Here is a 72,089-nt window from a genome sequence, read left to right as displayed (position 1 = left end):
AATGCCTGAAAGGGATAAAAAGTAAGCCCCTTCTCCCCACCAAATACATGGAGAATCTGTTTAGTGGAATTAAGCAGAAGTAGAGTTTGACACCAGCCAGCCTCCAGTCAGGCAAATACATGCAGAAAAAATCTCCTACTTGGGAGCTACCATGTTACAATTAAATCTATTAATCCATATCTAAGGAAGCCTACTTCCTCAATCATCCCACTGTACTAAGGTAAGAATGAAGTGCATATTACAGCTAAAAGATGAAATACATCTAAAAAAGTTAATTTCTCACTTTGTTTAAAAATTTATTTCCATTGAAGAAGGTCAGATGTTTAATAAAAGTGGAACGAAGACACTACTTAGTCACTAATCATTTTTATTTACACAGACAATGAACCTCTACTGTTCCCTTTCAACTTGTCTCTAAACAGCTACTTCTTGTTTTTTACTGTAAGACTGGTTGTCACAACACAAGCCAGAAATCTCCCAAGATACGTAAAAATTATAAAAGTTACACAAAAGATTTATAATAAAAAAGAGAAGGCAATGAAAAAAGCAACATCCACATTTCATAAATAGAGATTTAGGACCAACTTGGACCTGGCACCAAAACTAGGAAGTGAAAGTAACTGTCCAGTGTCCCATTCACAGAGTTTACATTTCTCACAAAAAACACCACCAAAAATGTATAAAAAATATACCAAGTACAAATCCAACATGCAATAAGTGACTCTTTCCAAAGAGACCCTGGGAGTGTTAGATCTATATTGTTTATAGCATCTGTACCTTCAATACCAGGTTGTTTAAGGGCTGAGATAGGCAACAATGCAGAAAGCGAAGGGGAGCTGGCACTACCAGGCATCTGGGCTTCCTCTACTGGTGGAACAGCAGAATGTTCAGAGGAGACACTGGAACTGGGAACAAGACCAGTTGGACTCATCATCCTTTCAAATGCCTGTGCTAAAAAAATGTGGTTAGTTTTTCAGATCTCTCAATTGATTAGATTTCATTTGCAGTGTGGTACTTTAGGTGGGGGTTTTTGGCAAAAGCAGTGCACAATTTGTGATCTGCACACTCAGACTATTGCAGGGAAGAAAATTTACATTCGTTTTCTGCCTGCATATTTGCCAGATTGTTCTCATGACAGAAACCCCCTGTACCTCCTGGTACTGCTGCAGTGACCATATCTTGGTGCAAACACACTGATCACATTTATCAGGTCAAATTCCATTCAGATGGCATATTAAAAATCTGACATGTTGTTATTTAAATATGAAACAACAGAACATCAGTGTTTTCTCCTGATGTTTCCATAAGAACCCATGCTTAGCTTCCAGCTAAGGAAAGGTTATCTGATGGTTCAATTACTGCAGTGCTGTTATGTGACTTGTAAAAACATTAGGACAGGAAGCTACATAAAAGGGGCAAATAACATGTGAGAACAAGCAGGGACATGGCCTTTAAACACACAGAAGGCTACTGTGGGGGGAGGATCACTTTTGCTAGAACCCCTGTCACAGATGACCCAACAGTATAGCTTCATATTTAGTCCTACAGAGTTAAAAACTACTTTTTTTCTTTAATAAAAATCACCAATTTGCTACTTGAAGTTTAAAATAAGAACTGAAATCCAACGAGGAGGTACAATTATTCTCTTCATCCCTCCATCTCAGCAACAGGAAAGCATACACCAATTAAAGTAATCAAGCTCCCCCAAAAGGGCAAAGGTTAAAGGGATACTTTACTAGTTACTGTAATTACAAAGAAAACTTTTTACCTTTATTAATGTCATTGTAACAGCCAGTACAGACTCTTGCCTCCTTCTCCATGTACTGTAGTTTGCATTTTCGTTTGCAACAGCTACCACAAAAAACCTGAATCAGAAAAGGACTGGATTAAATATTATAGACATATTGTGTGGTCTACAATTGCACAGGAATTAGAAAACTCTTCTGAGAAATACACTTGTTTCATTCTAAACCATCTGCAACCTTATATTCAAGCCAAGAAAAAAAAAACCCACAACAAGAACAAAACCCACAATATGTTCACAACAAAAAGCAACAACATGGAGGACCCAAGTGGCATTATATTAAAATTCTTATCTGGGTTGATGAAAAGAATTTCAGGTTGCAACACCTATTCCTAAATTCACTCCTAGTTCCGTAACTATTTTACATTAAACAACAGCAACAAGGCCTGAGCCCCAGAACTGGGGTCTGATTTGCTTTACTGCTTTAGAATCATCTCTGCAGCTGCACCAAATCTCTCCATAACACGTGTCACCAGTTTGCTATGAAACTGCAAGCTGCGTCTTCCACCTCACGGATAACAACGTAAGCCAGAGCTTTCCGAGCTACTCACCCAGTCTGGCTCAGGTGCCATGTCAGCTAAGTAAGCTCTCTCAGGAAGAATAAGCATCCTTCCCTTCATGTCACAAGCTCCCTTCAGCAGGGTATTTGAAAAGAAAGCTGCTTTGAAAGAACAGAATGTGCTCTTCTACTCCAAAAGCATATACGTCTTGTCTTGTCTATTTTTAAGCAGAGATGGGGAAAAAAGTGTGTCTCATTAGCTTGGACAACACCTGCACAATCCCCTTCAAAAAATTATGTCTTTACTAAAGCTGGGTCTTTGCAAGAGTTGACATAAATAACTAGAGCTTATGTTCTTTCAAGGGTGATCTGCAAGTTTTCAGAAGGTCACACCACTTTTAGCCATAAGCAGGCTCTAGAATATCAGCCTTACAAAAAGTCTCCTGAAACCTTGATCTGACAGAACCCTTCTACCACTGACCAGAGTTCAGTAAGTGGAAAGAACATTCAAAGTCTTCTCTACTCCTGATTACTTCCGGGAAAACAAAGTGGATCAATTGGAAAACAAACAAACAAACAAACCAACCAAAAACAGTGGTGACAGAGAATTAAGTTATTACAAGTGAACTCATTTAAGTAGGAAAGGTCACTATAAAATCAGTAATAATTGACAGATGCAATCTGAGCTGAAAAAAGAAACTATTTCAAGTGCTTCTGCATTAGTGCCCCAGGTAATTTACCTCAACTGAAAACACACATGCTCAGTACAGATATTAACAGGGTAACTGATGAGGATTAATCACTAATCAGTCACAATCCATTTTAGGGCTTCAGATGCTAAGGCAGCACAATCCTCTGCAATGGGGATTCTCCTCATACCCTTGGTGACACTGGGACCCACAGAGGATTGCAGGAAGATTAATCTTAATGCATCTAAAAGGTGAAGACAAACTAGGGACAGGGGAAAGGAGGTAAAGATGGGGCTGCTGAGTGAAGGAATTGATCCTGGTTGAGCTAGGAAGGATACCACAACAAGAGACAAACACCTCAGTAAAGGAACTGCAAAGCTGTTTGGCCTCACAAGTGCTGCTGCTGGGAGAGAAAGTGTGGCCCACTAACCTCTCACTTCCCTCCAGCACAGAGGCCAGAATCCGTGAGTGTTGCCACGTTCATTGGTGGCATAATAGGAATTGTAGGATAATAGGAATGTATAAAACTGTCTTCTAGAATAGGCCACACAGGACAACTGTGAATTCCTACCAATTTTTCCTTATGTCCCAAGTGGCTGGTAACACAATACCACACAACAGCTTCACAAGGAATGTTTGTTTTTTTCTAAGACAGTTACTATTAAAAAGGCAAAAAGTCTGTCTAAAAGTTAAACTGTTGCACATTCAGAAAAGCTATGCCAGAGTTACAACTGCATAGCACTGCAGTATCTGCAAGGTATAGATAACCTATACTGCCTTCACTTGCTCTCCTAATGAACACAGATTGTGATGCTCCCTCTAACTACATTGTTGTTCTGCCAAAAGCCCCTCAGCTAACACACCTACAGCTGTAAACAGGGTGTGCAGTGAAGGGTCTTCCATCCCCATCTCCAAACATGGTGCAAGGAACTTCACAGTAAAATGTAAAACACGAACCTAAAATCGGTCAGTCTCATGACAAAACAAAACCCACTCCAAAGAACTGCATTTTAAACCATCACAGAACATCAACAGCATATTCTGGCAGTAAGTTCAACGAGTTCTAGGTTGGCATAATGAATTCTTCCTTATCTTGGCACTCAAGATTCAGACCTACATTTTACTTCACACCTACTGCAATTGAAATAAATGAGTACCAAGCTTTGAACACACAGTGCTAGAAGAGAGGTGGGAAAAAAACCTACCAAGCCTCTCCAGATGCTTCTTAGCACCAGGGATGCAAAAAGTTAGTACTGACACTAGTCTTTGCTCTATCTCCTCATCCCTAAATCTTACAGAGCAACACTGAACGATAAGTTCATTAGTATTGGCAGTATTTCCATTTATGCATCACTACAAGTGTAAGCCACAATAGCTCACAACAGAATTCTGAATTAAGGATAAGATGTGGCATCATTTACTCATTGCAGAAGACCACAGGCTGAAAAAAGTTCTACAACTACTTGCTTTCTTGGTGAGTCACATATCTTCCCCTGAGACGGCTTTCCTGGAAAATTATACATCTAAACATGCAGGAGGACAGATTTAGGCTATAAATCCTTTACACTTGTACTACCGTTACAGCTCCTGAAAGACTCCAATCCTTTCAGGTTCATGGACAGTGCTTTACAGATAGTATAACCACTTACCTGAATTCTCAGCATCACCTCAATTTTTTAAAACTTAGATACTTTACTTAAAAGCTGAGCAAAAAGCTGATTCACTATGACTACTATGAAGTAGTCCATCATCTCATCTCCCTTGTTCTATGCAAAACACTAGACAAGCCAGCATTGAAAGATAAAGAATATTCTTTGTACTTCCCTTTAATTACAATTTTCACAAAAAATATTACAAGATACCAGTCTTGTTCAACAGTCTTTAAGTTTCTATGATGGGAAAATGATAATTATCTTTTGTTAAATAAATACTTTGAGCATAGAAAAACTGTGTCAGTCTTCTTTCCCTTCTGTGCTTTGGTTATCCCTAAATCAGAATCTATTTCCTTTCAGCAGCACAGGACCCCTCTCCCATAACTCACCTTCCCACAAGCTCGGCAGTGGTGTCGTCTCTTTGTGAACGTGAACTTCACTTGGCAGTTCATGCAGTTGGGGGCCTCTGAATCAGGGACCCACAGTGGCTGTTTCCACAGCAGAGCTGCAGGTGTTTTAAGTGACTCTGTGTTTTCAGATGTTTGGTTTCCTCCAGCTTCAGAGATGCCTTCCCCAGGGTCAGAGTTCTTACTAACACTTACACTGCTGCCTGAGAGTTGAACTTCTGGGGTAACAGAACCATGTTCCTGGTTTTCTCTCTCAAGTACATTTGTTCTGTTCAGTTGTTTCTGACCAGCAGCAGCTTGAGAAAGGCCAAGCAACTGCTTTGGTCTTGCACCTTCAGTAGGAACATCAGAAGCCAGAGCTTCATTACCACTCTCAGTTACGTCCTGACCATGAGATACATTATCTTCTGCTGCAGCTTCCAAATAGCTGGCAGAAAGAGATACTTTAACATTACTATTAATGCTCATTGTCTCCTCCAGTTTTGCTTGCATAAGTTCTTCAGTGACCTCTGTGAAATCCAGGTTGTTCACATCTGTTACATTCCCTTCATCTGCATTATTTTCTATTAAGTTACTATCATTGTCTGAAGACTTCAACACCTTGGACTGCAGACTTTGTCCATACAAGAAATCATCAAGCTCACCGTCGCTGACTAGAATATCACTTTTAATAACACTCTCCTCCTCAGTAAGGTCAGCCACAACTGGACTCATACTTTCATCATAGAAGCTGTCCACACCTACATCATATGGCTCAACCTCAAGGTCTAGAAAAGCAGAAGCAAAAGCTTCAATTTCCTGAGAGTCACCACCATCAATTACACTCTGAGCATTGCACTGCACTCCATCCTCACTGTTTTCCACAATACTTTTGCTGATTTCAGCTAAATATTCTTCCTGCTCATGCCAGTCACTATTTTCACAGGATTCCCTGCCAGAGGGATCAGTTTTAGATGCTCCAGAATGAACAGCTACAGTACCACTAATAACCTCTGCCACTGCATTCTGAGGTAGAGGATTAACCTTTTCTTCTCTTACAACTAATGAGCCGCACATGGACACAGGGAGACATGACAGAGAGGTCTGGACATCCTCAGCTGAAATACGCAAACTGGAAACACTCCTTAGGGTCTCACTGCTGTTAAGTTCTTCACTACATACATTCTCTTCTGTGATTTTCTTTTCCAATTGTACTTCAGCTCCTGTTTGACATGAGGAGCCTGGTGCAACACAAATTCCAGGTAATGTTGCATGGGTTTTGTGCACCTGATGCCTCTTGAGCAGATCTGAAAGCATGGATACAGCATTACTGCCATCTTTTGGGTCTCCCTTTCCTACGGCATTTCCTCCATGCATCTCTTTGCTTACTGCAGAACATGCACTATCATCTTGTGATTCACAAAGCAGTTTTTCACAAGCTTTCTCATCTTTGGGACCATTTGCATTTGAATTCTGTGTTGTTACAGGGACACATTCAATATCAAGGTGAGCAGCTTGTTCAGGCTGATCAAGTACTTCACTGCACTTTACAGGTTCTGTCCTGTGTTGACCATCACATGAATCCGAGATCTCTCCTGTAGTGTAACTGTCTGATTTTAAAGCTAAATGATTCATTTCCTCTGTTGTAAGACACCCTGAATCTTGAAGCATTGAGTCCCCATCACTCTGCTCTGTGCTGGAAGCATCCCTGCAACCAGATGATGACACACAAATAGGAACAGGTATGCAAGACAGGCCAAAGCCAATTGACCCTTGGCTGCACTGGAAGTCAGCTGGCTGTGACTTCTGAGAACCTTGGTGAGCATGGATTAAATCAGCCGTGTCATTAACAAGATCACACACAGGTATGCCACACCTTCCCAGGCTGGAAGCCTTCATTTCATTTAAGGAACCACTGTCCACAGTGGACAGAAGATCAGGTCCAGCAACACTCTGCTCCTGCGGTGGTGACTGACTGAGCAGCACGCCCCTCGTCCCAGCGTGGCTAACGAGAGGGGTCTTCTCTGGGGAAGGGCAGCTGTCAGCATCCTCTGGCAGCTCTGGTGCTGGGAATGCATGTTGTAAGCACCCCAGGACTGAGAAGAGGGAACGGTGCTTTGAGTCACATGGGTTTTGAGGTGTTCTGAGGCAGTCATATTCATCTGTGTTAAGGAAGAAGAGATCAAAGCAAAGTTTATAAGACTCCTCTCCTTCCACATTGTATTCCCTCTAGATCCCACCTATTCATCCATCCATACTTAGTATATGCTATTTTCAAATTCCATGGTAACAGCCATTTGACCACTTGGAGAACAAGCTAGTGCAGGAACCAACCTGTGTTCTGCTCGAATTCATCGAGCAACTTGTCCAAGTCACACACTGCAGCTCTGAAGTAACTGTCCATTCTAGTCTCAGTTCGAGTGAAGCTTTACCCTTCTTAAACCTACAAAGAACAACAACAGCATCTCATTCACAGTAATTTGATGTCTACAAAGCCCAAGTGTTAGTATCAGAAGACAACTTCTGGAAGATATTCTTTTTTTATTAACATCATCTTCTCTCCTCCATGTAGACAAAACCTAAGTACAAACAGGGCTGCAGCCCCTATGTACTTTGAATATGCTCTACACATAGTGTACCCAGCACACTATGAACAATACAACCAAAAATCCACTTTAAATCACAAAATTGAGGCTCCCTTATAAAAAACAAGTGCATCTGAAAGCACGTACTATGGCATTACAATGTCAGCAAGTTTAAAACCAGAAGGCGTATTAGGATCTTCTAGTTTGTCTCCATATAAATTTTATACCACAGTTCACAGGCAAAAAACAAAATAGGCCATTATTACCCTTCAACATGACTGAACTGCATAAATAATAATAAAAATTAAAAATCCAGCATGGTAATTCAGCTTATCATTTCTATTCTACTCAAAAAACAAAACCAAATGAAATTCTGAGACCCCAAGAACATAAAACACTTTTTTTAGACTTACCAGTTCATCAGAAAGCTACTTGTTAATCAATCACATTCCACACTGCAAAACACCCTGGTTCATTTGCTTAATGAACCTTTCCAGCCACTCAATTTTATGCCTTTTTGGTCACTCTGAATTGCTTCCTAAGTCCACATCTATTTTCATGGCTAACCGCTCACATGGTTCAACTCTGTATAAATAAAATCAATATTTACACTTCTTTTGAGCAAACTGAAGGGACTCAGATCCATTCAGTCTAATGTCTGTAAACTACACCTGTGGAGGTCTCTCTAGTTTTCCTTCTACTTTTATCAGTGCCTTCAATTTCTGCACTGGCTGACTTCACTTCCCATCCCAATTCAATGTATTTTGACCATCTAGTACTGCTGCTTCTAAAAGCTTAGAGACCAAACAAATACTCAAATTCACTCACATCACTTATGCCACACTGCAGCTACAGATTCACACTCTATACCTTAACTTCCTTTGTTGAGGTGTAAGGTTTCCCTTCAGTGAATCCTTCAGATCAAGTGTGTTCACTTACATCAATATGGAATTATTCACCACATTAATGTGCATGTGACAAGAATACTTTAAGGCAATCTGTAGTTCAAACAGATTTGCAAGGCATAAGGAAGGTGAAATAAATAGTATGCAGCAGGGCAGCATTTTGTGCCTGTGCATAAACCAGAAGTGAACAATATGAATATGCTATTTTTTTGATATCCACTTGCATTCATTTGTCACAGCAAAGGTCTTCACACTACACCATAACCCAGGTCTCTCACAGCTGTCTAGAGGGCATCAAGCAGCAGAGATATATACTTAATGCCACTTCTCCTCACTCATTTGAATGCAGCCCTTGCCTGAACAATCACCCCATTTCGCAACCTCCTGGTAACTGGATGCGTTACAACTTGAACTGGAAGTAATTTCAATTAAGAGACTTACAAGATTAACAGCTTTTGATGGTCCACTGAGAGACATCGAAGTACAGATAACAGATACCTTAATGACACCAGAATTTATAAAAAAACCCTTTCATAATTCAAAAAAATACAGAGGAGAGGTAAGTAATTATTGCATCTATCTTTATCTTACACTTTAAAAGACTTAAATTCATTGTTTTGCACTCTTGAGTGGCACAAATTCTGAATTAAGCACAAGTGCATTATCTGATTACAATGCTAAATAGGTAGATTAGGATGCATTTGTGTTGTCCAGCATTGGCCCACTGACCTCTGAAAAAGGAAAGAACTCAAAGAACTGTAGAACTGAAATCATATGCAAATATTTTCATCTACTTAATACAGAGTAAATCACTTCTACACCCAGCTCAGGAAATTATCACATCTCAGTCTACTGACCCAATAATGTAGTTACATTTTATTAAATCTGGTTTTGAAATAGAATAGTTCCATTTGACTTAATAAAGCATTTTGAGTAATTAACCTGACTTTGAATAACTAGCATATTATTCCTGTAATTTCACTACTCTTTCTTGAAGTTTTTGATAGTTTTCAACTTTTCTACAACAGACCTACAATAAAAAAACCCCAAATTGCACAGTAAAATCATAACCTTTCAAAAAAGGGCAGACTAGATCACCATAAAGTATTCTTTTAAGAATCATACTCCTAACAACAGAATTATACTTCTAATTTTCAGAAATCAGGAGCACCACCACTATATATGGTTTTAAGTAGACAGAACTATTGTCTTCCAAACATGTTTTCTACAGCTCTGAATCCACTCACTAGACAAACTCCAAACTGGTTCACAGATTAGCATTTTTTAGAAATAAGCTATTAAAACTTAATGCTTATAACTTTATCTGAGGCATTAAGCCTCAGATAAGCTTATAACATTATCTAAGGCAAGAGTGTAGGGAAACATACAAGTTCAGGCTCTCACCAGCTCCGTTTTATGGACTTTTTTTTTCAAAGTAAAAGTAACTTTTAAACAATATTTAAATAACTTTCTGTTAAAGACTACATGCTTTGAGATTAAGATAAATTAAATATTTATGTGCAAGGAGACTTGAAGCTAAAACATCAGTCCATCACAAAAAGGGAAAATAATAATAAAAGCATAAAATGTACTAAAAAAAAAGCACCCTGGACGTGTCACTTGTGCACGTAAATGTTTCGTGTGTGTCTGAACAGATTCCTCTCAGGTCTCTGACACATGGTCTGAAACACTCCTAACACAGCACTTCAAACTGCACACAGAACTACCCCACCGAACAGAGGCAATAATTGTGCCACATTAAAACTATAACAATCTCCAGAGTTCAGAACCAACATTCCACTGGGGATTTCTCAACACACTCTCATTTAAAGGAGAAGATAGCACAAAGCTGCTGGGATACCGAGTGGCCAGGTAACAGGATGGATGTCAGGGGTTAGTTTTTACAGATAAACTCTCTAAATGGAGGTAGTTAGCTGTTTTCAGTGCTGATAACTTGTAAACCAGAACAAGTAAGTTAATTATTACCAACTAACCAGTTCAAGGTCTGAAGATAAGCTGCCTTTTGGAAATTAGGAATTCCTAAGAACCACTCTCTGTAGTGTCAGCACACATGGGCATTACCAGATCTCCAGTTTGCCACAGCTGATCTCCCCTGCAGAGGCCAGGCCTGCTTATGCATGGAACTTCTAAAACAACACAGATTTAGTGACAGAGAAACTCACACACAGGGGCACACAGGTCTGCAGAGAGCTCACCACAGGAGCCACCTCAATTCTGGTCACCAGGGAAGTCTTTCCACTCACTGCTAAGTCACATTACTTCAGCTCCATCACTGTGTTTAATCATTACACTTAGCCTGAGCAGAAAGCTGTATTAATACTGTTATCCTCAGGACTGAAGTGGATTTTTCCAGCAACTACCACAACTAGAACAAAGCCTCTGATATAAATGCAACCACCAAGTTTACAGTGCTCCAGGAGGGAGGAGCTCATGGAGCACAGGGTGCCTCTTCTCCCACCTTCAGGGTATTTAAAGACTTAATCACCAGCTTTATTCTTCTCAGCCCCTTCCCACACCCCAACACCTCAACCCACCCACAGGCTTGAGGCCCTACAGACAAAACATCTAAGCTTACAACTGCCCATGGAGCTCACCAACAACCAACCTGATGGAGAAGTTCAGCACAACTGAACAAACGTTGTGTAGAAAACACAAATAAAAACTAAAATTATTGTTGCTGAGCAAGACAATTTACTATCCATTCCAAAAGCTCCAGCTGCTGTTGCCTCAGCAAGACTATGAGCTGAATCAGGGGGTGAAGACAAAAGTTGCAGAAGTTTTCAGACGTATAAGGAAAAAAATACGTGGCACGCTACACAAAACTGTTGTGCTCGAAGAGCAACATTCTGTTAGTTCAGCACAGACTTCTTAGAAGGACAGAACTCCTTCAGCACCACTGTGACAGCTCTATCCCAACAACACCTTCAGCTCCTGGGGATTCTCTTTCATTCATACACCCAAAGAAATTTGCCCCCAAAACTCAAAACAGCATCACTCACACCACACAGAGAATCACAGATTCCAGAACAGCCAGGTTTGGAAGGGACCTTTGGAGATCACCCAGTCCAACCCCCGCCCAGGCAGGGTCATCCAGAGCAGGTGACACAGGAAGATGTCCAGGTGGGTCTGGGATGTCTCCAGACAGGGAGACTCCACACTTCCCTGGGCAGCTGTTCCAGGCTCTGTCACCTCCACGGAAAGAAGTTCTGCCTCATGTTGAGGGAGAACTTGTTGTGTTTCATTTTATGGCCATTGCTCCTTGTCCTGTCGCTGGGCACCACTAAACAGAGTCTGGGACCATCCTGACATCCCTTGGAGATATTTGTGTGGATTGATAGGATCCCCTCTCAGTTGTCTCCTCTCCAGACTAACCAGGCCCGGCTCACACAGTCTCTGCTCACCAGGGAGATGCTCCAGATCCCTCATCACCTCTGTGGCCTCTGTTGGACCCTCTCTGGCAGGTCCTTGTCTTTCTTATCCTGAGGAGCCCAGATCTGGACACAATGCAGCAGGTTCAGAAGGCAGTTATGGACTGTCAGCAGTCCTTCAGTGCCACCAGCAGTAGCCAGTCTACCAGTGAGGAACCCACGGGCTCAGCTGCGCAGACACAGCCCCCACACGCTGCCCAGGGCACCACCCCCACCACCTGCCAGTTATTATCTCATAGTTATTGTGAACACTTATTACTCAGCCTTAGAAAATGAGCCATGAGAATGGGATTGCACCAGGCCTGGCACATTCCTTCAGCATTCCCATCTCCTGTGATTTACACTGTTAATGAGCAGATGCTCATGAGACAGCCCTGGCACTGAGTGGGGTGCTCTGCTGGACCCAGACCCTGCTCCATGGAAATACAGAATGTCTGGCAACCTTTTAATGCCTGGAAGTGTAGGGGTAAGATTGTCCAATACGCTTTATATACCCTATATAATCATCTCTTTCTATTATACTCTATATACTGTATAAATCTACCCTATATATACTCTATATAACCTATATGATACTCTCTCTCTATATATATATTATATTCTATCTACCCTATATATATCCTACATAATACTGTCTGTATATATATCATACTCTATACACCGTATATAACAGCCTCCATGTTATTCACTACATACCCTACATAACACTCTCTCTATATATTATACTCTACATATCCTATATATACTCTATATACCTTATATATAAATAAGCGGAAGAGCAGTAAGCAAAAACACCACCGATACGCTCAAACCTCCGGGGGCAGTTAACCCACTGAAGCAGCTTCAGATCGCACCGCGCCGTGTCCCTCCTCACCGGCGGCTCAGGGCCGTGGCGGCTCAGGGCCGTGTCTCCTCAGGGCCGCCCCGGCCCGGCCGGCGGCTCCGGCCCTGCTCCGTGAGGGCTGCGCATGCGCGGGTACGAAAGGCGTGATGTCACCGTGACCACCTGTGCCCACCCTGCGCGTGCGCAGCGGCGCCACTTCCCGCCACAGCCACTGGGGCGGAGCCGACGCGAGGGGGCGTGACCGGCGGAGTGACTGACAGCGCGGGGGATGGAGGCTGGGGGAGGGGGCGGGGCCGGCAGTGTGATTGACGGGGCAGCTCACCCCTGCGCGCGCTCCCGCCCCCGCCGCCGAGGACCGGCATCCCGCGCCGTCGCTGGGCGTCACACACCAGCTCCATGCGGTGACACCTCTGCTGTCCGTGAGCACCCCGCCGGTTATCGTGGCGTTCACACCCCCTCACCTCGCGGTGACGTCACTCCCGCTCTGTCAGCTCCCTGCCGGGTCTTGTGATGTCACACCCCCCCCCCCAACCCGTGGTGACGTGGATGTGTCAGATAGAGTCAGAAACGATTAACAGTTTGTCCAGAGACTTAGGGGGAATGAAAGGGGGTTGCTGGGTCAGGATCCTGCCTGATTGCTGCAAAACGTGGAATGTGTCAAAGTTTTGCTAAGAAAGGATGTTCTGTGGTTGATCTATGTAACTTTCAAGCCCAAGAAGCGAGAGAGGCCCTTCTTGCCCTTGTTAAGGTTTAGGACTGGATGTGTCTCAGTGATCTGAGCCCTGGGCTTGGGGGAAGGATTTCCACTAAGAGTGGGCACAGAGAATGCAGTATTTATGGGCCACAAGGACAGAACTCCCAAGATGAAGGAAGTAACAAAGGCAGCTCAGGACCTGGACTGAATCAGCTGCCACTGGATACAGGGTGATTCCAGTAGGGGCAGGGTGTGACTGCTGAATCCAGAAACTCCCCAACCCAAAGGAAGAGAATGACTGAGCATGGGATCAATTAGCATGAGAAGTGATAGAGTCACTAACCAACAGAATATAAAATATAACTATAAGGAAAGAGTGATTGGGCATTGGAATGGGCTGCCCAGAGAGGTGGTGGGGTCACCATCCCTGGAGGTGCTTAAGAAGAGACTGGATGTGGCACTCAGTGCCATGGTCTGTTGACAATGTGGTGTTGGGTCATAGGTTGGACTCGGTGATCTCAGAGGTCTTTTCCAAACTGAGTCTGTAATTAATTCTGTAATTAGTAAGAGAACTATGTAACTTGTAGCCCATGGACATTAACACCTTTGTTTGCTGAAGTGTATAAACAGCAAAAGATTTTGACAGTCGGTATACTGGATTTGTGGAAACATCCACCTTCCACTCTGTGCAGAATAAACAATATCTCCTTTCTAAACCTGACTCTGTGTGTTTAGACACAATTGGCCCTCTCACTCCATCAGCCCCCCTCATCCTCATGACAGCACATGCCCACCCCACAGTGACACCACTCTTGCTCTGTCACCATGTAGGGCAGGGGAAGGGCAGGGGAGAGCTCAGGCAGCCCACAGATGCTCCATCCAGTTTTAAATCACCATTAAATTGACCAACCCTGTCCCTCTCAGCACAGCGATGGTCAATGGGCCCATCACAGCAGTGATGCAATCACAGGGCGGCTTCTGGTGCTTCCACAAAGTGTTTCTTTTTTTACAAAATCCACTGTCAGTCCCACTGTCCCCCTGGCACCACCCAAGGGCCAGGACAGTGACTTTTGCAGGGAGTTTTCTGGATTTCTGTGTGTTTCTGCACTGGGAACTGAGGGGACACTGTTCTTGGGAGGGGGGCTGTGGCAGCAAGTGTGAGTGAGGCCTGACAGCCCCTTCCCTTCATCCTGTCCCAAAACATCCTCCTTCAACTCTATGGCATGGGCTGACATGTAGCTGACCTTCCTCTGGTGGGCCAGGGACAACTCCTTGTCATTCACCTCGGGGTTGTTGAACACAGAAAGGAGAGAAAGACATTCATCATCTCACAACAAGGCACTGTTTGTAAACCGACAGCCTGCATGTGCTCCCCCAAGGGAGCTCCCCAAGGGTTTGTGATGAACAAAATACTGACCAAATCTATAAACATCTTCAGGATCTTGAGGGGATTGTCCAGCGCCTCAACCATCCTGCAGGCCCCACCCAATGAGAGCAAGCTGGACAGCTTCTGCCCCAGATTGTTCTCATTCCCTTTTAACTTGACACGCTCTAAGGAAAACAAAAGTACATGAACTGTGGAATTCATGGTAATTAGTTTTTAAACAGTAAGTAGCCTGAAAAAAACCAAAGATTCTCTGACACAGGCCATTTGTAAGATTTCTAAAAATATTAAAATTTGTTAAAATTTTGGGGCATATGCACCAGGTTACAGTGCTTGAAACCAATGATGTTGCTATAGCAGAAGTCAGGGTGTTTGCTCTTGTAGTACCACATCCCTAGAGTGCTCAAGGAATCTGGGAGACCCCCAAACTTCTAATCCTGGCAGCTCCAGCTCAATTACCAATACAAATATATCCTGATGTCCCATTCCTAAATTCTATGATGGTTTTGACCAGGACATGAGAACTTAACCCTTTTTTTAAAGAATAAAAGGATTATTACAATTTGTCCTGTTTTACAGATTCGAGTTCTTCCTCTTTTACAGAGGGATTTGTAACTCTGTTACGTATGAAGTGTAAGAATAATAATAAAAAGCAAAATGAAAAGCTAGAAATGTTTTTTAAAAAAACCAAAACAACAACAAAACCCCCTATCAACAACAAAAAAAACCTACTAAAAAAATCCCCCAGAAACCTTAAAGTTCATCCAGTCCCACCCCCTTCCACTAGACCAGGCTGCTCAATGCCCCATCCAGGCTAAAAAATCCCAGTATCTATATATTTATATATATATTTCATTTTTCCTCCTTCTCTAATTCTTTCATAGAGCTCATTTGCAAAGAATAACACCCAGAACGTAAGCTGCTGGTGACATTTAAAATGGTCAGTTCTTGTCTTTTCTCTGCTGTTGTTATAACAAATATCTTTAATATCCAGAATATTATTGTCATCCCATGTAACAGCTTATTTCTTCCAGCATGTTTTCAGTCAGGTAGTAGAGTTTATGCATGTGTAATTTAAAACAGGGTGCTGTAAAGGCCTGGACTGGGTGCTCCAGTGTCCTACAGGACCTGTATATTCCATTTACACACACGCACACTCTGCATTTCACATGTGAAATTCCTCAATTACAAAACACACTATTTAATATTACACTGTGTATTCACAGCTTTGACATAGGTTTTTTGTTTCTTGACTCTTCATAAACCCCAGTCAGCAGCTGAGCCACAGCCACATATTTCACACAGTAAGAAGGTGCTCAAGCCACATACTCGCTCCTTTTCCAGCCAGCCCCCCCAGACCCTTGACTTGCCCAGGTACCAGTGCCCCTCAGACACTTCCAGTTCTCAAATTTAGTTTCCTTCTTCATCTTTATCCCCTCTGCAAGCCTGAGGGCCTAGTCCTTCCTCTGCATCAGCTGCTGCTCAAAGGCAATTCTGAAGGCACCTACCATGAGAAATGCTTCATCCTTACTTGTCTTCAGGAGCCCGGCTGCAGGCGCTGGGGCCCGGCCTCAGGCGGCCCCGGGCGCGGAACGGAGTGAGAAAATGGGAGCTTCGCCTGTGCAGACAGTGCCATCGTGGGAGATGAGAGGGGAGCCCTGGAACACACAGAAGAGAAGGACAACTCTAAACGCAGGCAGATGGAGCTCGTCAGCCCTGTAAGGCAATCCATCTAAGAGAAGGTCACTCTAAACAAACCTACGTCCTGAGGACCTCGCTGCCACCGTCCAAGCTTGCCTGGCCCCGGCAGATGAACCTTAGGATTAAAGGGTGGGCTCAGTTCAGTGCATGCTGTGTCTCACCTAAAAAATCCACTGTGCAGGCTCGAAGGTCTTACCCGCATTTGCAAAGCCCTGTATCACCAGCGCGCTTGTAACAAATGTGGGTGGAGACCTTTCCCGGATCTTCGTTCGCGAAGACTGGCCATGACTTGACTTGTCTTCAGATTTTCAATCTGGTTTTTATTCAGGGAAAATTTAAAGTACTTTGAGCAACTTGGAAGCAAAAGCAGATTTAAAATGCATATCAAGACACAGACAGCTTGTAAAATAAATATGATCAAGGAAGTAGTAGGAACCAGATGAAAAGTTTTCCTGACATGTTTAGAAAATATATTTTGACATGTATTAAATCCTTACTGTACATATGCACAAACCACCAGCCATCTACACAGACAGTCATCTCTGTCTATTTGTCTCTGTTCATCTCGGCACATGCAGAAGAGATTGAGGGGGAAAAAGGAGCAAAGAAAAAGGAACCTATGTTGATGAAAAAGGAACCTATGTTGATACAAAAGAAACAGGACAGTCCTTATTTTCAAAACCAGTAAGTCAACAGGAACTTCTGCAGCAGGACCACAAGAATGGTTTCCACATTTCCAAAGTCAAATACAAATTAAAAGAAAAATTCTAAATTCACAGAATTTAACTAATTTGGTTTTTTTTTAAATTAAGAGCCTGAAAGTCATGTTATTGATTTAAATCTGAGGTAAATACCTATTTTCCAGCATATTTCCTGATGTAGCTGTGGGTGCTGATGCCAACCCAAGGGAGGAGGGGGATGCCAAGGAAGGAAGAAAGGAAAAGAGTCAGGGGCAGTCCACACACTTAGTATATACATTTATGGAGTGCATACACTTAGGGTGTGTTTTCCTTTTATAAAAAATACAAAAATAAGGAAAAAGAATGTGAAAGATAATTTTTTGTGTGTTTTTTTCTTACTAGTAAAGCCGAATAGACATAATTACAATTTTTCTACCAGCAAAAATTAGGGCATTACAAGCTGTGGTGGGCTGACCTTGGCTGGACACCAGGTGCTCACCCAGCCACTCTATCACTCCCCTTCCCAGACGAACAGGGGACAGAGTAAGGTGGAAAAACAACTCATGGGTGGGATAAAGCAGTTTATTTAAAGCAAAAAGCAAAGGGGAAGCTTATGTGCGCAAAACAAAGCGAAAGATAACACGGTTCATTCTCTACTTCCCATCAGCATCAGCAGCGATGGCCAGACACTCCCGAGCAGCAGGGCTTCAGCATATGTGATGGTTCCTCAGCAGGCAGCCATTAGACAATGGCTGCCTGCCTTCCTGCTCCTTGCCTTAGCTTTTATATCTGAGCTGACATCATATGGTATGGAATATCCCTTTTTGTTAGTTTGGGTCAGTTGGCCCACTTGAATCCCCTCCCAGGATCCTGCCCTCAACTGAGGAAGGAATGTTACAGTGCTGATGCTGTGCTCAGCAGTAGCCAAAACACCAATGTGTTATAAACACCCTTGTAGCTACCAATGCAAAGTACAGCACTGTGAGGGCTACTGTGAGGAAATGAACTCCAGCTCAGGCAGATGCAATACACAAGCATCACAAACTTTACACTATTTGTGCTGTCCCTTTTGGCTTTAAAACACCCAAGTTTGTGTCAGTGGTGGCTGAGTGTTTCTGGGCTTGTTTGGGTTTGAGCACAAGCACCTGGACCCCTTCTCCCACCCCGCCAAACCTCGTTACCAACACATTTAACCACAGTAAAACCAAAATGGAGGAGTTAACCACCTCTCAACAGAAATGCAGACTAAAAAGCCAGAGATTGTTTGCACTTCAGATTTTCAGGCCCCAAGCTTAATAAAATAACACCTGCTAAAAAAGTATACTTCCAATATTCTCCAGTTCTTTAAAAAAACCTTCCCCACCCCCTCAAAAAAAACCCCAAAAAAACCCAAACAAAAAACCCAAAAAACCAACAAAACCCCAGAGTATAAACGGCACCTCACACTGTGATTTCCTGCCATAAAATTAAGTGAGGATTCCCACTACCACTCTAATTTCAAAACCTGGATTCATCCAAGTCTCTGAATATGCAAATATTCTCTTGCTACATTAAAAGGAAATGCAGATTTGGAGAGCAGCACCTTCGGCACCATTATCAACCTCTAGGACTTCCTGAAGTTATTGCTTTAGTTCTTCATTTGACTCTTCGGTATTAGATTCTGTAGGATTAATAGGATATACTGAATGATGAGATACTATAATATCTGAAGAAAAAAAATGAGAATTTGCTTTAATCTGAAAACCAATAAAATGCAGAAGTGAATTTTCATCCTTGTGTTTTTTTTTTTCATCTGGACCTAATAAACAGATTTAAGAAATACATAAATTCTAACTTCACACATAAATACTAACTTCACATACAGTGCTCACAGCTGAAGAAGAGAAATGGGGGAAAAAGGTCAGATGTAAAAACAGAAAATAAGGACAAATATTTTATATTTTCCTTTTAAAAAAATGAAAACAATTCCATCTTGATTTAAAAAATAAATTAATTTTTTAGATTATTTTAAGATTGTAACTTTTCAACAACCAAAGTCAACACAACAGTGGCTAGCGCAATTTAAAAGTAGGGGCAATTTTAAGATAGCTCAGCTTATTGTGGCTTGTCTGAGAGAACAGTAAGTGTAATTGGAATTATCACTTGCTCATGTTTTGCTTTGTTTACAAGCCTTGTGTTTCTTTGACAGTAAGTTTCTGTGGCTAAATTTGATGAGTCAGAAAAAAGACTTCAATCTCTGTCCCAAAGCTAATTTGCAATTCACAACTACTTCTCTGCAGTTTGCTGTTGTGAAGAGACTGTCAATCATATGTAAATATAGGATGGTGTAAACTTGGAAAATGAAAATTTTTGCAGGGAGAAGGTGACCATAATGACTCTCTGAAACCTATATTTTAACAATTAATGAATTCTGTGTGTTGTGTTGTCTTGTTTACTCTGCAGGTGAAGTATATATTTGCCACCAATACCATACAATAATGGCTGCAGAGATATCTGAAAGTATCACCAAAGAAGCATATTTATTTCTCATGGAACTCACGGGACTACTGGTTCCTGAGACTATATTTGTGCATGCATGGGTGAAAAGCATGACTGGCCAATCTGCATGACTATGGTGATATTGCAAGAGTTCAAGCTTTCAACAATCTTACCAAACGAAAGAAAGGTGGAAAGTGGGTGTAATTTGTTAAGTGTTCTTGACATACAGGTTTTTTTTAGTCTCTGATATTCTTTCAATGATTTCTGACAATTTACCTTTTTGATAGAGGACCTGGTTGCCTCACTTCTCAAGGATGGTAGATATTTCCCACTGGACTTCACTGCCTGCGTAGGATGGGGTCCAGCTCTTTAGGTAGTAGATAAAACTCAGTGTCCCCTTTTGAATCAGTGAGCAGTCCCAGTGATATAATTTTATCTTGGAGGAAGTTTTCTGTTGTTCCCACAAGATCTGTTTTAAGGATAAAGTAGGCTACATAAGCATATTTTGTGGAGAATCTGGGATGCTTTGAGAAATCTCTGTAATGCCTCTGCTTGTCTTAAGCAAATTGATGTAGTTGTACTTCATTGACATGCAGTAGATGCAGCTGTATATAAGAAGGGTTTTTAAAGCTTTTTTATGATCTGAATGCATGTGAAGATTATCCTTGAGAATTTTATATTTTTCCTAGGCACTTTGCTTACCAAACACATTGTTTCACTAGTCAGAGCTCATAAAAGAACTTGCTGCTTGTGGGAATGTCGTGAGTCAGGAGATGTTAGGTAAGCAGACTCATCTTCTCTGAGTAGTGGTTTGTTGCTGCCAGTTTGTACTTGAGGGAAGAGGTGACTTAGCTCACTATGTGGCAACAGTGAGGTGACTGATTTTTAAGTTTGGCACTAGGAAATGACATCACAGGCAACATTTCTAGATCCCAGCCAAATATGGAGTTGAATATGTTCAGGTTTGCAATCATGGTCAATAGCAACTTGTAAAAAACCTTCAGTGGGGAAGGAGACTATTTTTGCATATATACTATCTTTGACAATGTTAAATCTTTGAGGAAATGAACCTTGATTAGTCCTTGAGCTTCTGCTCTTCAGGAAATGCAAGTAAAATTTAATATTTTAGGAAAACCTACGCCGATGTAAAAGTAAGGACCAACATTTTGAATTGAAGACGGCAGAATAATCAAGTAGTTTTATTAAGTAAGTTGCCTAAGGATGTAGGAAAACAAAATCTAATAAAAAGGAAAAAGGCACAAAAAGTAATATTTTATTTGAGATAAATAAAATACACAATGAAGAAAGGCAATGCTGGTAATTTAATTTATTGAGGGCCATGATGTATGTCACTCAAGGTTTAATTTTCACATGCTAATCATAAATTCACTGACGTTACATCTGTGTCTGAAATTATTATGTCATAATGTCTGTTAAATTAATTTCCCATCCTTCTCTATTTAAAAGTTAATTCCCTATCTATAGAAACCATGTTTATATTACACATATACACAATTAATAGCACATTTAAATCTGTATATAAGCATGTATATTTATAGTAAATATAGTCAAGCACAACTTAAGACCTACAAATCCTAAAATAACTCAAGCTGTTTTACAACATTGCCTTAAACTATTAGAACTGTACACTAAAAATCTTGTTGTCTAATCATGAGCTAACTAATGTACTCTAAAATACTAATATTGGGAGAGCACATTACCTTCATCTGTAATGCTTTCATTAAATGCTAACTCGAATAGCAATCTGCATAAAGCCACAGGCAGTACTGTGTCCAGGCAATAGCAGTCATGGCAACTCTGAAACTTCTAATTTATTATTAAATATTTATATTGCAGTGTCATGCTGAGACTCAAACTACAGAAAGACGGTGCCTTTCTGGCTCTTTCTAGATGTTTATCTTTCAAGGGGGCAGAAAGCTCACAAATGCTGTATGACTACAATGCAAGTATTGAACTGTTTTTAATTGCTGTAAGAGGGAAGATATAAACAAATGGATTAAAATAATACGTATTTTGCAGTAAAGCAGTGTTACTCTGCTGCTAGTATTAAGAAAGTAAGAGAGCAAAGCCTCAAAATCAGGTTTAGCTTATGCAAATTTTCTACATATTTATTCCAGAAAGAATTATAATCACTTGGTTGTGTCCAAATTAAGCCTGATACAGTAAAGCACAGCTCTGGAAACCTCAGATTTATAGCTCTGAATGTCTGCTTACATCTGTGGTGAATTTGTTCTGTTGCTCTTATATTAGCAAATGACAACTGTCAAATACTGAGAACTTATCATTTTACCAGTAGTTCTTCATGGGATCACCCACATGTGTCATAACACAGAAATATTCACAAAACTGGTGCTTGTTATAATAACTTAAAATTGCCGTGTTTGCTTCTTCTTTATTGCCATAACATTTATTTATTTTTTCATCTGTCCTCTTTCCATGAACAAAGACACTAATAATCTCTTTATTTCCTCCTTCCCTTTATCTTTCCTCTATATTGGATTTCTTTATAAAACAAACCCCACAGATATCTGAGGGATAATTCTTTCATTAATGGAAGTGAATTTAACAGATTACTTTAAAAAAGAACGTTTCAAAACTTTCCATCTGCAAACAAAATTCAAAACTGAGTTTTGTGAACTCCCCCATAACATTCAACAGATATCCTTCTCTGAGTTCATATTTCTCTGATGAGCACCTCCATGTTTCTCTAGCAGAAAGAAAGATCTGTCTCCTCTAGAACTGGACAACACCTTGGACTTTTGGTGGCCTGCTTTTTTCTCCCCTATGCAAATAAGAAAAAAGTCACTGGAAAAGGTATAGAGAGCTTTTCCTGATGTGCTTCCTCTCATAATTTCTGTTGGCTTTAATGGGATAGGAACTTGACCAAAGGTAAAGAATGAAGCTGACAAACAGCACAGGATCAGAATGACAAGATTCCTTATCCTGCAACCCTCTGAATGTACACTGTTATCAGCAGCGAATCATTGCAAACACTGAAGTTAATGGTGGGTTGGATTCATATCCAGCCTTGGCACCTCACGACACTTCCTGCCCCTCTGTTTTTCCGCTGCTTAGTGCACTTCATGAGATACGTTCTCCAATATGCGAGGGAATTAGTGAAACTGACATCTCTGTTATGTTTAAGCTCCTGAATTTTCTGCGTTCAGTCAAGTGACATTATGTTTGGACTTTTTATCTTTCACTGCTGTCCATGTCCCAGTGGGAGTCAGATGGGCTACCTTGTACCTCTCCACAGCAGGTCTGCATTGAAGCGAGGAGAGTGTTTTTGCCTACCCAGACCTCTGCTGTTGCGTGCACACAGCACAACATCTGTGCCAATTGCCAACCTCATCTTTCTGTTGAAAGCCAGAAATGAGCACATGATGAAAGTTGGTTCAGAGCAGGTATTTGTGGACGGTTCTGCATTTGATAACTGTTATATGTGGTGTGTAGCTGTGAGGAAATTGAATTTGATCACTCAGGCAGAGTCCTTTTCAGTATCAAAATCTAGCTGGGAAAGTACTTTACCTTGGGTTTCTCTTTACACCCAGGGCCCATAATTGGATACATCTGGTACATACTAATGTTTGTCTTTTTAGGTCAGCATACAGCCATGCTGTACATTCAGAATTTGAATCACACTTCTGTATAAAAATCAGTTCCTATGGATCTGACTCCATAACAAGTGGCAAAGACTGTAAATGCTAAGGAAAAGGGAGCCATCTTGTCTCAGTTCTGTCATATACCTATATAAATCTATATCACTAATGTTGGGGAGGGAGCTGAAACTCCCAAATAACCTGAGAAGCAATGGAAGTCCTAGAAGAAACCTTCTTGTTATGCATTTGTATTTTTCTAAAGAAAAGGTAACAGCTGACAGCAATTTTGTGCAATTTCATTCACAATTAGTTATTCTTAAAAGTTTAACCACAAAAAGAGTGTTGCTTAAGAGCACCTTTTTCAGTGGAAAAACATCACTCAATCTTTTGCCTGTTCTTGTAAATGTAATTGTTATTTTGCATGTGAGCTCTCAGTTATAATTCAAGGAGAATATGATGACACTATTTCTCCTAGTTTTCATTTCCATGTTTCGTGTCATATATGAACTACACTTCTTGCTTAGCACATAAGTATTGGGTTTGGTCAACCAAAGAGGAGTTGTAGCTGAGTTTTAGTAAGAGACCTCTGAACTGGCATGTTAAGCAGCTGTGCTTTCCGAGATACCACTGGGAAGTCAAAAAGCATTGGAAGAGAGAGATTAAAATAAGGTGTACTATTACAGCCTAAACGGCTTCCTCACTGGAGATGAGTGACCTGTTTCTGTTTCGCTTAACTAGTTCACCATAAAAATGAAGACAGTATTTGCAGAGAGATTTACCGTAGCTCTTTAAAATCTTAGGGGCCCCTGGTGGTCTAGTGGTTAGGGTGCAGGACTCTCACCGCTGCGACCCGGGTTCGTTTGCCAGCCCCCCGGGCAGATGGAGCTCATCAGCCCTGTGAGGCAATCCATCTAAGAGAAGGTCTCTCTAAACAAACCTACATCCTGAGACCCTCACTGCCACTGTCCAATCTTGCTCGGCCCCGGTAGATGAACCTCAGGATTAAAGGGTGGGCTCAGTTCAGCGCCACACTGCGTCTCTACTAAAAAATCCACTGCGCAGGCTCGAAGGGTTAATGACCTTTCCCAAATCTTCGCTCGCGAAGACTGGCCATATTATTAAAATCTTATGACTGCCCATGCAGTCCATGTTAAGCATACCCAAGATTAACATATCAGCCATGGGGATGTTCTTGGCATTTTGTAGTCTGATCTTTTGACTGCAATAATTGTGTAAGAAAAAAGAAAAATTGTAATAACATAGCATACTGGCATGTTTTGCCTAACTGTTGCTTCCATTTTTCTTCATTTTTAATTCTAGTGGAAGCTTAAATGTGAAACGGACTTCTCCGGGGATATTCCTAGCAGTCAGTCATACAGTGGCCTTTGGCTTTTCGATTACCATAGAGTGTGGAGCTTTCCACCAATAATTTGCTGGTTTGACTTACACTGAATACAGAGAAACAAAACAACATTTGTGGAGGCCTGACCACTAACTCATTCAAATATCTTACACTAATACTATTCATGGTAACCATGAGTCCCTGATTTATGAGGCGTTACAATTTCTCATTTCAAAGCCCATGGCTTCACATTAAAGTTGCTCATACATAACAAGTCCCAAAGTTCCTGTAGTGTGGTAGAACTCAAAATGTGCCACTATTTACCTTAGTCCATGTGTTGATTATAGCCACCAGATAGCTCTTACTCTGCATGTTTATTAAAGCACATTTATCTTGGCTATAACTCTACTCTGTTTCTTGAAAGCAATTGATGTTTCCAACAATCTTCTGTCTTTATTTTGTTGTGCAGACTGAAATTAACAGACTGAAAATAGAATTACAAGTTCCAAAAAAAGAAAAATGCCAAAGCAGTAACCACTCATTCATCAAGGTTATACTTTCCTTTTTTCCTATAAGTCCACCTACTTAGCTTTGTAGATAAAATTACTTTTCCCAGCAAAGAGGAAGACCAAGCATCCTATCTTTTTCCGCAGTTTGCAGAGATGTTAACAGAGTGCAAACTGTGGAGTCTTCCTTATAAATAGTGACGCAGACCCTGTAAGAACACAGCTTAGGTAGCAGAATGAGCTTACAGGGCTGGCAGTGTAAGAAAAACACTCCACAAACCACAAGCAAACAAACAAACACCCATCTGAAACAGAAACCAAAGTAAAAACTGAATGGCAGTGAGATTTTCTGAGACACTTGTCACCTCAGACAAATATAACTGCAAGATCTTCAGTGGCTGTACAAAATTACAGTGTGTCAAAGGCAAAGACAATAACTTGCCAGATTTTCTTGGCAGAGAAGAAAGAGGAGAGACTATAGATAACACAAGGGCTATTTAGCCAGCAATACACTGAAGCTCATTCAAAAAATTAGTAAGAGTATTCCCAACAGTTGCAGTGGATGTCTGCTATCAAAGCTCATATCTAGACAATGGAGAGTTATATTTCCAAAAGAAGTGTTCACAGCCAGATCTTTAAATTCATTCTAGTACAGAGGTGGCCTGGCATTCAATAAGAGTGAAATTCCCAACATTTCACCGACCTGTGTTCTACATAGGTCTACAAACACTGTCCTTATTTTAGAGAAACATGCTATTTTTCTTTGTAGATCCTCCTTTCTTACTTCAAATCTCTTCAGAGCTCTTTTTAATTCAGACCATCAGTAAACCAAACCCTTTGCCTTTTCCCTGTTGCAATGCTCTGCCAACATATCAGTACTTGGTTATTCAAACTCTGTCTGCCTCTATGAATAATTCCCAGCTTGGTTTCAAGAATGAAAGGGCAGTTGTGACCAGGATCGGAAGATAAGGAGCTGAGGGAACACAGGCTAAAGAAGTGTGAACAGTGTTGTGCAGCAACACTGCATTCATTCTCCTGCCAGTTTTGTCCACTGAGTACTAGTCAACTATGTAAGACTCTTCATGAGACCATCAACAAAGGTGGCACACCAGAGTTTCAATTCCTCCTTTAGAATGCCCAGTCTCTTTTCTTTAAAAAGTAATGTCGTACATTCCCCAAGCCACTTTTACATAGCTTTTATAAAGGCTTTTTTATAAAAGCTTTTTATAAAATGCTTTTATAAAAAGCATTCAAACAAAAGGAGTTCAGTGGGAAGCAAGAATACACTTGCTAAATATTTGTGCAATTAATGTAAAATCAGGGCATGCACATTTGATAAGATAATTTAACAGGTTAAATGGATATGGAGAGACACCTCATATCCTGTGTAAATCAGAACAGAAGTATCCATTTGGCTGGATATGAGACATTGGATATTAGACCTCACAGCTTTGGTCTGTAGAGCAGTTGCCTCCAAATTGGGGTTCCTGCACCCCAGGGGGTACTCAAGACAATCCACTGGGGTGCAGGAAGTATATTTCTACTAATAAATAATAAAATAAAATAAAAAATTTTGTTTATGTCATACTTTTAAAAAATTCTATTTTGTATATATTTTATTAGTGTACCTAACATTAGTATAGTATTCCATGTATGTAATTTATAAATAAGCATACTTATACTGGAGTGCATATTGAAGAATTTTTCACTGATGGGGATGCACAATGAAAAACATGTTCAGAGACCTCTGCTCTAGACCATATAGTTCACCTTGAGCACTATGAAGGTGTTACATCTATAATGAATAAAATACATGTATAATCCTCTACTTAGGCCAGTCTTTGTGGCATGAATGAGCAATCAATCCTATTAGCCATGATAAAAGCAAATATCTTCTTTACCCTACAAAACCAAACTAAATCAACTTCCAGCTGTGCCTGGTTTTGCAGTTCTTGTTCATCCTTTGCAATTAAGACACAGTGGAAGGTGAGGGCATGATATTTTGACTCCTGTCACAAAACACACATAGGGCCTATTTAATTGGTTTTGGTATTCAGCCTGTAAATGGCTGAACCTGTAATCTGGGCTTACAAAAGGAAGGAAGCCCTGAATGCACAAGGACAGTCTGCCATCCTTTCCCTATGTAAGCTGGAAGAGTTAGGGATGTGTTACTTGGCAACCTCAATCAATTTGAGCACTGAAAATTTTTATTTCCAACTCAATATACGATATTCTTGCAGGTTATTTTTTTTTCCCCAATATTTTTATTTTTTTAATTATTTTTCTTCTGAAGGTGGCATATTCAGCATACACAAGCAAAATGCCATTCACAGAGCAACATTAGACTGCAATATGCAAAGAGGAAAAGATGAATAACTGACAGTGAAGTTTTGAATGGCAATGGAAGTTTTGTCCATACAAGTATTGCAGCAGCTCATCTGTAAAACCAGGGACATCCTTATATGCCTGTTTTGGTCTGTTTTCCTCTTATTCTCAGACTGTGGACTGGGTAGGGCAAGGACTGTTATTTCTCTGTCTGTACACTGTCAATAATTACTTCTAGGCTACAAAATCATGCTCTTCAACCTAAACAAGAACCATACTAAAACTAATAATCAAAGCTATGGCAACAGCAGTACTTAGGGTTGTCAAATGCAGAAGGTCTAATTCTCTACTGATAAACCACTGGAAACTGTCTGGGAGCAACCAAACGAGGAGGACTGACGCAGATGTGGGAGTAAAGTATTCGATGAGTGTGAGCAGAGACCTTGGGGTAATGAATACACTGTTTCCAGTAGAATTTAAATTATGATTTTCATTAGCAGTAGAAATAGAAATAGAGCAGGTACAGAAGAGAGCAAACCTTTCAGTTCTCCTCTGTTTACTTAGTCATCATCAATGCTAAGAGCTTCACCACTTCTTTTGAAGGGAAACACACATGAGGCTGCCCAGACAAGCTTCTGCGTCCAAAGACCTGCCAGGCTCCAGTTCTGCGTAAACAAGTTTGGCATAAACAAGCATTGCCATCTGATGACAGAGCCTTGGTACTGCAGAGTGACTCTCTGCCTGGAGAAAGCTGACACTAGAGCAGGTGACTTTTTCACAAATGAAATATCTATGGCTAAACATCCGATTTTAGTTTTTTTTCTGAAACCATTTTACAGTGATTTTCTCATTATGAGAATCCTGTTTTCCTGAACTAAGCAGGATATAAGAAGCATGAAAGAGATCACTTTAATGCTTCTATACTAAAAACCCTAATTCCACAATGATAACGTGTCTGTGTTCTGAGGCAATGAGCTAGCAACCCCTTTTGGTCTCTCCTGTCCATGCTGAGAATGCCACAGGCAGCAATGAGCAGTCTTGAATACCACTTCCGCTACAAAATTTCTGTTCAGTGCTATGGACTCTAAAAGCCTCACTCCATCATTACTTCAGATGCTAGCTTTGACATTTTACTACGTGTTGTAAGCTGTTTCTAGGGGCAGAAGAAATGGTGGAGGCCTCATCTGGAGTACTGTGTCCAGTTCTGTACTCCTCTGTACTCCTCCTGGACAGAATCCAGCAGAGGGCAACAAAGATGATTAAGGGACTGGAGCATCTGTCCTATGAGGAAAGGCTGAGGAAGCTGGGCCTGTTCAGCCTCAAGAATAGATGACTGAGAGGGGACCTCATCAATGCCTATAAGTATCTGAAAGAAAGGTGCCAAGATGATGGAGCCAGTCTCTTCTAGGTGGTGCCAAGCAATAGGGCAAGAGATAACTGGCAGAAACTGATGCACAGTTCCACCTGAACATGAGCAAGAACTTCTTTGCTGTGTGGTGACCGAGCACTGAACAGATTGCTTAGAGAGGTTGTGGAGTCTCTCTCACTGGAGATATTCAGGAACCATTTGGTCACTATCCTACGCAATGTGCTTCTGCTTGAGCAGGAAGGTTGGACCACATGACCAACTGTGGTCCCTTCCAAACTCACTCATTTTGTGATTCTGTGATCTCCTCAGAGTCACAGTAAAGAAGTGCTTCTCCAGCCATATCCTTGGTATCCTTGCCAACTTCTCTGTGTGTTCACGCTGCTTTTCTCAGATTCCCAGAAACCTGCCTGTCGAGGACCAGGAATCGGAATGGGAACAATTCCGGAAATGGAAAAATATGTACAGTGATTGAATGGACTTTACTGTTATTATGTGGTTTCACTGTATTCATGCTACACAGTGCACAACTGCACATGCCCAGGCTTCCTCCTCCCCCTTTTGCCTGTGCCCTGTTCTGATTTGCTCCCCCATTTGTCTGTCTGATAGCCCACTCGATGTTCTGCCCCCTTCCCCTGGCGGGACATTTAAGAATCGGGCACACACCTGAATAAACCGGTCTGCTTGCACCCGTCCTCGTGTCCTGTCCCCTTCCTCCCTTCGGACCGCGACACCTGCCTAACAATAACATCAGGCTCCTAGGGTGGCAGAACCATGCTTTGCAATGCACCAGTGTTTGGGTTATGGTTTTCTGTTAGGTTATTGATCAGAAAAATACCTGGACAGTGAACAGTAAAGCAACAGACAGGGATGCACCTTCTAGCACCCCTAGTCCAGTTACGTATGAAGGGAGTAGGAGGGTAAAGGATACAGGCCAGGCTCAGATGCTCTGCTAAGCTGCTACTGCAGGAGGTGGACCCTGGGCTAGATATGCCCCTCAGTTCTGAAATCAACTGGGAACCAGTACTCCTGGATACAGGAGGGTAAGCAAACAGAAATATTTTTCCCAGTGATCAAAAACCTGATTCTGGCATTGACATCTAGACTGGTTCCTCCCTGTCTTAACACATACTGTGTTTTGGGTATCAGCTCTATGTTGTATGATGAACTGGCACTGGGACCTGTTCTAGCACATTCAAAAGGCAAGGGCTGGGGTTTAGCCTACAGAACCCTTTCACACTTGCCTGAGTCATGAAATTAAATTCTCAAGCAGTCTTAAAAATTATCCTTTTCTCGTGGACTCATGTGTGGGTGAATTTACTTTTACAATAGATTTTTTAATCAGAACAAAAGCATATAATGTTAGGATAAAGTTGCTCAGCGTGCATCTGAAGCACGACTGATGACTGCCTTTTCTGTATTGCACTATGGCCTACAAGGTTCGGTTGTGGACTAGATCCCTCACATACTAGAGACTGAACAAAGAAAGCACTAAATGGCCATGCATGTGCGATACTGTCATTACCAAAGGAAATGTTTTTGCTACTACTGCAATCAGTAAGGAAAGTCTACTTGCAGCAATGATGGGAAGTTTTAAGATGAAATGTGACTTTAGAACAGGATTTTATAGTTATCTCAATAACCAGTTAATGGAAGAGGATTTTGAGCTATTATCTATTAATCCTACCACAATCAAATGGACTCTATAGCTATCTAAAGTATAGATTTCTTTCTACTCACCTCTCATTCCTGTTTTTAAAGTCATACCATCTTGCAGTGGTGTTCTAGCTGTATGTATTAAACTTTCTTTTCAGTTCTCCAGAGCTTACCCAGTATGTACTTGGTATGCCCCTTTTCCACTTCTGTACTGTCCACACCAAAGAAATACCAAACTAGTATAGCAAAAGAAAACACATGTAAATGCAATTCTTATTGCATTTACATGTTTATTTGTGTTAAATGCTTAATTTCCTATTTTCTTTCTTAAACTGTGTTAATTCCCAAAGTAATCAGTCAGCTTTTCATGCTGGCACAAATTTCCTCTGTGACCCAGGATGAACTTTTTTTGTTTGATTTTGTTTACTTGCCTGCCTACATCACAAACAATTATAATGATTAGCTAATGCTTATTCAGAAAGCAGAAGCTGTGACAAACTATGCAAACTATGGATAAAATGAATTTTAAAAATGTGATATTATCAGCAATTTTAAATAGGTTTATTGCCTGTACTTCTGACATGGAACAGAATACTCAAGGTGAAGATCAACAGGGAACAACCATATAAATAGTCACTCAGACTGATTTATTTTTCAGAGGCTTATACAAAAAGAGTCTTTTGTGAATATTATGTTGCATTTCTACATCATGCTATAGTATGTATCTCACTATCGGGAAAGTTCAGATCTTCACACTGTCAATACAGCTGGAAAATCAAACCACTCTTTCTTCTGTAACTTGTTGCCTAAAGATCAGGAGCAGAAAAAACTCCAAGCAAATTGAATATAGAGATAAGAGAGCAGGTCTTTAATGAAGGCCTTCTGGCCACAGGAGTACAGAAAAAGGTGTGCACCCCCATGTCCAGGGGTTCCACAATATATAGTATTATCCATCCAATCCCAGAACTAACCACTCCTCAGATCCTCTCCCTCACATGTCTCTTTGGAATTGAGTCGGGAGGTCCTAAGACCCCTTTCTTCCTCATCTTCCTCTTCTTCATGGCATGTACTGTCTTTGGAGCTTCTCCAAGGTTCTGGGCTTGAACGTTGCTTTGACTATGATGGTATTTTGTTGTTCAGGCCTGGGGTACAAATGTTCTTAAACAGAATGAAGGCCTGCCTTGAAAGGAGTCTTAACAAACTTAAAGAATTTAGAAAATTCAATATGAAATGGGGGTATAGGGTTTGGTAAGTGTATAACTACTGTTCTAAAGTGTGACAGACTATGCAGCTATACTAAAAGTCTATATTTACTACACAGCTACTTTAAAATCTACAAAAAGCTAAAAATCATAACAATTCAAAGGCATCAAACCTTATGGAAGAAGATACTTTTAATTGTGCTGATAAACATTTGAGATTATCTAGAAATTCTGAATTGGATCATATACAGTTGAAATTGCCATAGCTGAAAAATTCTGAGTTGGATCTTCACAGCTGAACCTCTGTGGCACTGTCCATGTAACTCATCCTGAAGAAAAGTCTGAACAGACTGTACTTGGAATTATAGCAATATAAACAGGTATTTGAGCCAGCAAATAAATCTGCAAGGACGTTAATGGAAGACCTGTCCTGGCAATCCAACCTATGATCAAGGTTTGAGAATGGAGTTTGACTGTTTATACCAACCGTTCTTCGTCTGTCAATCTTGAATTTTGCAGGTTCCCAGTTTAAATGCAAAAAACAATCTTTTTTTTCTTTTTTTCTTTACTTGGTTGTTACACTGACAAATTGTATCATGTAATCATGACATGTCACTCAGTGTTGACAGAGGTTATTTATTTCTGCAAAATGAACTGTTAAAAATTTTAACTACATCTTGCTTACCTTCTTAGCCTAGTATTGAGTGCACTGAAATCTCTATGTGTTTTTAACAGTAATTTTGCATTTTGTTTCTGTTTGTTGTTTATTTGGTTTTTTTTAATTTTTTTGACACAAACTTGGAGTGCTTACTTAAAAAACTTTTAACTTATGCATTTTACAAGATGAGAAGTGGTAGCAAATGCAATATTGAGGTAGCATACTCTTTGCTCTGCTTGCCAGAATCTTGTGCATAAGTAGAAAATACAAAGATTTTAAAATTATGGTTCAATATTTATATTTGTATTTCAGAGGCATGTAGACTTCTTTTCCGAGTTCTACTGTTTGCACATTAAGTGCTTTGTCACCCTACAGAAAACTGCGAAGGTACACTCCCAGAGCTGGTCTCACAAAGGAATGCTGTCAGTGTTCCCACTCCCACAAGAGGGCACCAGGCGAACACGGCAGGGGAAAATCCCCCCACGTTAGTTAAATTCAACCTTGTAGTTTAATTCTACTTATTATTCAGTCAGAGTCATATAGTGCATAGTATCAAATAAAGCCCATTTTACATCTGCTACATGTAGAAATTATTTTTTAGCCAATTTGTACTCATAATTACCGGAATTTAGACATCAGTTTATGGCATCTGGTATCTTTCACTCGTGTTCAGAGATGTGAAGTGATTTGCTATCATAGTCATAAATAAATGTTCTATTCTATCTCCTATGTGTGCATACTGTCCCAGAAATTCACACAGATGAAAGGAAACACTTTCTAAAGCAATGAAGACAAAATATTGATTGTTCATCTAGAAATCAGCCTGATAATTTCCTCCTCATACAGGTATTGCAGCAGGCAGGATGCACCGTTCCAGCCCTAATCATCATAGCATTGGAAGATAGAGAGTATCTGGTGAAGTGACATGGCCTTGCAAATGATTTCAGTGTGATTTGCTGGATCTTACCCTCTTCTCCGCCCAGGCAGCACACAACTTCTGCTGTTTTGGGACCTTTGCAAAAAGAAGATTCTTCTTCAGAAAAAGTGGTATCCTAAGCTGCCTTTCCCACATGGGCACTTTTACTTCAGAGGGAAAAAAGACCTTTGAGAAGGAGTTTCACAGCCATTCTCTTTTTGGCTGTTATTTAAATCTACAAGGTGCAACGTTCATAACAGAATACCTGGGGATTTCTCATCAACATTTGTCTTAGTTTCAAAATAATTACACATTTGGGATTTTATGTGCTGGGTGAAAAGTTTGTTCCAAAGGAGTTACATGGCTTTGGAAGCTTAGAGTTCTAAAACTGCTGTGAACCGTGTCGTTTGGTTGACGTCATCTGTGCGCAAATAAGATCGCGTTTTCTTCTATATAGAAGTGAGCTGTTTCAGCAATGTTTAGTCAACCAGCACTGACCTTCTCAAATCCACAAATTCATTTTCAATAAATGTTTAACTACTGTTTTCTAAAGGGACATGTAGAACCTACTTTTAATCTTACACTGATTTTATTGTTACCACACAGCATGATTGCTGTAAGGCTGCACAGCTTGCCTACACTCTACCATAAAATATTAATTATTTAATGCAAAGTCAACTTTCTACACTACGGTGGAATTCCAGAAATTACCAGTGTGTGCATATATTCTAAGGCAAGGGGTGTGGAAATGGGTTAATCTATAGTACAACAAGTTGCCTTGAGTACAGAAGATTAAGAACATGCTCTATATGCTAAAAATAATTATTCTGCTCCCACAGTAGAAAATGCTGATCTGGATGGATTTGTAAGAAACCAGAATCCTTTCAAAGGATTTCTATTTCAGTTCACAGTTTACTCGTTTCTACCTGGTTCCACGGTAGGAACTCTTCTTGTCCCGCTCATCTCACAAACTCCAAAATTCTCAGCTGAGGTTTCATCTTAGAACTCAAGGAGAGTATGCATAGCTCTGTGAGTAAAATGAAAGAGGTTATCCTCAGGCATGGGTATTAAAACTTTAGGTTGTGTCCATTTTGAGCTGACCTTGACTATTTGATACTGAAGTACAGCTCTTCCTGCAGATTACTGATGCATTCGCTAGAGTCTTCACATTTAAGATGAATTGTCCCTAATCAGAAATTCTGGAGTCTGTTACCATGACTCACATATTTCCAGGCTGTTCTCTCTGCTTGCTTCTACCCAGTTTAAATGCACTCATCCAAAATTTTATGGGATTTTTGCTATTAGTTGTTCTCAACTATTAAGACTGAAGTAGCTGCTGTAGATCATTGTAAAGCATTGTTTACCCTTAAAAAAAGAGCTAACTTCAATGTTTCATAAATTTTCCAAAATCCACCTGCCGCTCGAAGAGCATTTTTATCCTGCTGGGCTGGTAACCACTTGCCAAAGACTGAAATATCCCATTCAGAAGAGCATTACAACTACTCATACCTAATGTCTTTAGGACATTCTGTAACTCTGGGCATGGCTTTAAGGAGAAGACATTTATGCATACCTTTGAAGTATGTAGTGTATAGATATGCAATGTGCTTTGGATGAAGATAGAATGTTTGTATATGCAAAGAGGCGCGCCTTTTAGAAGATTTTTGCCCTGTGTTTGACACAGCCTGGAAAGACTTCAGTCTGAGATTTCCATTTAGAATTTGAGACTGGGCTCATTCAATTCATGGATGTATTCTACTGAAAATAATTAAGATTTTTAGTTATTGATCTCCTTAGATAGTGGAAATATAAAACAACGGCTAGTACAACAAATCTGCACTGTATAGAGTAAATCACCCATATTCAGATTTGTGTTTGTCAAGTTATTGTGTGAAAAGGTGGATCTAGGGTCAGGTGTTGGGTGAGCTTGGTTTCCCACACTAGTGCTTGGATTTTTCTGATCAAATATTAGCAGCAAAACATATTACTTGATTTTGCTGCAAAAACAGCTAGTCTGGAATCAAAAGAGACTAAGGAGGGTCTAGATTCCCTTGCAGCAGTATTTGTATGAGGGGCATTAATTTCTGACTTTTGAAGTGGAACTCAACCTACATCTTTCTATTGAACAGACTTAGAGAATTAAAAATCTCTAAGTTATAAAAATCTCATTGAATCCAGCTGCCAGCGGCTGTTTCCTTGCAGCTTTTTTATAGTGTGGGATATTTTGGGGCACATGGGATTAGCATGATCTCTGTACACAGAATAAGTTAATACTTGATGGAATTGGTTACTAAATGTGTGTTTTTCCTGTACTGGTGGGTCAGGACAAGAACATTCCTGTGAGGCAGAAAATACTAACCTTACTTTGTAGATTGTGTGCAGTTCACCATAACCCACATGCCACATGCAGTTTTGCAATCAAGTGGTGAAAGAAGCGGACTTCTGAATTTTTGGGCACGCTTCCAAGAGCGTTAGCATTGAAGCGTGACCACTGCAAACACTAAGAGCTACCAGTACCCCTGTCTCGATTGACTTTCTGTGCCGTTCACATAACGGATGCCCAAAGCATGCTTCCCCCGCCTCTACCCCCACAATGTAAAAGAGTGAGATAAGACTAGTTTAAAAAAAAAAAAAAAAAAAAAAAAAAAAAGTATACTTGCGGGGATTGGGGTTTCCCTGCCGCTATTCCCCGATGTTTTAGAGAACCGGGGGGATGATGAGATGGGCTCCCGCTTGTCATTCCCACCCCCATCCCCGCCTTCCTGCAGCCCAGCGGTGTGGGGGGTGGTGGGGCCGGGGCCGCTCCCCGCCCATGGCCTCGCCCGTGTCCCCGCCCCGCCCCGCTGGGGCAAGTGGCGGCGGCGGCGGCCTCGTCCGCAGTGTCGCCCGCCGCCACCATGACGGACCGCTCTACCTTCGATACCAATGTCATCACCATGACCCGCTTCGTGATGGAGGAGGGGAGGCGGGCGAAAAGCACCGGGGAGTTCACGCAGCTCCTCAACTCCCTCTGCACGGCCATTAAAGCCATCTCCACCGCCGTCCGTAAAGCGGGCATTGCCAACCTGTGAGTCCCGGGATGCACCCCGCACCTTCCCGCATCCCCGCGGGTCCAGGAGTGCCTCCGGGGTGGCGGGGATGGGGATGGGAATGGGGATGAGGGTTACCAGGAAGGTCTGTGAGTGGGGTTGCATCAGCCCACCCAGTTGTAACTCCATTAGCATCTTGGTTTCTTGATTTTCTCAAGTAATAAATTTCCTATGACTTTTTAATAGTATTAGGCATGCAGTCTTTGAGCGATGTCTCCCAGTAATAGAACTTCATCCAAACCTTCAGCAAGTTTGGGTGCTTTGAACCATAAGACCAAATAAAGAGACTGAAATATAAAGCCGGTCAAAATATAGCTGAATTATTGCTCATTGCATATTGCTTAGTATCAAAGCACCATTTTATGCTTTGAGGTGTTTATCAAATTCAGTGTGGCTTTTTTCCTATTACATCATAGCAAGTAGAGTTTCTCTGTGAAACTTTGGATGTCTAAGGCTTTTAGAAAGTGCACTGGTTAGGAATAGTAGTGTCTGTAGTCAGCCAGCCAGAGGGAAGTTGCTCTGGAGATGCATCATTAGGAAATTAGAACTCTTGAAATGTGAAATAACTGAAACTGGTTGTAGGTAACTAATCCTCCTAAGTATTTTACTTATTGTTCGTATGCCCAGTTGTCTGTTGATCAGGGCATTAGACATGGGCAGCTTCAGCACTTACTGGAAACTGTAAAGACAAAATGATTTGCCTCTACAAGCCATGCAGTGGAAAATATAAGAAAAAGGCAAAAATCCTCCACTTTATGCATGTTTGAACTATTTTTCTATTTTGAGTTCAGATATCATGTAACTGTGATAATTTTTAATTGTTATGTGCTAGCCCTTTCATGACTATTGGTAAAGACCAGGGTTTCCTATCTGTAACCTGATTTGTAAGTCTAAGGTCCCATTCCTTTTGCGTCCTACATGTGTGTCTCTTGACAGCTGCCCACAGGTTCAATGCCTGTGCAAATAGACTTGCCTTATCATATGCAGTTTGACTTATCATATGGGTTTGACTCTCCAGCAGTGCTGAGGTGCCAGGCTTCAGACTCATAAGCCTCCTTGAGCAGTGCATCTCCCACTGTGGGACTGCGTTTTATAACCAGGACATTGCTTTGCTGTTGGGGAATGTGAACAAATAGGGATCACTGGAATCCATTTCTTTGGATCCAGGCTCAACTATATGCTTAGAGCTGCCCAGCAGGGAAGGTGCAGAACAGCTGGGGAAGATGTACAGACCCTTCCCAGCTTCAGGCCCCACAATGGACACTCTGCCTTCCCCACCCAGGAGTCCCCAACGGGCAAGATGTGAGAGCTGTAGCTGCTGCTGTGCCTCCATTCCTAAAGCACGGTGTTCAGAGTACATTTTTTTTCTGAAAGCACTTTCACAATTGCAGGAAAATGTTCAAGCCACTCTAACAAAGAGAGAGAGAAAAAGACAGAATTTTTCTTTGTCTCACACATTAAACTGAAGAAATGCAATGCATTCCTAAAGTAATGTGTTCAGTGTTATTAAAAAAATCCTGAAATACCAGTGTTCAGTGTAATCAATGAACCACAGCTGAAGGGCATAAGAGTCATCTGAATGTATGCTGGCTATTGTTTTTCTCTTCTAAGAATTAAACTTCCCCTTTCTTGGTTTTGCATGCTTTCAAAATCACCTGTCATATGGTCTTTGGTACTTCCAGATGCCAGATGGTTTGATTCTGGCTAGCTCATAGTGTTTTATTTGTGTTTCTTATTTGTATTTTTCCGTTCTTTTCCCAAGGAAATGTTTACTACTTAAAACTGAAAACAATGAACCATAAAGAAGCTGATTTATCTGTGAGCAAAGTTTTTCTGCTGCAATTTGCACATCATATTGCTAATCAGGAGTCTGTATGTATATTACATACAGAAGTTATAGCATAACTTGTGTCATAAGATTCACACATACATTCATATATATATATTATATATATATAATAATTTTAAGTATAAGTTTTCTAATGAAGTCTTAGGAGCCTAGGATTCAGGGACAGTATTTAAGTCTTGAAGTTAAGAGGTCATTAAGAAGCACAATTGTAATTCAGCCTTCACAGCCTGCTCCAGTTGTGTTTGCCTGTAGTTTACAAACTACTGAAAAGTGATTCTTTGTTTTGTATTCCTCGCATTCAGCAGCTTCTAGATTTGCCACCACAGCTAAAGTTAACAGGTCTCAGCAAGAGTTCACTGGACAGTAGATATAAAGCAGGCTTAGAGGGCTGAGGTATCATCCAAAAGTGCTCTATATTTTACAGAGGTTTTACAAGTATATGTTTGCCAGAAACAGCACACTTTGAAAGACAGTGCTCCATTCTCATGAGATGCTCTCTCTTGTTGTTGCTCTAGCTATGGAATTGCTGGGTCTACTAATGTGACAGGAGATCAAGTAAAAAAGTTGGATATTCTTTCCAATGACCTGGTGATTAACATGCTCAAGTCATCCTTCAGTACATGTGTTATTGTGTCAGAAGAAAACAAAGATGCTGTGATAGTGGAAACTGAAAAACAGGTTAGTAGCTTTAAAAGTTCTCCCTGCTTGATTTCAGATCAGCCTTTAAAGCTATGTTGCTTCAGATCTGAGAAACTAAAACCTGCTAAAAGTTTCAGAAAACAGGTACTTTCCTATATTGGCAAATGAAGGTGGAGCGGGTAGGCAGAAAGAGTGAGTCAACATCTGTCCTTTCTATCATTTCGGCTCTCCAGACTGATGTTTGTTGTTTTCATTTTTTTTCTCTGTTGTTCCTCCCCACCTTCCTTTTTTTCCCACCTTTTACTTGTTGTGGAAGAAATGTTTCTTTGTACCCCATCTGATCTCTGGAACTATGCTCTGAGTCAGTCAAGCCCTGTTGTAAAGTCACTTTGTCAGTAGGACACTGAGAAGCTGTTCTATGCAGGACAAATCTCGAGGTCTTTAATTCATACAAATTCTCCTCGAAACCCCTGAAAGTCTTACAAACAATGAAAAAAAAGTAATTTTTGCATATTTATTATTTATGTTGACAAATCTGCTTGCATTTCTTGAAGGGTAGTTCCTTTTTCCTGTCTAATATTTTGATGTGATCATGTAAAAATTTGAGTAAAAAATTAGTAAAAATAAATTATTAAAGCATAATTTGAAAAGCAGTTCTTTCTTTCTCTTCCTGTTGAGAAATCTTCAAAGTTGATTTTATAGGCATTGCATGAACACAGATTGCCTTAGGTCTGAACAAATATTATCAACGATTCTCAAAGATCACTGAGGGAGGCTCAGTGTTAATGGTTTTCTAAATTAAATATGAGCTAATATGGTGTTTTTATCAGTTCCTACCCAGAATTCCTACTTGCAGAGTAAAGCATTGCTGGACTTAAATAAATTTCTGGCATGAAGGATAAATTCAAGTGAAAAGTGAATAAACACTCTTGTTATACATTATTATTAACACGACTGAGAATAAAATAAGGGGGGGAACAAGATACTTAAAAGGTACAGTTAATTCAACTTTTTCCTCTGTACTGGCAATTTCCTATACCTACAGGAATCCTTAATCCAACAATAGGCAGGGACCATTTTTTTTGAGTCCCCGAAAGCCAGAGCAAGACCAGCCTGACTAAGGTAATTTCTGACCACATGTGCTTCAGAGCACAGATAAAGTGAAATGTATAGTTTAGGCATGTCACCTGTTAAAGGCCTTTTTAACATCTCTGATTTTTAGCTCTATTTGAAAAAGGCTGATCTTCATTTGTCTTTTTCCTTATGGTTCAGAAAGCCATGTTGTTACAGAAGAGCAAGTGCAGCTTAGCTTAGATGATAGATATTACAGGATGTCTATTAAAATGGATTGGCTTTAATTGCATAGATGAAGCTAAACTAATAATTTAAAAGTATTCCCATTTTTTTACTTCATATTAAAAATTGTGTAGGAAAACGTCACCTTTCCTGTGTCATCATCTGCTAGGTACTTTAAAAATTTCTCAGCCTCTGCTTTGTTACAAATCACAGTTATAATCAAGAATGAAATTGGAGCCAAAGAATTCCTAACAGTTGAATTCAGTTCCTTTATAATCTATAAAAGCATTTTAGCTTGTAGTGCTGTGTAAGTCTTTGAGAAAATTTATCTCCTGGAATGTTTTTATTTGGGGAAAGTGGGTAAATAATGTCACTAATATAGTTCACTCTCTTGTATTTTCTAGGGTAAATACATAGTCTGCATAGATCCTCTAGATGGTTCTTCAAACATTGACTGTCTTGTTTCCATTGGGACCATCTTTGCAATCTATAAAAAGGTAAAATGCTTTCATGTAAGATAGGAAAAACTGTTACTGTGCATCTTTTGATGAAATATAATTGTGTGGGAAGACTTAATAAAACCTAACTAGACTTGTTTGCAAAAGAGACTTTCAGAGCCAGCTTTAAGTTAAATCTACTATTTCACAGACACTTGTATAAAACATTTGTGAAGGATTTGCATTAGTCTCTTAGAAGATGAAATACCTATATGTACATAGAAGCCTAGCTGATATTTAATTAGCCAGCTAAAGCAATTGCCCCTTGCAAGCAGATCACAGCTTAGGTTTCATGAGTATTTGTCTTGAGACAAAATACCATGTAGTTGTCATCCACTTGGGGAATGTGCTTTCAGGTTTTCTTGTTCTCTCTATTAATAGTCCTGTTAGCCTGAGGAGAGGCTTCAAACACAGACCAGAGCTGAAACACGCCGTGTGCATTTGAAGTGTCTAATTCAATCTGAAAGGCAGAACCTTGTCTGGAGGAGCTTGAAATACCAGACTTAACAGGTCACAACACGGGGTAAAAATTAAGTCAGATAAAACACACCCAATTGTCCATTTCAATTATCTTTTGTATGTTGTCATATATCCCAAAGTAGCTATTTTTCAGCTTCATTTTTGTATGAAGCAAAAGAAAACAAAGTACTTTCTGTCTGCTTTGAACTCAGTGAGTCATGTTTCATTTCTTGCTTTTCAACTGTGCGTCAGAGTTTTCCTCTGAGCTGTGTTCATCATCACCTACAAGGAGGTACACAGCTCTTTATTATCTCCTTAATCCTTTCCTGCTTCCTGCATTCCAGCTAGACTTATACAAGAGCATTTCTCTATCAGTGTGTTTGTATCCTCGATATAATTTCTATTAGTGCATCCAATAGGAATCTCAGTTGTGGCTCATGGAAGCATTTGTGCTACCTCGTGTATAGATGTGGAGTACAAGACTGGTCCCTATCACAGGTAGTCTAGTTATGTACCAGCAATCGAAATGAAGTAAAATGGACTATGCTCCTTCTTATTCTAGGCCTCCCCTTCTGAACCTTCTGGGAAAGATGCTTTACAACCTGGGCGTAATCTTGTGGCAGCTGGTTATGCTCTCTATGGGAGTGCCACAATGCTGGTACTGGCCACTTCTACTGGAGGTGTCAACTGCTTCATGCTGGATCCGGTGAGAATGTCATCTGTTTCTTTGTTTCTGTATTAGAGGTAACAAGGTACTGTCTATAAGAAGTTTTTGTCCCCAACAAAATCAAACAAAGGAGCAATTTTCAGGCTAACATGAAGCAATGAAGTATAAGTGTGCTTGTGCTTGTGCTTGTACTTATAACCCATCAACAATAATGTCAAGAGACTTACATTGTGCCGGCCCACTGCAGTACTGCTATGTGTGACTCAACAACAGGAAGACAGCTAAGCCAGCGGGGCAAATACACGGCGTGTATAATCATGTGATACTGAAAATGAGCTGGTTTCTGCAGTGCAGAATGCCATTTAAGCCTTATTTGTCTTTTCCTTAATGCTAAGACCTTAATAAACCAGAGGAGCAGAAATATTTAACCTTTTCTTGTGTTTTCAGATCCCACTATGATGTGTAAAAGAGTAAGTGATGTATGTAGGTGCATTTGACATTCTAGCATGCGTTTACTATATGAGTTTTAAAATAAAAGTTATGCTGATCACAGCAGAAAGTGACCTTGCTTTAGTGACCTTTTTTGTTTGTAATCAGTCAGGCTGTGCCACCTGCTGGTCTTGAATTTTTATAACCCACAGAGGTCAAGCTGCAGGAAATATAACTTGGTGCTTTTTTGTTTAGTAGCAGCTTAAGCAGATGCATGTATTTGTGTCTATATGCAGGTAACAGATTTAACTTTGGGCGTGCATGCATGTTATTTTGTTTACTCTTAGCACTGACTTAGAAATTTACTATAGAGAAAACTAAACAGACCAGCCCTTGGTCATAGAGATTGGCTTTCTTGACCACAGGCTTCCAAGCTAAAATGAACTGGAATTTTTTGATATCTACAGCTATTTGAAGATGCTTATGCATTGGTTCAACAAGCACTCTCAGTTTCCAAACTCCTCAGAACTGTACATTTATTATAAGTCTAACAAATGAGTGGACAGCTAAACAAATTTACTGACTGCAGCAATTTTTTGGCATAGAAAAAGAATAGCTAGCTTGGAATGGTAGAATGAAGAAGCTTGCATGAGCCCAGGATTCGTGCTCTGTCTGTGTTTTATGCATGTGGATTGCAAAGACCATGTTTTTGTAGGTACCAAATTATTTTTAAAAATTGGCAGTTGTAGTAGATTTTTATTAAATTATGTGCATTATTGGGTTTTGCCTTGGTTTGTAAATAAATGAGCAATTAATGTTAACAAATAGTTTTTCTTTCTTATCATTAGGCGATTGGAGAATTCATTTTGGTGGAAAGGGATGTGAAAATAAAAAAGAAGGGAAATATCTACAGTCTCAATGAAGGCTATGCTAAATATTTTGATCCTGCAGTCACAGAGTATCTCAAAAAGAAAAAATTCCCTGAGGTAAAAGATACTGTTTCAGAGAAATTTTCTGATGACAAGCAACTTTCATGAGTTCCAACTTTGTGATCAATCACTCTCTCATGCACTGTTCAGAGCTTGTTTTCCTTTGCTGTCTGTTTATAATGTAACCTGATGTAGGACTGATAATGACAGGAGTAGTTGATGTGGCCAGATATTTCACTATTCTTCAGTACTGCACTGCACCTTTTTTACATCTTTTTTTCCCTTTCTTTCTTTTTTATTTTTTTTAAACTTCCTTCCTGGAGGGGGCCCAAGTAATGGTACTGGGGGCAAAACTGGGCATTTGGTAATCAAACAGAGAGGAAGGCTCATCTGATGATGAAGAAGGTTTATTGACATGTTAGATTGCTACTTCCTCACAGCAGCATCCGAGTAGATGGAGAACCGAGTGGAGATGGCAGTGGGTCATTGCTCAGTGGTAACTCAAGCTGGGTCCTAAGGGTGCCTCTCACTTGGAAATCTAGTGTAGTTTTGAGGCCTGCTTTGTGATTGTGCAGCTTCCTGGTGTCAGGAGTCCCAAAGGTCCAAGGAGTGCCCATAAAAGCATGTCTGCTCACATGCCTTACTTATGTCATCACTGGAGTTATTACTTTGACACTTCCTACTGTTAAGTGATAGTATCCCTTCCTAACTTCCTGATCTTGCTTTGGAAAAAGACTGGTGTTTTCATCTAATATTTTTCCAGGCTTAAGATGTTGTTTATTTAGAAATTAAATTACTCTCTGAAGAATAATACTGGTAGTCAACTATTAACTTTTTCTCAACAAGAACTTGTAGAAGCCTGCAAAAATGGTTGGAAAAAGTAGGAAAGATCACATCTTTTGCTCTTTGATATTTTTTCTGCCATAAAAGACAAAACCCCAACATCAATTCCTAGCACTTGATTTTTTTTGCTGCTGTAAATCCAGCGTTTTCCAAGGGTGAGAGCTGAGATGCATTTTCTGTTGTTGACATTACTGCTCATCTATGCTGAATTCTTCTGTCAGTCCTTTTCCTTGGATTTTCTTAGTTAGAAAGTGAAGAGGATACTGACATATTCTCCGAAACTACTTCGAATATTATCAATCAAGCACAGTATGGAGACATTAGATGTTAGGACTGCTAAAGGGGAGAGGTTAACTTGGTATGCTCAAAAGTTACTTTTCTTTAAATGTCTTTCTGTAGGATGGCAGTTCACCATATGGTGGGAGGTACATAGGATCTATGGTGGCTGATGTGCATCGCACACTGGTGTATGGAGGAATCTTTCTGTATCCTGCTAACTCCAAAAGTCCCAAAGGAAAGGTAAACCTGAATAAACCCAGTTACATTATGTAGACATTTCACTATCAAGATCAATACTTTTATTGCAGAACCTGTGTTTAGTAACTGGTAGCTTGCATTTCTTGTGTGTGGATATGGCCCCCCTTTGCACGCTGTCACTTGTCAGACACATATTTTAAGGCCACTGCTAACCTGTTTCAGCTGCACTGACTTTTCTTTATCTGCAAACATATCTGGATTATGGAACATACCAGGAGATGCGCTGTTCGAACAGGCTTCTCTGTACCATCTCAGCTGAAAATGTGCTGTCCCCAATCAAGCAGAACTTTACAAAGCAAACAATCCATATAACCCTGAGATTCCTGTTACAAGATATTTTGTAAGAAACCTAAATGTAGTTGGCCATTAGGAGAAGCTCTGCCAAAGAGAAAACCATCTGCATATTGTACTTGGTAAGAGGGCCTCATCTGGAGGAACTGTGCCTGGCTTCCTCTGCAGCAGGTCAGTCTGATGGTCAGTCAGGGAAAACGCATGCTTACAGGCTGACAGGGGCACTGTTTATTCAGCAAAGACCTTTCATCTGTTTTGTAATTGTCCGTAAATTATTGCTTCAGGTTGCAGATAATGTGCAGTTATTCATTAGAGAAACCTAGTGGCACACTCAGGGCCAGTGTTTTCCTTTCTTTTCACACAGTCCTGTGTGGTCTGCTGCCTTGTTAATGGCTGTGTTGAACTTGCAAACTTTATCTCTCTGTAAATAGCATAGTGCAAACATGAGCTATGAAGAAAGAACTCAAATTGGGCAAATCCAGCATTTGCTGTGTTTTGTTTAAAAGAACAATTGACACAGTTTCGCTCTTGAGTCAGAATTTATATGAAATAAAGAATGCTTGTAACATTGATTGATTTAAAATCAAATGCTAAATATATTTACATTTCATGATTTTCAGTGTTGTCTGGGCTGACTACTGCCAATTTGACTTTTGTCTTCTAGCTAAGACTGCTCTACGAATGCAATCCTATGGCTTTTGTTATTGAGAAGGCTGGAGGAATAGCAACAACTGGACACCAAGCAGTATTAGATATAGTGCCTGAGGATATCCACCAGAGAGTGCCTGTTGTCTTGGGATCTCCTGATGATGTAAAGGAGTACCTTGAAATAGTCAAGAAGCATTCAGCTAAGTAAAGAAAGCTTGCTGGAGTCACTGTGCAGAGGGGAAGAAATGTCTTATAGCTGAACCAAAGAACACACTGCAGCACTGTGAAGTTGAACTGTCTGACCTCTATAGCAAAAGAGCAAATAAGCCATATTTTCATAAGATTTTTTTAAAGTGAAATCTTGTGTAATTACATTATGCAATGGAAGGCATTGAAAGATTGCATTAAATAAAGCATTAAAGGTTAAAGCAATGAAAAAATATGTTTTCTTTTTCATTTGTCACTTGTGATTGCATGAGAGCCACTGTGTTGCAAAGAAATACTGTGTTGCATTCAATAACTAGGGGGAAAAGACTCCACTTTCTCAGACAAGTTACAGACTATCGCCAGTGTATCTGACTCTGTCCTCTTGAGACTGTCCTCTTCTAAAAATCTTGTGAGGAATACTCAGCAGCCTCTTACAGTGAGTGACCTTTTCTGGGCTGATGTCTAGATCCCAGAAGTTGCTCAGCGTACTTTAGTCTCGGTTTGCTCTGACCAGGAATTTGTGAAACATGTGCATTAGTATATGTTATTTCTGACACATACTATTAATATTGACAGTTGTCACTCTATCAGATCTGGTTACACAAGGATGGAAAATGCCATGCTGGGGGACGTGGGGGGGTTAATTGGATAAGGAGTATGTGTAGACAGCTTGTACATAGAGTCTGCTGTGGTGAGCTGGCTATCTTTGCCAGAAATTAACCTGCTTACTTGATGAAAACATGAACCCATGTGTTGCTAGCAACACCCCCCCCCCCCAGCTGTTCTTTGTATTATTTTGGGATTGTGGATTACCATGGAAAAGGATTCTGCCATGCAAGCAGCAGGAAGGTTCGAAATCACCACAAAGTGTACTGACATTCAATACGCTGATTCAGAGCATGCTGCTGGGAACAGAACTCTAGTGCTTGGAAGCCAGATGCCTGTCCACCTGTCTGGATACAGTTTATGGCTGTGACTCACAAGCTTTTCGAATTAATTGAAATCTGCAAACCTTTGATATTTCTCACTGCTCACTTACCTTCGCCAAACTCAAATTAAGGGACATGTGGAGGTTTCTGTGGGTAGACTGGCAGCAAACACTGATTCAATCCATGGTCTGGGAGGCCTTGTCTGTGCGTGCCATGAGCTGTAAACCTGCCTGCTTGAGGATCTTGCATACATCAGTGCAGATAGCCTGACTGAGCCTGGTTCTTCTTGTAAAACAAGAAGGGAGTGTGGGGGAACCTGGAGTCTGTGGTGCCAAAGGCATGCTCTGTGAGGGCTCACACAGAAAAAAACCTGGGACCCTTGTTCTGACAGGTCACTTGAGGCATTTGGAAGCATATTGTCAAACCTTAGACAGCTGAATAAATGCATCTCCAAATTGACAAGGGACAAGATGTTTCTGACAGAGACTGAATGGCCTAGTTCCTGCAGAAAATGTTTCTGATGAGGTTTTGCTTGTGAAGACAGAGCTTTCAGGGACCTGACCCCTTAAAGGACTGTGACGATGCTGGCCATAGTCAGTTTGAACTACAGTGCCTCAGTAGTGTGTTAGCATGACTTGGCAGACAGTATCCACAGCAGCCATTTTTGTCTAATTACAGTAATTCCTTGTCTGTATTCTGCCCTCAAGCTTGACAAGAATCCCTGGACTGCATATATTTATTTTTAATACACTGTACTGGCAGGAGGTAAAGGTTATAGGAGGAAAGTTAATACTGCCCATATTTGCTAGGTCAGTTCCCAGTGTTTTGGTTTTGCCTTCAGGCTGACTTTTATAGTTAGCATTTTTCGCATTGTGAGATGGTTTTTCTTCCAATCAGTAATATTTAAGCCCACATGTGAACAATATCCCTGGCCACAAATGGGGAGAACTATTCAGTAATCTGCTTCCACATTCCCCCTCCTAGAGCTCTCCCTGACCATCAGCTCAGGGCAGGAGGGTCAGTTTGCCACAGTGTCCGCTACCAGCCCCTGTGGCAGTACTTCCTACTGCCCTGCTCAGAGGCTGCACTTTGGCCTTTGGTGAAAGGTCAATGGCTCCAATTTCAGCTGGTGCCATCCAAGTGACTAACATTTCATATCTGTTAGAAAAGGTGTCACCTTTAAGACACAGGACTGGCCTATACACAAGTGGAAGTGTGAATCATCCCCAAGAGCTTTTGTGTAATATTTATATTAGAGGGCAAATCTCCCAGAGATCTGTCAAATTGAGGTTTTTATTTTTTTAACCTTTCTATGCTGTTCCAATCCATTGCACTGAGGGGTTCTCAGACTTATAGGGACTCATCACACGTTTTTGAAACAATATGATTTCTCCCCCCTCCCCAAAATGATAATTATTTATATAACTTAGTAATTGAGTATAATTGTTCAGGTTTTTATCATTCAGTGGGATCACAGTATTTATCAAAACAGGGTGAACTTTTCATGCAATCCAATCATGTGCTTTTATCCATGTTTTATTCTTTCATTTATCTTTGTACACTGCGATATTTAAGGAAAGCTTGGTTGTAGAGTCTGTGTCCTTTACATATTAGTGTAAGTAGGTTAATTTCTTACTGAAGGAGTGTTATTTGAGAGCAGCTCAAAGCATTGTCCTTTATACATACTAAAAAAATCCAGTAAAAAACATTTGGGGAATTTTCAGTTAAAAAAAAAGGCAAATAGTAGACTGACTAGCTCTGAGAAAAACACCCTTTGAACCACTAACTCTAAAACAAACCTTCTGTTAGAAGATAATCTGAACTTTGTCTTTTTGACTGATGTAAAAGATCACTTGGAATCAACAGAAGATCTGCATGTGATGTTTTAATAAATGTTAGAAGCCATAGGCCAACACACCCCCCCATTTCTTATTTACTAGTTTGTTTTGGTATGCTTATGATATTCTAGCTACACAGAAGAGAGCTTTTGCATTAAAAGCATTTTAGTACTCATTAGGAGTACTGGTCAGGCTGACAGCTGCCGTGATAATAAAATTAATGTGCAGAATGTAATAGTTTTACGTTAGGCAGCAAATCTCTTTGCATGTATAAGGTGAATCCCATCTCTTTCTTTTATTAATTGCACCATGTGCTATCCCAGAGCTCCCTAAATATAGGTTTTTTTGTAAAATCTGTTCAAAGAAAGTCTCCTAACAAGGCAAAATTGCTCTGGAATATTTGTCCTGTGATGTGGGTAGTGTCATATACTTTTAACTAGATCACAGTGGTAGAAAAGAGAAATCTTCAAGATTGCTTTCTTCTTCCAACATTACCTTAGAAATGTAGTGCAAAACCTGCCTGTTGCTTCACCTAAGCAGCTCTGCTCACCAGTCCTTCCTCCATCTTAAAACAGGATTGTGAAAACATCCCCAAAGCTAACCATACAGGAAGCAGCACTGAACTGTGTCTTTCTCCTTGTGGCTAGTGTTCAGTGCTGTCAGTCTCTAAAACCTTTATTTGAGGCTAATTTTAAAGTAGAAAACCTTAGCATTCAAATCCCTTTGAAACTTTACTAGTAATGTATTGTTAATAGGTGAACAGACACTTTTAGAAAAATTCAAAGAAGTACTAAAGATTAAAAAAGGAATGCAAAAGGAAATCAAAAGACTCTTTGCCTTCATCTGCAGTTCCTATTGACAAAAAAAAATTAGTCATATGTTTTGTTATTGAATTTTGTTTCTGCTTTTTTTCCTGCATGATTTTAGTGCAGTAATTTGGGTTAAAGGAATGATAACAAGGAAACTCAAACTTTTCATCTGTAATTCCAGAATTTCTTGGTTTGCCTTACGGCTTTCCAGATCTTCTGCTAAAAAATAAGATTGCTGCTAGTAGGTACAATGAAGGCTACAGCATATAGTTGCTCTTACTGCCTTATCTGAATGGGAAGACAGTGCTGTCATTAAATCCCATAATTCCAGTGTTCCAGATAGCATGTATCTAGTTCACTGACATTTCTATCTAACTTCACATTAGCTTCATGTGCTCCAAGTATATTGCTTGTGAGGAGTTACTGGAAGCATAATTGCAAATTTGAACATACCTATATTTACATGGTGCACTACAATATGAAAGCCGACATAAAATTTCATTTTGTGAGTTATGACACTGACATGTTTTTATCAGAGAAGCCTAATTTGTAAATTATTGATGACATAATTGCTTTGTAACTAGTTGAGCCACAGTTCACCAATAATTCTTGTTCTTCCAAACTCTATAATATAATTACAAGCAGACCAGACTAGGAATGAAATAGTTAAAAAGGGATTGCAGCAGACCAACTAGAAACGTAAACCGTCTTTAATAAATGCATGCCTAGATGCATCCTGTACTTCCCATTGATTGCCCTGGGATGTGCAATAACCCTTCAAACCCCTCTCCTTTTTGTTAGCAGCCAAAAGAGGGTGAAGAAGCAGGGATTATGGTAAGGGAGCTTCACTGCCCTCATTTCTGATGCCTTGCAAATTGTGCACATTGCCTTGGTTATGCTGAGCCCATTGCTGAGCAGCATCTACAGGAAAGCCATTTCCAGCTAAGCAACCAGCAAGAGTTTTGCATTATAATCAGTCTAACATACAACGAGAATATGCAACTAGATCTGCACATAGCTACTTTCAGTGTGTGGGGAGACCATGCAAGCAGTGGCTGCTCAGCTGTAGTTCCATCTCAGGCTCCTTTTCTGCATCTCAGTGGAGCCATGGAGTCTGCCTGGGGTGCTGTTATTCTGAGCACTCAATCACATGGTCTCAGAAACATCTTAATAAATTCTGACCAGCAATGCAGCCAAGAGCTTTGCCTCAAAATAAAACAGCTCCCTGGGATCTCAACACAGCAGAAGAGCATCTTGTCTGGCTGAGCAGATAGGAACTCTGCTACCTGGTAAAAATGACCGACAAAACCCCCTTCGAAACGGATATGCTGACTCTCACGCGATTTGTTATGGAGAAGGGACGCCGTGTAAAAGGAGCAACAGGAGAGCTGACACAACTGCTCAACTCCATGCTGACTGCCATAAAGGCCATTTCCTCTGCTGTCAGAAAGGCAGGCCTTGCCCACATGTGAGTCCTACCTTGAGATACAGGGAGGAAGAGGAGATAGAGAGACAGCTACTTGCACAACAAGGCTGGGGAGTGGGCAGCAATTCACAAATACTTTGGAAGTGTCTTTTTTTAAGCTGAGTGAGGTCAGAGCCTGGATTATCAAGAGTGGGAAGCAGGAGATCTCTCTGAAGCTTTTTAATATTGGGCACAAGATAGACATTTAAACTAACTGCTGTTCTGTAATATTTTGCTCTAAAAATGGAAGTCAGAACTTCAATGTACTGCTCACCTTGTTATCTCTTGTACTTGTTGATATTGAACTGTTTTAAAATCTACTGTGAATTTGCTGAAAATCAGACCATGATATTTTTAATGTAGAATATCTCACTGTGATATTTTCTGCTAGGATCCAAGTCCTCTGCTGAACTGTGTAAATTAGAACTTGTCTTATCTCTTATATCTTAGCTGATTTTCTACCTGTCTGCTGTATATGCAATGGTCTAAAGCAATAGCCCTGTGAGAAACGCCCTCTGCTGCCACGCATTTCTCCTTCCTTCCTCAAGCAATATCCCTCAACAGGGTCACCGGCAGGGAGTCTTAATGGGCCCTATACGAAAAACAAATGTAACCACTTGTCATCTAGTTCTGTAGCAAATGGAATAAAGAACTGCCTTAGCAAAGCCTGGAATGTTCTGAGCTGTTCCTCACAGCCAGGTGAAATAGACATCAGTCTGAGTTTTTTAATGGTGATCTATCCGAAGCTCTTCAGAGATATGGAATGTCTTGATAAAGTTATGTATTTAAAATAGAAAGGTTTTGATATGTATTGAAAGATATGTTTCTTGGCATGCCTGAGTATGTACATGCATGCATGAAAGAAACAAGGAACATATTTGTAAAAGAAAGTCAACATTTGTAATTTGTTCTGGGTTGGTTTTTTTTTTTCCTTCCCCTGGAAACACCAAAATGCCTGACACTCTGGGTTTTTTTTCTTTTTTGTGCTCCTGTTGATTATACGGTACAACTCCTCAATGCTCTTTGCAAATCATGAGTTCAATGTCAGCACTATCACCCTGACTTTACAGGTATAGATCATAACAAGTAGAGAGGACATGAGACATACTCAGAATTAACAGCAGCATTAGGCTCCAATACCCTTACTGTTATACTGTGCTTTAGTCCTTGCTAGTTGCAACTGTTTTACCTCCCTGTCTTAGAAGAACAGTTGCTTTTATGTAATTTCTATCTTTCAGTAGGCAATGTCTGAAGTATTTAGTAAGTACAGAGAAACTATTTGGTAGACTAGGGGTAGAATAGTCACATAGCCTTCTTCCAGTCAGAAAAAACCCCATCCATTATGTTGAGAAGCAAATGTTTCTTTTTATAAACAAAAGCTTCAGATGTTGAATCAGAAATATCTAAAGTATCCAAACCACAAACAAGTAACTTGCACTGTTTAAATTACTGAAACTAACTACGAAATTTCAGAAATTCCTTTGGCAAACTTTCACCATAGGTAACTGACTTGCATCCATCTGCATTTGTGCAGTTAAAGAAATCTGGTTTTTCTAGCCCCTCCTGTGATGTGTCTTCTTTAATGTTATAGAGTTCAACATGAATTTTTAACAAATTTTCAATTCAAAAGTCATAGATCTGAGCTGAAATTGTGCCTGAAAACACACAGACTGAAGAATATGTACTTAGTACTCCCTGGCAATCATGGTCCTTTCTAGTACCCTAAATTTGCCACTCAAAAATAGAGTGTAGAGAAGTATTCAAAACATGGAATACTTCTGAAAAGCTCAAGCAGCTTTGAGTAAGACAAAACACCTACCCTGGTCCCAGCTAAGGCCTGCCACTCACCAGCATCATCCTAGGGACTAATCACTTGTCCCTTTCTCCTTCTCTTTTTTTTCTTTTTTTTTTTTTCCCCTAATGAATAAAAAAGCTCTATCTATTCCCTGCATGGTTTTTGTATTTCTAAGATACCTAGATTATGCACATTAGGTCTAAGCAGTGCTTCGTCAGTTGGAAATCTCAGAAACATATACACTGTTTTCTATGTCATTAGCACATTGCTAAAATAAGCACATTGCTAAAATGTAAAAGATCTTGATCCTGAGATACAGTTCTGTATGGCAAATTACCTGGGGATGTCTTTAGAGTTTCTGATTTTGTGCTGGCTGGGGACTGAGTGAATGTGGGTTAAAGGAGACAGAGCTCTGAGCAGCCAGCAGCAGAAAATAATGCAGATGCCAACGGCCCCTTCTGCTTCCTCAAGGCTGGTGCTGACTGCTTTGTGGGGCTGCTAGGGAAGCCTGGCCCCTGCTTGTTGGGCTGTATGCTCTGCTTCTGGCCTGGAGAACATCCAAGCAGAAGCAAAAAGACCCAGGTAAAGCCCCAAAATAATACCATCTCCCTTTCTCTTTCTCACGCATGCTTTATTTTCTAGCAGCAGCAACAGTCTTATAATGCACCTTAGTAGTTTAATCCACAGATTAGGTAAAGGTGTGGGAAGATGAGAAGAAGGAGCCACCCTGATTCGTTTTGGTTTTTTTTTGCTAAAAACCCGTAATGTTGGCCTCCCTCAGGTTTCTTGACATTTTTACTATTCTGTAGGTTTGGTATAGCTGGCACTGTAAACGTAACCGGTGATGAAGTGAAGAAGCTGGATGTATTATCCAACTCCTTGGTGATTAATATGCTCCAGTCCTCCTACAGCACATGCGTCCTTGTCACAGAGGAGAACAAAGAGGCCATCCTCACCCCGAAAGACAAGCAGGTCTGTGCAATCCGACGTTCAGGGGGGTTATGGGCTCAGGCAGCAGCAGGTGGCAGTCTTGCTTCAAGTATGAAACCTGGGCTTGGCCCCAAAACCAACCCTTCCCAGGGGAATTCAGAAAATTTGCATAATTTCTGTGTTATTTTGATTAATAACTGTGGTGGATGGCATGGTTTCAACAACTAAAAGACATGTGGAGGATAAAATTATTATTAAAGTTTTGCAAAGCAGGGAGAATAATTTTTTTTGAGCTTGTTAACAAATCCATATTCCAGGTGTAAATGTACTATTACAATGCCTGACCTGGTTTTGGATTACATTAGTACTTAGGCAAGATAAAATCAGATGACAGGCTGGCAGAACTGGGTTTTATGTTACATGTCCAAAGGAAACACCTGACTGCTTCATCAGGCTTCCCCCAGGAGGGGATTCTATTGCAGCAGGATACTGCTCATGCTGATGTAACCTACCCTTTCCTGAAGACTTTTTCTTTCTGCCTTCTTTCCTTCAAACTTCACAACACAGGGAAATCCTTTCATTTGGAACTAAAAGTAACAAAACAAAACATATTTACTTGAGGAAGTTACATACTTTCAGAATGAGTCAGTCCTTTTGCTTTCAAACGGTTTCTTGCACTGCTTGACAGCAGAGGATTGCTCCTTTCTATCATCTGATTTTGTGCTGCCTGAGCAGAAATATGTCTTCTCCTGTTTCTTTGGCAGGCCCTCAGGGAGTCAGTATTGTACTGCAGAACCAGCTGGGTCAGCAGTGCAAAGTTCTCTAATGAGCTGTATCAGGACTAAATGCAGCCATAAAGTCATGGGATTTGTCAAGTAAAAGGAAATAATAATGCAAAACAACACATAATTTAATGCTTTCCTTGCCACTTCTGTCTTAGGGCAAATATGTGGTTTGCTTTGATCCCCTTGATGGTTCATCCAATATAGACTGCTTGGCACCAGTAGGAACTATATTTGCTATCTACAAAAAGGTAAGAGGATGGATGAAGCACACATGGCACGATGCACTTGGTGAAAGCAAAATGTCTTGGGTTCATCACCTTGCCTAGTTTCTTTCCTAGGTCCTTTATATGTCTCTGGGAAAAACAGAGCCTTAGAAACAGTGGAACAGGTAACACTTGAGATTTGTGAGTGCTAAAATGCTGCCTGAATTCCCAGGAAGGGGACACCCAACCCCACAAAATTGTTAGGTGGCAGCACTTCCTTCCTTCAATCACACAGGCACCAAACCCTCTCTTCACCAGGACATCTGGTTAGCTTCAGTGATCCTTGACTCGCTGTTTTGGTGCTGATGAATCACAGTATTTGTCCTCCTGGACACTGACTGGAGAGGGCTGGCAGCTCTGGACCATAGCATGGTTAGCAGTGTGGTGACTTCCCAGCATAAGCTGCTAAGCCTGTTACGGATGGGAATTTATAAGCATGGTAGTGATGGAGGCTGAAGCAAGCAAACACCCACATTCATTGGGGCCCTGCCAGCACGTTTGCTCCCATGGGGCTGCACAGAACATCAGCTGTGCAGCCAATTACAAATGTTAATAGTTACAGTCATGCCAAGTCTTGTGATTTGTTTGCTAATCTCCCAGCAGTTGGTGTTTTTCCCAAAGGCTGAGCTCATGGTCTTATGACTATGGGAGATCCTCAGCCATTACTATTGTGAAATAACATTTTACAATACTTGTGACTTCAAAGAAGTCTTTGCAGACTTCAATGCTACACTTCAAACAAGTGAAGATATGTTTTTAAAGTCTGTCTCATCTACTAACTCATAATTTGCAACTGGCTAGTCCTTGGTTTTTACCTTTTTTTTAGGCAATATACTAGTCATCAACTAAGGAATCAAGTAGGGACAAGAGGGTAGTGGCACAGGCCAAGTTCTGGCATATGGCAGGCCCTGGCATATGGCTGTCCACACTGTTAATGGTTAGTGCAAACCCACACCACAGATGCAGCACAGGCCAGACAACACTAAGAGGATGTCTAGGTATGGTTTGTGGAAAGAGCAGTCTACGGACTACCTGCAGTACCATCCAGTATCTTTCTTCTTGCAGGGAAGAAAGCTTATCTGTGTGGATGCAATCCATGAAACATGCTCTTTTGGTAAGCAAAGGGGCCCCCACCCTTTTCATTTATCTCTCAAGAGATAACCCAAATGACAACAGCAGCTCCCTACATTTACAGTAGGCAGTAGCTGCATTGTCCACTATTCTTAAGGGTGGTAAGAACCATCTTACAAATACTAAATACTATTTTTCTCTTTAGAAATATTGTGTTAACTTACTCTATGTAACTGCAAAGGCAAGTCTCCAGTGATTAATACAGCTTAGAAGGTTGAAATACAGATTAAATTTCTCTGTCACCTTGAACTCACCTATAATATGTGTAGACTATGGACTGCCCAGTGTTCCCTAAGATTCTGCTTCAAAGTAGGAGCATTTGCCAAATTTCCAAATTCTCAAGATTTCCAATGATTTTCTGATCCTTTCACAGTTGTATTACATGTTAACATACTTCTTGTAAATACTGTTTCTAAGTTACTGGTATGTGGGTGGATACTTTTCAGTGCTTCCTAAAAAGGAAATTACATTGCTTTGTGCAAATAGTTCATATCCAAATGAAAATGCTGCTGTTAGGATGAAGCAGTTTGTCAATTATAAGAACAATCCTACAAGAAAATTTTCAGTTTTCCCTGGAAAGTTAAAAACAATGTTGAATTTCCTGGCTTTCACTTGCATAACACTTTCCATTAGAATGCTAATTACAAAGTAGGTCTTAATTAATGTGCCTTCATCTCAGACAACACAATATCACAGCAACATGATTACCTTTAAACACTAGTAAATTCAAAAGCTTTGAAATTATTAAATAATAATAAATGCTTTATTGATTGTTACTAAAGGCTAGTGTGAAAAGTATAAAAGTGATATATTTATCCTGGTGGATAAGAATCACTTAAGATAGAAATCATAATCTCAGGCCATTTAAGTTTCATGAACAACATTTTGGAAAAGCTAAAACAATTGTAATTCCAAAGGATGAACCTTAGCACCTGTCTGATATTTGGCACCTGCCAATTCTCAGAGGAGTGCATGACTGATTTTCTACCATGTCTTGCCTTACCTTCGTTTCCAAAGGCACACTCCTCAGAAGTGAAACTTTTGGCTCATTTTAGGGGGAAAAAAAAAAAGGTAATAAGCATTTTTATACAAAGGCCAGACCTGGCCAATACATTTAGAGGTGAAACCAGTTCTCTGGCTGCTCCCAATCCAGAACATCCACCATGGTGGAAGGTACCATTCCCTCCTGTTAGAAAAAGCACTGCATCAGTTTCTTAGAGAAAGCCACTAGGAAATAAATGCCATCTCAGGTTTATTTAATTTTCCACCTGACTTTTGCTTTCGGAAACATAGGTAGTGGTGTTAAAAAGATGAGAAACATCAAAAACATCAAAAAGTGGGGCTGAGGAAGAAGCCTTGCTGAATCAGCAAGGGATAAGTCCTTGATGGTCGCTGCCACTGAGGGCCTCTCAGTTGCTGGAGTGTCGGGGTGTGGTGATAATAAGTGTTTTTTGCTTGGATTCTTCCCAGCTTTTCATGCCACTGAGCTGAATCTACAACTCTTAATTCATGCTGTATGAATATGCTGTGAAACTTTTTTGCTTTATTTCATCCCAGTTTTAATTTGGAACTTTTCCCAGTGCCTCTGTTGTATTTTATTTGCTACCCTTCATTGTCATGAGGATGTATTTTATTTGCTACCCTTCATTGTCACCTCCCCTTCATGTGGTCCCTTACAGAGAAGGTATAAGAATTCAGTGTAAATGCAAAGGATATTCACGAAACACATGATACAAATGGAGACCTGGAAACCAAGGTCTCCCAGTGCTGATGAGAACTCCTTCATGAGATGTTGGGCAAATCATACATGCAAAAATTTCAAACTCAGATATCACCTGAGGGTATCCCTATAGTCGCAGACCTTGTTTCATCTGCTTCACATCAATAATGAGTGAAAGTGACTGTGTCAATGCTTGTCAGAGCTTTTCTGTAGTCCATCTGCCTATTTCAGTGCTTTGCATAAAGACCTTCAAAGACATTTACTACCACCATCATAGTCAAAACATAATAGAAAGGAAATCCACACATGCACCTGAAGGAAGTGAAAATACTCAGCAGCTCTCAGAGTGGTCTGACCAGCTTAATCCCCTGGTTTGTTTCACAGTACTTGGCAGGATAGGACTCCTACAGTCCTAGCAATGATATATCAGCTGTTCTGTAGTTTTTTCATATTAACAACCTTTGCAAAATGTTTGTTTCAGAGTGAAATTTTTTCCTACTTTTTGGAAGCTAGGTCTTGGAAATACAGTTGTGAATAAGAATAAAATAACAAGTGAATTCTGCCCAACTGCCTATCTCCTGAAGGAGGATTCCTCTGTTTTTTTTCAGGATAGTCAACAAATACATACTTTTTCAGTCATATAAACGTTTTAAATGAATATCATATATAAGCAAAAGCTACATATATTGTATATGTACCATGTTCTAGAAAACAAACCTCTTTGATGCGTTTATATAGAATTATTTTTTATTTAATGAGAAAAGCATACAAAAATCTATGACAATCATAATAGGTTTGCAACTAGTTGTGTGAATATACATTTAATTCTGCATTTAATGGTGCAAATAATTTGTCTACTATACAACCATTGTTTTTGATGTTGAGATGTATGTGCCATGGGGATGTATTTTTGAAAGAGATGTAGGGCATAATAATTGGTTCTGTAAAGATTGTTTAGCAAAGTATTAGCCACCATCCATCAATATTCAAAGCTCTGAAGTATACAAACAAAAGTTTTAAGTAGTCTTCCTTCACTATGTGCATTACAACCTCTCTAAATAAGCAGCCTGACATAATTTCAAGTGACTGTACCACATGTATTTATAGAAGCTGTATTTCAGCTCTCATGAAGTGCTGGTTGGCAACTGGATTTTTTTTTCCACAGAAGAACTTGCAAATAATAATAACAAAAAGATTTTAGAAAAATACAGCTAAAAATTGTAAGTGAAGTAACAAAATTAGCAAAATCTTTCAGCGGAAAACAAAAACATTTTGATGTGAAATTACTGTTTTCATATGCCAAGAAAGATATAGTTTCAGCATCCTACATTTCAGTTTTCCCCTACATGTTGGCATATAACAATGAATGGGATCACCTTGCCCTGATGGGCACCCTGATAGCTCCTTACTATCGGGCACACCAGAGAATTTCTCTGTAGAAGGAGAGGTATTTTCTTTTGAAAAATATCTATGGAAGGTATTCTTGTTTTTTTTAAAGAATTTACTCAATATTCATCAAATATTTTATTTTCTACACAAGACAGTCTTCACTGATTTTTATTTTTTAGGCGGATATTCTGGGCTAGGCCTGCCATTTCTGTTGAGCTGCTACTCAATCTAATTAAGCCCATGCAATCACTGAGAAACTATCTGAGTTTGGGATAATAAAATACTAAACCAGGGCCTGAAGAAAGGGGAGAGATTCTCATTTTAATTCCTCATGGACCACCATCAAAACACACACAGAAAACCCACCACAACTGGCAAGGTTTTAAGTAAATATTAATATGAAGCATACCCACTTTGTGGTTGCAGGAGGTGAAGGCTGAAACCAGCCTTCCCAAGTACTCTTGGCTGTTCTCCTTACCCTGCCAGGCAAACTCTTTCAAGCTGTAGCTGAGGCACAACCCTAGAGCTGGCTGGAAATACTTGCACCAGGTCTGCTTGGGCTACTGGTGTTCAGTGATAACCAAAGAGCCAAATCCAAATGTGAGTGTTGGAAATTGAATAAAAGTGTGAAGTAAAATACCATGTATGTTCTACATAGAGTCATATATGCATATCTCCACACATGCACACTTCACATTATCAAATACATTCGCTATTTCGTATACAATATGAACATTTATATCCCTTCAGTTAACTATCTCTTCACTAGCAGAGACCAGTACACAAACTTTGTTTCATCATGTTGCACCATCTACCTTTTTATTCTGTATTGTTTGAAACGTTTTGTCTGTAATGTTAATTACAACATTTATCTCTCAGTAATTCCCTCTGAGGTGCATCAGTATGATAGCTTATGTTATATTTACAGAAAATTAGTACCTCTGTTTGGTCTCAGATTTCTGATGATCTTGAATTATTAACCTGGGCTGTAATGCTAAGGTGTCAACTTTCTTGCAGATGACGTATTGATTGTGTGACATGTATAAAGTAACAAACTCTAAACGTCCTGTCACAGCATGCACATGTACTTGTATCAAACTTGCTCTGAACTAGTGGGAACAATCTCTATTTTGTTGTTTCAAAGGCCTGCATAGACATGAAAAGGAAATCTGTCATATTATTGTTGAAATATTGTTTTTAGTGTTCATCATCAGAATTTAACCTTCAATGGTAATTTTTCCTCAGGAAACAGATGATGAGCCCTCTGAAAAAGATGCTTTACAGCCCGGACGTAATACTGTTGCTGCAGGCTATGCTCTGTATGGTAGTGCTACACTGGTTGCCCTCTCCACAGGGCAAGGAGTGGACTGCTTCATGCTTGATCCGGTACAGTCATGGTGTTAATCACATTACCACTATCTTTTAGAGTTTTCTGTGCTTGGCTTTACTTATTTTTGTTAGTCCTTGTCTCTGTAATCTACACACTCTGTGCAATTCTTTTTTCGTGCCCTGGAGCATCCCATCTCCTCTTTACAAGTATTTATTTAATAATACATGAATGACCATGTTGGTTGCAATACCCATTTGTTTTTTTTTCTACTCAATAGAGGGCAAATTAAGTTAAATTCTTAGTTAAGCATTTGAAGCCCTGTTCATTCAAAACAACACTTAAGAAAATTTAATCTGAAGAGTGCCTTTGCCTCTACTTAAAGTACTCCACTTTTATCTTTTTCTTGATTTTTCTGTCTGATGAAAAACATCAGTATGTTCACTATTTAGCCTGAGGCAAGGGCCATTTTTTTATATAGTTCATTTACAGTGATGTTTGATTTCTTGAATGCAGTTTAGTTCTATCGCTGTCACCTAAGCTGCATGTCCCAAAATTTGCAAAAGCACAACCATGCCTATACAATTGTACGTGTGCCGCTCCTTGGTGCCCAGCCCAGGAGCCAAACGAGTATTACTGTGGGAGTACAGGAAGATCATTCATTTGTAAAACCAGCATTAGATGTGGACAACAACGTAGGAGGGTTGGGGTTTGGTTTTTTTAATATAAAAGGATGCATTATTATCAAAACTTCTTTTAACCTTCGTAAATAGTCTCATTCCAAGTGGAAAGAACCGGGAGCTGAACTGTTCTGGTAAGAGACAGAGAAAGAGAACATGGATGTTGAACTCGAACTGCAGACAGCACCACCTGGAGGTAGCTGACCACATTCACTTCAAGATATTTAGACAAGAGAGGCAAGAAGAGTTAAAAAATCACAAGACAGTGTAATTTCTTAATTTTCAGCCTTATGAACTGTAGACAGAGATTCATGATCCATCCACTCTCAGAGCTGACTGGTGTTTCTTTGATATGCTAACTATTACAGTCAGTTTGCTTTTTGTTTGTAGTACTAATGTGACAAGTTTTCATTAACTTAATGCAGATATTTTGCTTTCTGCTCTTTTTGAAATACTGTGGGATTATACACCAGACTAGTGCTGGAAGGACCAAGATGTTTTAGCATTTCTATCTCATCCAGTGTGACAACTGTTACAGAAAGTCAACAAAATTTTCTGCTGCGTGCTAATACCTCATCTATCCTGTCCTGCAGGCCCTTGGCGAATTTATTTTAGTGGACAGAGATGTTAAAATCAAGAAGAAGGGGAAGGTATACAGTCTCAATGAAGGTTATGCAAAGTATTTTGATCCTGCAATGACAGAATATTTACAAAAGAAGAAATTCCCTGAGGTAAGAAAATATTAGCATTGTACCCAATGTACTGTGCACTGGCAAGCACTGCATTCCATGCAGTCTTGGCTGATGGGAAAGGATTTGAAGGCCTCCCTGAGTTCAGACCCATTTAACCCTTTCATGCCATCAAATTAATTTTGGGTATATATCTAATTTCTTTTTTTGGTGTCCTGACATTTTTTGTGACTTATATTTCAGTAAATAAAATCATAGCTTGTTCATCAATGTGTGAAAAAAAATGTACTGAAGAACTAGATTTTTCAGCAAAGCTCTGAAACTGTACTAGCCAAGTTAGAGTGTATGGTTGTTTTCTAGCTTTATATGAATATGCAGTTCAGTCATGTGCAGCTGGGCACTTAGGGCTAGATTCCACATACTGCCTAGAAGGTGATTGCAGCAATTTGGGTGGTATCACAACCCTGCATGGGACTTGAGGAGGAATTGACATATAGGGCATGGGACAATACCTTCTTATTCAGTCAGGTCACTCACCCTATATTCCTCTGGCCGCTAGAAGCCAAGAGAAGTAAAAAATCTTTTTTCAGTCTGTGGGTCAAGCAATAACCTTAACAGAATGGAGAAATTTGTCTTGTATCAGTCTCAGTAATGTGTTTTAAGAAAGTGTGTTTCTGTCAGGGCAAGAAGGAACTAAAATTGTCAGTGGTATTGCATTAACTTAGAATGTCTTGAGTTTGAAGGGGACCCACAAAGGGTCTTTCACACAATACTGCCCATGTTCACACTTAAATTGTGTAAATACTCTGCATGTGAATAGGAAATCTGCTATATTCCAAACATGTCTGATGATTTGTACACAGGTGGAACAGCTGTGCAGCTCATGCTCAGTAAATTTTATAACTGTGAGTTGCAGGCTCCTTATTTGATAATGTCATAGAAGCAATCCTTAGCGATCTGTTTCAGGGGCTTCTTATTGTTGATATGTTATGACTTTTCTTAAGGTTAAACAAACTTTTTTAAAGACTTCGTTCATTACCTTTTGAAACTATAAAAGAGAGTTCTTCTTTTGATAGTATTTTTAAAGGTATTTTGAGACTGTAATCACATCTTTCCAGACTTTAATGGCAAATGTTCTTAGATCTCTCCTTAATATGTTGTAAGGCGTTGTTTTCTTCTGATGTAAAATTTTCACAATTGTAATGTCACAAATGCAAACAGTGTGATGGAGAAGCTATCATTTGAAGTCTAAATATGCAATTTTTTGAGTGTAAGCTATGAAAAACAGGGGAGCAAACACTTAAAAGTATTGTTCATTTGTGCCTTAAAGTAACAGGACAAGATTTAAACAAAACTCAGTATAAAAGCTCCAGGCTGTATCTTATCCATCGTGTCTTCAACAGTTTGTATTGTTTTCTTCTGAATTTTTTATAGTTCTCCTAATATTCTCCTATGTTATTACATAGGCTGGAAGAGGTCTGTCTTCCAGTTTCACTATCAGCTATATGAAATACCTGAGTTATATGATTAAGCATCTTAAGACTCAACTTCCTAGTGTTCTGTTGCATTATAATGTGTGATTTCATGAGAATTTCTTCCCATTTTAAAAGAGAGTAATTATCAAAACTTCGCAGTTGCATAGAACAATTTGAAAAAGTGATTTTAAAATAGAACAATATTTTTTTCTATTTATGTGTTTTCCTCCAAGGTGTTTTTTCTACCAGCTAACCTTGTGATTTTTTGGGGGAAGTGTGACTAACATGATATCTGAAGGTCTTGGAGCTGGCATTGCTGAACAAGTGCTTCTCTGGACCCAGTATCAGCACAGGCTGAACTTTCTAGAAAGCACTAAGATCTTTTTTAGAAAACTGATCCAGACAAAAAAACCCATGCAGATATCTTTTCAAACTTTTAGTATTGCAGTACATAAATATACATGTGTATTAAATGTGCATTTGGTCTACTGTATGTGCTTCTATTTGTTCAAGACACCTTGCTTATCTTCTACATTTCCTACCTTATCATTCTTATGACCAGCAAACCCGAGACTGACATGAATGCTTCCCTGATAGCTCTTGCTAGAATGACCTGTCCTTCAACAACATCAATATCTGAGCTAAGAGCAAGGAAAACTACATTCATGAATAAATTGCTATTTCTCAAGCTAAACTGTAGAATGAATGCTATGACCAATTTCACCATTATCAAATAAGCTAGAAGGTAAAAGTTGGAGTCCTCTGGAAATCGTCTGGACATGTAGTAAAAAGTGGCATCCCTCTTCATACTCTGGCTTAGGAACCAGCGAAGAATCAAAAATGTACCTTGTGCTGTTAATGTGAAGAAGTTTTCACTCCCTTTTTTTTCACAGACTGGGGGTTGATTCTAAATTGTGCACTCAAATTACAGGCACCCCAGTTTGCACACTGTGAATGCAGTTTTTCAAAACACTTATTTGAGAACCCTGTAGATGATCACTACATCTTACAAAAGGCTACACTTCAGGCTGGTTTTTGTATTTACAGGATCTGTAAGCAGACACTGATTTAAGCAGTTTTTCTTTCTGTTCCATAGAAAACAATTACATTTTGCCATTCTACTAGCTGTCTAGCCTGGTAAATATAATGTTTTACTGTATGTTTTTCAGGATGGCAGTTCCCCATATGGTGCCAGGTACGTGGGCTCCATGGTAGCTGATGTTCACCGTACATTGATGTATGGTGGGATCTTCATGTATCCTGCTAATAAGAAGAGTCCTAAAGGAAAGGTATATAGTTATACTTCTGTTCTGCCAACCTAATACCTCTGGTACTACCAGAGGTGTAAAAGAACAGTTTAGGTAAATTAAAAGATAAAAATTTTCCATCTCTGAAAAAATTATTAATGGATATGACGGTCAGCAATCCAATCTAGGCAAGAAATTTAGGCAATTGCCAATTTAGGCCATAAATCTTCCTGTGTACTTTTATATTAGAAACTACTCAAATGGTTTTCACTGCAACCAAGGACTTCAATTTTTCTAAAGATAAAAATCTGAGTACCATAGAAAACCACTGATATATCTGTGCATAACTGGCAGATACAAGACAGATCTAAGGAAGACCTCTGCACTTTAAACTGGCAACTGAAATTATCCCATAAACAGGTGGGATATGCTGAACTCCAGAGAGGGTTTTGTCCAGTGGTGGGAAACCAAGTTTTCCTACATAATGTTTCCGAAGGGCACTGAGCTTACTATCACCACCTCTGCAAATGCAGGTTTCTAATACCTGCTCAGAAAAACTCTGTCATTGGAAGATGGGTTTCATGCATGCTGATATCAGTATTTTGGTAAAAGGTGGTTTCCCATTTGAACACCTGTACAAAACACACTGTGACTTAATGAGGTGCAATGCAATGCAGTGAGTCTCTGAATGGGCCATGAACCATAGTCAATCTCACCTTTTCTCCTGCAACATTATATACCCTCATTATCAAATTTCTAAACAAATATATTTTAAAAGAGCCACGATCATACAGATGATTCGTGGACCACCAGTAACCTGCAGGTTATCCTTAGGAAAAGATTGGCTCAGTGCATAATAGATTGGTCATGGCATTCTGACTCCAAAACCACCTTTTTTCCCTATCTACACCATATTTAAAACCTTTTGGTTTTAAGCTGGCTAGTAAGTGGAGGAATCTGCCCTCATAAGTTTATTTACCCCATCTCCCACACTCGTATCAGAACATCCTGATGTCTACAGTCTTTAGGGACAGTTAACTACTGGTTCCATCATGGTGAATTTGTATTTACCATAATACCAGCAGATCCAAGTGGTCTTCATAGTAAAAACTGAAAAAGAATTCTCTTCAGCATATACAACTGAAAATGTCTGCATGTTTGTCCAGGCAAAATTGTTTTAAATATTTGAATCATCATCCCGGGGGAAAAACAAAACACCAAAAAAAAGCCCTCATTAAACTATGTGGATCTGTTTGTGCATCAGAGCAAGAGACAGAAAAGGAATCTACTCTGTGTGAGAAAAGTGGGTTAACTAACTGGCCTCTTCAAATTAAAATTTTTGTTTTGAAATCTGCACTAAATCTGAAGAGAAAGAGAAACAGAACAAAAGAACAAATTAACAAATTACCTATATAATTTTATAGAAATTAATATTTCCTCATGAGTTAGCTTATATTCACTGTTGGATTGCTCTGGCTTGCACAGCCATCATAGGGACAGTAATGAGAGAAGCAAAACTATGCTGTTGTTACAAATAAAAATTTTCTTCTTTGCTTCTCAGAGTGCAGGTCTACATAGTTCTTTTCACATAAGTCTTTTCTTGTTGAATAAATAATGCCTTTGTGGTAGGTGCCCTGATCATCATTCCCCTGAAAGACATTCTATGCACTTGGTTAGAGAGCTGAAAGTAATCAAATGTCACTGGAATTGATTGATGAAAAGTCTTTAGAGCAAATGAAGTTGACATGCATGTAGGCTCTAACATATACAACTCCTTCTCTAAGTTAAAGAAAGAGAACAAAATGCTCAATAAATGGTACAGAAATGGCCAACAAATAGATCCTCTTTTCAAATCAGGTATGCTGCATAATATTTTTTATGAATTGAAGGCTTATAGTTCTTATTAGGTGAAAAATTGTTAAACCTATCTGAAGACAGAGCCCACCTGAAGATCCCTAAGTACAATTGCACTGCTACATGAAGAAAAACTGCTTTCCTTAAGTTGCATAATCACAGTTAAGCAACAAGAAATGCAACATGTGGTTCCATGGTGATACCACTTCTGTTTTCTGACAACAATCTTCCAAAAGTGGGCCAAGCAATAAGAAGAACAGTAAAGGCTATTGGTCTTATGTTGCCAGTCAGATGGAGTCCTTGTACCAGACGTAGCACTTCAGTGGCATTTAAAGATAAGAATGACACTATTTAAGCTTGTGGTATATTATGGTTTTGGGGCCTCTGGTGGTCTAGGGTGCAGGACTCTCACCGCTGCGACCTGGGTTCGATTCCCGGCCCCCCGGGCAGATGGAGCTCGTCAGCCTTGTACGGCAATCCATCTAAGAGAAGGTCACTCTAAACAAACCTACGTCCTGGGGACCTCACTGCCACTGTCCGAGTTTGCTCGGCCCCGGCAGATGAACCTCAGGATTAAAGGGTGGGCTCAGTTCAGCGCACGCTGGGTCTCACCTAAAAAATCCACTGCGCAGGCTCGAAGGGTTAATGACCTTTCCCAAATCTTCGCTCGCGAAGACTGGCCATTATATTTATATTATGGTTTTATTACAGTGTGCTAAAGACATGATGGGTAGTGAAGTCCTGTGTTCAACCCATTTCTCTGTCTTGATAGAGTTGCATTCTGTCGCACTTCCTTTTCCCCAGAAAACATTCTCCCTTTTGCACATATGAAGAGCCCTTTAAACAAAATGTGTACTAATAGTTCTACATGAGCAATTCACAAATAAACCTGCTGTGCTGGTTTAAGAGTTAACCAGCAGGGGAAATTAACTCAACTCAAAGGAGAGATTATAAGTCAGAATAACAATTTATTAAAATAATACAGTAAGTACAATCATACAAACAAACAATTGGTCTTAACCCACAAAACCCAAATGTATAACCCAGTACCCTGGGGCATGAACAAAGTGGTGCTCCTTGGGCCCCGCTTGAGTCCAAAGGAAAGGGAGAGGGGAAAAACCTGCTGGTGGGAGAGCTGTTGCAGTCTGGTCAAAAGTGGTGATTGCAGTCCAGCTGAGGTTGAGAGCGATGAACTGCAGTCTTCCTCTGGATCCCACGAGTGGTTAAAAATGTTCCAAGACTCGAAGATTATATATCCTCCAGTTCAGGCAGGAATGTTCAATACTTCCCTCAGGGCGGGGAGTTCCACAAAGGGTGTGAGGACAAGAGCATCCTCCTATCTCACAGGCCTCTTAACACCTAGTTTATAGCCTGAGGAGTCAGGCTCTATGGGCAGAGGGTTCGAATAGTCTATTGACAACAGTTTCTGGGAAATGGCATGGAAGGCTATAGAATACACAGTTTTGGGTTACACCAATACCATGATGAACTGGTCTCAGTTGTCCTAACTAGGACACCTACAGAAATAATGTCTCAAAAAATGACCAGCTATCATCTATGCCCATTTAAATACAGAAACTTTTGGCATATGTCCCAAATCAGTTTTCATTCCACCAGAGCACAGTCATCCCAAGAGGTAATATTTTAGAAAATGTAAACAGATATCAGGGTCCAAACTAAAAGGGGAAATTTGCTTTTAATAATAACTACATTTACTTCTGAAAACATAGTCACCATCTGGGTGAGTTCAGGCCACTAAGATCTATGCATATTTCTGAAGAGAAGCAATCAATACCTGAAATATGAAGCTGGGAGCATAAAGTTTCAAACTCTAAAATATCCTGACCAAACGTAACACAATTTTCCCAAGCTCTGAGGTAGCACATAAAGGAAGATATTTTGGCTTTTGTTTCCCCAGTACTATTAACTTAGCTGGCTTAACTGTTTTGCTGATGTCTGTGGGCCAGTTACTTTTGACATTTTTGACAAAATACAGTTTCACTGGTGCTGCACATCAGTATGTCAGCTTGGAAACAAGAGTGGTGATGCTTGGATATAAGGTGAGAAGAGTAAAGAAGAAGGGCCTGACTTGAGAGACACTGCTATGTAGGTCAACTGAAGTTTGGTACAAAATTTTCCAAAATCGCAAAAGGAAGGCTGGGTTTTGGTAAGTCTGTTGATATAATTTCCCTTAAAGGCAATCATGTGTTTCCTCTTTCTTTCTAGCTCCGACTTCTCTATGAATGCAACCCTATGGCTTTCATCATTGAGCAAGCGGGTGGGATGGCAACTACAGGGACCGAAGCAGTGTTGGATGTGAAACCTGAGAATATTCATCAGAGAGTTCCTCTTATACTTGGGTCTCCAGATGATGTGCAAGAATACCTTGCTTGTGTACAGAAACACAAGAAGAGCAGCTAAAGGTTTTTCCACATCAGACCTTGATCATCCATTTTCAGTCTACAAGGAAAGCCGTACATTTCAAGATAGTGGATTCTAGCAATTAACACAATGAAAGTCCCGTTTTATGCGAACAAGAAAAATAGTGAAAATAGTTGATGGGGAAAAAGGCAAAAATTTAATTTCTCCTTGCAGGAAAATGTAGAAATCCTTTTACTCTGATTTATGCAGTGCAAATGTAGAGACAGAGTCTTGATTCCAAACAGAAACTAATTTATATAATAGTAACAAAAGGAAGTGAATTGTGTCAGTATCCCCATTTGATCTGAAGCTTTACATCTGACATTGCATGGATGGTGTAATTTGAAACAGGATTTCCTCATCAATATTTGCAATGCCCTTATCAGGATTTTCTGCCAGAGGCTTTCTTGCTGATCCTTTTTTATTTTGACAGCCCTAAGAGCAATAGTCTCATGCTGTCTGAAACAGAGGCATTTTAAGCTCCAAATTATATGTGCCTTAGGTAATGAATAGAGATGAAAAGGCTGCAGTGTTGCCAAGGTATTTCATTTCTCATAAGCACAGGAAATATCTTGTGTTATTTACAGACAGGCAACTTTCAATGGTGCAAATTACAATAAACCATTGCTATCAATGTGACACTCAAACCATGCCTATTCCCTGTTAATCCATTGTTCTCTGCAACTGAAGATGATACAAAGCCATTTACATGTCCACTTTCTTTTACTTTGAAAGGTTCTTGTTTCAGATTGAAGCTTGCCCTTTTACACACATCATGCTGCTGTGATGTCCCACCCTTAAGGGGAAGGAAACACCCAAGATTCATAGATGCTCATGGTCAAAAGAAACAACAGAAGTCAAATAGTCCACAAAAACTCACAAAGTTTTATTAGTAAATTACACACTTGGCATGGAAACTGGTACAAGTTAGTCCCTGATCACCCAGTATAAACACACAGGTAAAGAGGTAGGGTGAAAGGGAAGAAAGAGAGAGAGGAGTGAATTAAAGAGGAGGGGGAGGGAGAGGGAGAGAGAGTCCTAGCTCCAGCATTGATCCAGCTGAGGGGGAATCCAGGGTCCTGAGGGCTCACATGTGCCTGGGCTTTGTGGGGATACCTTTTTGTAGAAAGGCTTTCCTTGCCTCGGAGATAAGTTTCTTGCTTCTATGCAAATTTGTTATCATGTGCAGTCCTTTCTTCTAGACCTTTCTGGAAATGGGTCATAGGGCTTTGGGTGTCTTTGTTGGTCTTTTTTCGCCCTACAGTTCATACCCACTTCTCAGCCTCATTCCTGCACTGTGTTGTGCTTATCTACAGGAGCCACAACAAGGATGTTTGCCCTGGAAAAGTGTCCCTCTACCTCTGTATGGCCCCCTTCTCCAGCTCAGCTACATCCTGCTCTTTCTCACGTTGTGTTATTACCAACAATCCTTTTATTACCAACAATCCTTTGTTGTTATTACCTACAGTCCTTGCTTGGCACCACAGTCATGGATTCTCCCCCTCGGGAGACATTCAAAACCCACCTGGATATGTTCCTGTGTATCTTGCTCTAGATGATCCTGCTTTAGGGGTGGGGTTGGACTAGACGATCTCCAGAGGTCCCTTCCAAGCCTAATGATTCTATGATTTTGACATCCTCTGCAGCCACCCATCCTGTTGGTGCTCTGGTGCTATATCTCAGACTTGACACTGCCTAAGGAGATAAGAAATCACCTCTGAAACTAGCAGGCATTCATTGACCAATAAGAGCAAAAATTAGCAATTAAAAGGAATGTGTGATTACATTAAGTGATAAGGATGTAAAAATTGGGCTTTAAGTCACTTTAAATATTAGACACATTTATAACCCTCCTGTCCTGTTATATGAACTTTCTTAGGCGATCTCCTTAATGTAAGCAACTCTTATGCCCTCTGCTCATTTTCACACCTGCTCCATGCTCTCAGCTGTGCTGGTACAAGACTTTATTAAGAACACATTAGGAATTACATTAGGACATAGAGAGGAGTTAAAAATACTCCTGCCAAGAAACTCCAATAGTTATTTTTAACTTACAACTGTGTTCTATTATTCACAAAGAAGAGGCAGGCTGAACTAATGTGGAGAGAAAATTATTCAGGATGAGTATTTACCCTTAGTTATTGTTATGCCGGGTGTAGGGATGTGATTTCAGTGCTGCTTCAGGTATCAAACCACTCTTTCTGCGGGTGTTTACCACCCGTCTTCCCTCCCTCCCTCCCACCCTTCCTTAATCCCTTAATCTCTTAATCCCTTAATCTCTTAATCCCTTATTCCCTTCATCCTCCCTCCCTCCCTTAATCCAACTTCCCTCCCTGCCTTAATCCCACCCTCCTACCCTCTCCCCCTGCCTCCCCTTCCCACTCTCCAACCCTCCCTTAATCCCACTTTCTACCCCTCCCTCCCTCCATTAATCCCTTAATCCCACCCTCCCTTCCTGTCCCTCTCCCTCCTCTTTCCCCTCCATCCTTCCCCCCCTTAATCTCCCTCCCTCCCTCCTTTGCCCTCCTTCCCCCTCAGTCCCCCCTCCCCCTCCTCCTCCCTCCCTATCTCCCTCCCTCCCTTCCTCCCTCCTTTAATCCCTTAATCCCACTCTCCCTCCCTCTCTTAATCCTCCCTCCCTCCCCTGTCCCCCTCCCTCTCTCTCTTAATTCTCCCTCTCTCCCTCCCTCCCTGCCTTATCCTACCCTCCTTCTCTCACTCCCCACCTCCCTCTCTCCCTCTCCCTTCATGCCAACACACTGGAGTAGACTGTTTCACAGGTTCCTAAACCGTAAACTACACATCTTGCCATTTGCTCTTACCTCACCAATTACTGTAGTGTGATGACTACTATAAATCTGAAGCATGTCCAGTAGTGACACTCACGAGAGCTGGTTGCCATAGTTGTCAGACCTAACTTGTGTTTCATTTCACCTTGGAGTAGGGGAAGGCAGTCCCTTCTGGAAATGCTGGGGCAAGGTACTGAAATAATTTGTTTAAGTCTTATGAGGGCTTATAGGGTATACTCAATGTTATCAGCACCTTGTCAGCATCCTGTCTGTTTGCGTTTCTTTTTTTCCCCTTTCTCTTTTTTCCTTTGGCTTACCAAGGTCTTTGGTGGATGCTACTGCAAATAAGCAACAATTTTGCAGGATACAGTAACTGTTACTATGTAGGAATAGTTACAACAATTTTACAGGGAAATTAAGAATGCTGTGGTTGTAGGATGTTAGGGAAGATGGGAAGATCACAGCAGCTCATTTAATTTCTATATAAATTCAAAGTGTTTTCATGTGACATCTCTCTCAGCAAGAACACCAAAAAAAAAGAAGGAAAAAAAAAAGCTGAATACTGTTAGCAGTACTTTTTCTAAAGAATATAACCATCCCTAGAATGTCTTTTAATACTAGAAAGCAGAGAGGCACATCCTACAAGTAGAACACAATTTAGCTTCCTTTTGCTTAGTTGTGGTTGTAGGGGATGAAACTCTTTCCATTAATCATATTTCCTAACAATATCCCCCATATTGCCCAGGTATTTTAACTCCTCTAATTGGAAGAGAAATTACTCAAAAAAGTGCTTGATTTTTAAGCTTCATTAAAAAAGTTTAAGAGAAAAACA

The 72,089-nt window shown here is 40.1% G+C and overlaps 3 protein-coding genes across 8 annotated transcripts in view; 2 read left to right on the top strand and 1 right to left on the bottom strand.

Moving 5' to 3' along the window:
* ZFYVE16 (zinc finger FYVE-type containing 16) overlaps positions 1-12,943 on the bottom strand; it is a 25,956-nt gene extending 13,013 nt beyond the window's left edge. For 2 of the 5 annotated variants that reach the window (XM_017806195.1, XM_017806199.1), the window contains exons 1-5: positions 12,725-12,925; positions 7,365-7,473; positions 5,034-7,192; positions 1,769-1,865; positions 778-951 (exon numbers count right to left, since the gene is read on the bottom strand). In XM_017806195.1, the coding sequence (XP_017661684.1) occupies positions 778-951; positions 1,769-1,865; positions 5,034-7,192; positions 7,365-7,434 (2,500 nt within the window). In that variant the 5' untranslated portion in view covers positions 7,435-7,473; positions 12,725-12,925. Of the gene's footprint in view, positions 1-777; positions 952-1,768; positions 1,866-5,033; positions 7,193-7,364; positions 7,474-10,514; positions 11,922-11,942; positions 12,036-12,724 lie in introns of those variants that run through there. The other 3 variants (XM_017806196.1, XM_017806197.1, XM_017806198.1) reach the window with 3 other exon arrangements.
* Positions 12,944-36,196: 23,253 nt separating this feature from the next.
* LOC108493164 (fructose-1,6-bisphosphatase 1-like) lies at positions 36,197-45,954 on the top strand. The gene is made up of 7 exons (XM_017806258.1): positions 36,197-36,408; positions 38,795-38,957; positions 40,619-40,711; positions 41,733-41,876; positions 43,115-43,252; positions 44,438-44,557; positions 45,531-45,954. The coding sequence occupies exons 1-7, from the start codon at positions 36,239-36,241 to the stop codon at positions 45,720-45,722; spliced, it is 1,020 nt and encodes a 339-aa protein (XP_017661747.1). The 5' UTR covers positions 36,197-36,238; the 3' UTR covers positions 45,723-45,954.
* Positions 45,955-50,494: 4,540 nt separating this feature from the next.
* On the top strand, positions 50,495-68,740 carry LOC108493182 (fructose-1,6-bisphosphatase isozyme 2). Of its 2 annotated transcripts, none has more exons than XM_017806307.1 (7): positions 50,495-50,765; positions 53,367-53,529; positions 54,428-54,520; positions 60,021-60,161; positions 61,376-61,513; positions 64,116-64,141; positions 68,274-68,475. In XM_017806307.1, the coding sequence occupies exons 1-7, from the start codon at positions 50,593-50,595 to the stop codon at positions 68,365-68,367; spliced, it is 828 nt and encodes a 275-aa protein (XP_017661796.1). In that variant the 5' UTR covers positions 50,495-50,592; the 3' UTR covers positions 68,368-68,475. The 2 variants fall into 2 exon arrangements, with proteins under 2 accessions (XP_017661796.1, XP_017661795.1); XM_017806306.1 differs by having other exon boundaries at positions 50,497-50,765; positions 64,116-64,235; positions 68,274-68,740.
* The last annotated feature ends 3,349 nt before the right edge of the window (positions 68,741-72,089 follow it).

This window comes from Lepidothrix coronata, unplaced genomic scaffold (assembly GCF_001604755.1).
Source record: "Lepidothrix coronata isolate B3197 unplaced genomic scaffold, Lepidothrix_coronata-1.0 Scaffold14, whole genome shotgun sequence".
Lineage (NCBI taxonomy): Eukaryota > Metazoa > Chordata > Aves > Passeriformes > Pipridae > Lepidothrix > Lepidothrix coronata.
Note: the sequence above shows the minus strand (reverse complement) of the source record. Positions and strands in the feature narration are given on the sequence as shown.

Excerpts from the sequence above, each read along its gene's own strand:
- LOC108493164 (XM_017806258.1), top strand. The coding sequence starts at position 36,239 with ATGACGGACCGCTCTACCTTCGATACCAATGTCATCACCATGACCCGC. Across the intron at positions 40,712-41,732 it reads TCTTTGCAATCTATAAAAAG|GCCTCCCCTTCTGAACCTTC; the intron begins GTAAAATGCTTT and ends TTCTTATTCTAG. Across the intron at positions 44,558-45,530 it reads CCAAAAGTCCCAAAGGAAAG|CTAAGACTGCTCTACGAATG; the intron begins GTAAACCTGAAT and ends TTTGTCTTCTAG.
- LOC108493182 (XM_017806306.1), top strand. The coding sequence starts at position 50,593 with ATGACCGACAAAACCCCCTTCGAAACGGATATGCTGACTCTCACGCGA. Across the intron at positions 54,521-60,020 it reads TATTTGCTATCTACAAAAAG|GAAACAGATGATGAGCCCTC; the intron begins GTAAGAGGATGG and ends ATTTTTCCTCAG. Across the intron at positions 60,162-61,375 it reads ACTGCTTCATGCTTGATCCG|GCCCTTGGCGAATTTATTTT; the intron begins GTACAGTCATGG and ends CCTGTCCTGCAG.